Raw genomic sequence first — 72,089 nt, forward strand, 5'->3', positions numbered from 1 at the left:
CTGCAAACTAACAGGATATAAGCCAGACGAAGGCTGCAAGGCCGAAAGCTTGCTTATTTTTATTCATTTTTAGTTAGCCAATAAATGGTATCATCCTGATTTAAAACTTCTTGCTTCAACACAATAGCACACTAGCTGGCTGTGGTTCTGTGACGAACAAACTACTTACCCTCAGCCACTCTATTCCTCCCCAGTCAACACATCCTCCTCTTCCCTTGTGCTGTGCAAGTCAAATGAAGCACTGCAGCTCTCCTGCCTCCCCCTCCTCACTCACTGTCAGACTCCTCACACAGCACAATAAGATGCTTTTCTCCAATGATGACTTCTTCACCTCACTCTCCTCTTGCTTCTCCTCCTACTCTGACTGCGCCTGATACAAATGTTTCACCTTGCTTCATGAGAAAGCCGTCCCTGGTTGTTCTGGAATAAAGGAGGTGCAGATACAGTCATGTGCAGGTGAAGCAGGCTGGGCAGCCTATAGAAAATGGCATCAGGGCAGTAAGACAAGCAGGGCAGTGTTGAGACAGTCAGCTCTAGCTCTTAAGGGCTGGTTCACACGGGCGTCTGCCCGGCTTTCTGTGGTGTCACGTTTGGTGGCGTTATGGCGGCGACACGTTCGGGCTTTCAGCAGCCTTCACGTAGCTTTTGGATGTGGTCGGCGTTTTTCTTCCCCTAGGGGAACATTACCCATGGCGGTTAACTGCCCCAAGACGCTACATGTAGCATCCAGGGTCGCCTTGAACGCCAGGGAAAATCAAGACCCGAACGCCGCGTTCGTGTAAACACCGGTAAAAGCCTGGTACGAAAGCTCCCATTCACTTGAATGGGAGTGTTTAACGCCAACTCCCAAACGCTGGCAGTAAACGCTCCGCAGACACCCGTCTGATAAGACAAAACAAACATCAAAATCCAAAATGCTTCAGTCACATGACTGCTAGGAAATCCCATACCCTGGCAGTTTTGGGCAAGCCCTCTCCCAATCACCACTGTAAGAAAAATAATCAAGCAGGGATGCTGTACTTTTTCTGCAGTGCAAGGTGGCCAACCATAATAGCTATGGTCTTGTAGTTAGGCCATTTACTTCACAGATAAGGTATTTCCAGAAAATTAGGCTCTCATGGGCAGCCACTGGGTTGTTGTTTCATTACTGGTGCCTGCACTGACATTTCCCTGCTGGCCCAGTGCACACCGTTTCCAGTTAAACATCCAAGCTATACACAGGCAGAAGTAAGAATTACAGGCACTGCATTCACTGAAGTTACAAGACAGTCAGTAGACGTTTAGTTCAGAGCACTAATCCAGTGCCTGAGCAAAAGTTGCCTGCAGCACATTGTGAATATTTCATAGGACTCTTCTTTGATTATTCTGTCCTACAGCTACAGCTTAGTTTGTTGTGCTCTTTCAGTCATCAGTCCTGTTTGTTGCCTGCCATGATCTTGTTTTGTTTATGCATGTCTCTGCCTGCCTCAACACTTGTCCAAAATGTGCTACACCTCTGACTAATTACTTTGTTTAGCTTTATTTTGGTTTTTCAGTTGTCATTTATAAAGCAGCATACCTGGTTTGTCAGCTGTCATTTATAAAGCAGAAGCCATGCAGTCAGTCAGTCCCAACCACACTATCAAGGGGCCATGTTGAATACAGGCATGTACTTAGATTCTGCACTTTAGTAGCAGCACATTTTTATGACTGGTTCACGTTACAAAGGTTGAGATGAATCTGTCTGAATACTGCAGGATTAAGAATCAAAATCTTTGACCTTCACTGCTGACAGCCATACTAGATCATGTAGTGGTTTAGAAAAATAAGTGTGAGGTCATAGCAAGGACATAGCTATTTGCATATGTTGTCCTATTCAAATTTCTGTTTACTGGCAAAGAGAAAACTGTATTGAATACAAATGTTGATTAGCCAAACAATAAGAAGCAAAGATGTAGATAAATAAGATAAGTTAGTCTGTTAGCTCTTATTCCCACTAGAATATGCACTTGGGAGTTAAAAGAAAAAAAAAAATACAGTGTGTGCATCCACTTTCTTATTTGGGTTGGCATGTGAGTTTTTGTGCACAGGTGTTTAAATAGTATATCAATGGCATTGAACGCACATGTTTAGCTTACATAAATGCATGCAACAGCGCATTTATAAAATGCCTACCCGCTACACACTAGATTACAACACATAAATATGGAGTACAGTACTTGGTTTCAGGATGTTTTAAAATACGATGTTGCTAAGAAATTCACTGTGTGTGTGTTTAGGGAGGTCAGACGGGGAAGCGGCATTCACAAAGGAGTTGGCAGTTGCTTGGCCAAGTTGATCCGCCAGACAGATCACTTGCGGAGCGGGGGTCAGGGGCTACTGTACGATTGAAACAGCTGATGTGGTTGTTATTGACCACCTCAGCCAACTTTAGTGAAGCGTGTGTGCGGGCCTTAGCTGTTATCAGCAAGTATGAATGAGGGCTGTGAGCTGTGCCTCTGTTCTGTGATAATATGTGAAAACTGATGGGTAACCCTTTCTGTGCTCCTAGGAATGTCTAGGAAGTTAACACTTCAGTTTTTGATTTCTATAAGTTGTAACAAATCAATTCTTTTTTTTTAAATGTTATTATGTTGTGGCTTATCTTTTAGAGCAGAGAGGAAGTTTTGAGTTTAGGTCTACTTTAACGTACAAAACAAGTGCTGCTGATGAATGCTAAACTTAGTACCTGCTTTGCCCAGGAGATAAGACATTTCAATCGCCTCAGATTGGTGTGGGAAGTTTAACTATTTTACGTCTAGACTTTGTTTCCCCTTATGGACCAGAGCAGTTTTCATGTTTTAGCTATGTCCCTATTTAATCAGCAATAACTTAATTATGACATCTAAATTATATATATTTTTAAGAAAAACTAGACTTTCACTGGGCAGTATTTATTCCCAAAAATATTTTTTTTCTATGCATTGCAATGAGAAATAGAAAAACATACATTATTTCTTGCTTTTCACACAATATAGTTTTAAAGGACGCCTCTGTAACATTGAAATCCAATATAAATAAACACATGGACCAAATCAAGATTTCTCCCTGACCTAATTTTTGTGAATTTCACCACACACTGCCACTGTTTTCTTATTTTTATTCCCATTAGGAATGCTGCCCCCTCATCCATGATGGCTGCAACCCCGAAACTATCCGAGGCATTGCAACATTGCCCCTTTAATGCTCACTGACTCCTAGCGCTCTCTGTTCCCGCACGTCCCAGCTTGTTCTCTGCACTCTGAGCCAGGACTAGCCAGCCACATACAGGAGTGTGCACGGCGGGGCCAAAGTTCTGAAGAGAGAGGGTAGAGATGGGCAGCAACAGTAAAGGACAAAGTAAGGAGCTCAGCCTCTTCCTGTTTTTCTGTCTTCAACATAATAGTGGAAGACTTTACTGGAAGTATACGGGAACCAGCAATGGCTGTAGAAGGAAATTGACACGGCAGACTGATATGTCAGCCTTTAAGGTGTGAGGGATTTGCCATTCGCATGAAAGTAAGCTCCCTAAGACTGGCTCAAGAGTTTCCCTTAAGTTTGAGCTCTGCTTAAAAAGAAAGTGTTTCTGTCAGAAATGACATTTCAGAGCTTTCTACTGAAAGTGTCTTGTTTATCAGAAAGGAGACAATCAAGCCATGAAAACCCTCTCCACCAGGGCAGGTGCATTCCAAGATCCCTTCTTTAGAGAATAGAACTGAGATAAAGTCAGAAACAGATGGGGTCAGAAACAACTTCCAAAAACAACATCCCCCATGTACTGTCAACAGGAAGGTCAGCCTTAAATGTCACCCTTAATTCATCTAGTAATAAATAATATACATTTGCCACCAGTATTGTATATTTTCCTTTATGCTATTCTTACAAAAGTGAACACAACATAAATGTGTCAATACAGCATTCTTCATGGTAGCGCCTTGTGCCACTGAGATGTGGATATCTCTGAAATACAACATTCTGAGATGTGGATATCTCTGAAATACAACATAACAACTACTCAGTGTTTGATATGTATACATTTGAGAGATCATGATAAGTCAGAATTTGTTGTCATGTTCACTGGAAGATGTACCGTCAAGGAATTATAATAGGTCTTCATATTGCAAACTGATTTCAACCTCTGAGAGGGGCGGAACTGTATCAGGCGGCAGAGTCTGCCCATCTCTCATTACAATCCCCACCCCAGGAGAGAGGGGGTTAAGTCTGAACACACACTGTCAGTGGTCCTTTCCATGCTGATCCATCCGTTCTGGATCCATCTACTGGCCAGTTGGTCCCAGTCCAACTTCCTTTTATCTTTGGCCTAATTACAAATAGCTTTCTAGCATGTTCTTAGACTTCCAACTTACAAAAGGACACAGTACTTCCATAGACTGCTCAGATTTTATCTAATTTTGTTTCTATACTAATTCTCAATATTTTACTATATCAAATCTCATTCTATTGTTAGGTAATTAATTTGGCCATTTTTCTGTACTCATTTGTATGCACTATTTTGTAGAATATAAACAATTAAAAATTGTTTGTCTAAGCACTTTTTCTGAATATCCTCTGCAAATAATCCCACCTTTTGGAGAGAACGTTACCATAACTGGTTTTTTAAATATATATTGTTATATCCTGGGAGGTTGTTGAAATAACCCTTTTTCCTACAAGACTAGCTAGAAAGTTAGCATAGCATCTTCTTACGCTCAAATGAGAAGTAGTGGCAGCTTACTCGATCTATAAATGAGATGGTAGATTGTATCAATTGTACATACAACATACGATCAAAATTGTATTGTGTGTGGACTCACCAAACAATCCAAAAGGTTACTTTGTCTACACAGGGTTGAATCCCTTCAGAATTCCCTCAGTGTCTAAGGGCTGAATGGTAACCTGTGACAAAGGGAACAGGAATTGGAGGGTGATACAGTAGAATCTCGTTATAGTAAACTCTGATATAGTAAACCTCTGGATATAGTAAACTCAGTCCTCAGCTCCTGGCAAATGCGGCTGTATAAATACAGTATACAATGGCTTCAATTCTGGTAGGGTCCAAATCTTCCAAAGACTATCCTAACTTATGGAAGACAGTTAAAGAATGCCATTATTTCTTTACCGCTGAATTACTGCAAGATTTACCGCATGTTCGGAAATGCGTAAAAATCTTTCAGAATTGCTAAAAAAAAAAAAAAAAGAGGAAAATACCACATGAGGTATTTTACCAACTAAACAATATTTACAGCACATAGGCAGGGCCGGGCCGAGGCATAGGCTGGAGAGGCTCCAGCCTCAGGGCGCAGTGTAGGAGGGGGGCGCACAATTCATTCAGCTGTCATTCCTAATTGTGTTTGAAGCAGAAAGAAATAAGAAAAGGGGATACATGGCAGTGACTGCAAGCCATATAACTAGATATTAAGGTGTTGGGGAGGTTGTGGACCCTGTGGCGCCTTAGTCTAGTAGCCATCAGTGTGTGACGGCTGGGGTGGCAGGGATGGAGGGGCGCACTTTGGTGTCTCAGCCTTGGGTGCTGGAGGATCTTGTCCCGCCTCTGCACATAGGTACCAGAACTGAGGCCATTGTATGACCAATTCTGATATAGTAATCTTCTGAAATAGTAAACTACATTTTCTGGATCCTTGGGATTCTACTGCATCACACAAAGCACATACCAATGTGGGCAACGTATGAACTTAAAAGTGGTTACACCTGCCCTTTAAAATAAAAAGTGCAATTGTAGATGTCATACCACAGATTTTATTAGCCCGTTTACCATAAAACTTGAATTATGCTACTAGTACAATCTATGGTTAGGATATTTGATTTTGAAATAAAAGTATATTTTTTGCTACAGTGCACCCTTTTTTAGATTGAATTGTAATGGTAAAAGTGGAGAAGAGGCGTTTAATAGCGGAGATAACTGATCATTTTATTATACTGGCAGTCTCCTAGTTACAAACAGTTCCTGTTACGGGAGATTGATTAATCTCAGACAACTCTGGTTTGGGACCTATAGTATAAGCTTGTTTTCAATGTACTTTTAAAGTGTTTTACAACAGTTTATACAATACTGTAACATTTACAAATAAAAATGTCTACTAAAAAAGCAGTATTGTATATTTTGTACATGAAGACAACTTTGTTTGCATCTCTGAAACATTGGCCTCGATTCATAAAACTGCCTGCGAGCGGGGAAAGTCGAGCGGGGAAACACCGCTGTCGGTATTTCCGCCTTCAGGGTGGTAATTCATAAAAATTTAGCTACTTGTGATATACGTGCGGAGATACTCCGCTGTAGGCAGGCGTTAGGCTGTCGGGAGACGTGCGGAAACAGGGGAAGCAGGCGGAATCCCTCCGTGCGGTGTTCTCTCTGCAGCTGCTTGGGAGGTCTGTCCCATTCACTGCAACGGATTCCGCACGCTTCTCGCCACATCAGAGGTAGCGGTAATACCCGTCCGCATACCGCTACCTCTAATCTTTATGAATTGACATTTGTTACTGTTGCTGTGATAATCACCGCGCAAGGCGGTGATTGATCACTCTGCTCGCAAATGTCGGCTTTTCATGCGGAAAAAGCCTTTATGAATGCATATTTTGGTGTGTGGTCGGTAAAGTGAGCGTTTTTTTGCATTTCCGAATGCGGGAATGCTTTATGAATCGAGGCCATTGTTACTCTTTTATAAGTAGGGGACTGTGTGTATAGGAAACGTAGTCTGAAAAGTGGGCTTGGCTAAACAATATTTTAATTCCCATTTCATCCCCACTAAAATGGTGTACCTAACCTACAGTATGTCTCCATTACAAACCACCTGATTTCGGCACACAGGACGGCGTGTCTGATTTGGGAGCACGGAGATTTAGCGAGGCGCTGCACAAATTGGTGGAAAAAAGTAATTTGGCCGAATACCCCCAAGTTGCAGGGACTAGTCATCTGCGCCGGATCGTGAATTTTTACAGGGGCAGGGGGAGACGCTGCGCCGAGATGGCCTGTGCTGAAAATAAAAAGACCGTGCTATTACACACGACTCCCTTTTAACCTCCATGGCGGTAAGCCCGTGCTGAGCACGGGCTATGCCGCCGGGAGGCACCGCTCAGGCCCCGCTGGGCCGATTTGCATAATTTTTTTTTTGCTGCACGCAGCTAGCACTTTGCAAGCTGCGTGCAGTGCCCGATCGCCGTCGCCACCCGCCGATCCTCCGCTATACGCGTCGCCGCAGCCGCCCCCCCCCCAGACCCCGTGCGCTGCTTGGCCAATCAGTGCCAGGCAGCGCTGTGGGGTGGATCGGAGTCCCCTTTGACGTCACGACGTCGATGACGCCATCCCGCCCCGTCGCCATATATCCCGCGGCTGAACGGGGGTCCCTTACCCCCCAAATCTCCCCTTGCAAAATCTACGACCAACTTGGTCGTAGATTTTGCTGCTGCTGGAGGCAGGGCTAACAGCTGCAGCCCTGCCTCACAGCGCTGTCTATCAGCGGCGCATCGCCGCCTCTCCCCCGCCCCTCTCAGTGAAGGAAGACTGAGAGGGGCGGGGGAGAGGCGGAGATACGCGCTGACAAACGCGTGTGAGGGCAGGGCTGCGGCCATTAGCCCTGCCTTACCAGGAAGAGATCCCTGGGAACCACGGAGGGAATTTGGGAGGTAAGGGACCCCAGTTCAGCCGCAGGATAGCGGCGTTTTAGCAGGGGCACACATGTCCCTGCTGAATATAAGAGCTGAAGCGAGTTTTATTCTCGCTTCAGACTCTCTTTAAATACATTTCCGTGGTCGTCTAGAGGTAGTTAATATAAGGGACAGAGACCACTAGACTACTAAATCTATTTAAGGGAGGGAGACCATTAGACTACCAGGGAAGTCTATAAGAAAAAGGGGAGCCTTTGTAGTCTGGTAGTCTAGCGGTCACCCTGCCTTATACAGATCCCCCTGGTGGTCTAGTGGTCTCCCCTCCCCCCACTTGCAGGGATCAGCAACATGAAGCATGATGGTAAGTATTCTCTCACCACTATCTGTTCCAGTGACAAGCAGCACTCCTGTGCCAGCACTCCAGACAGTCTTGCACATTCGCATCTGTACAGTATCATGCTCTCAACAATCAACCAAGGAATCTATACCAATCCCTGTCAGATGACAGACTGTGCAAATGATGACAATTCTAAAGTCTCATACGCAGGGGCGTAGCAATAGGGGGTGCAGAGGTAGCGACCGCATCGGGGCCCTTGGGCCAGTGGGGCCCCAAAGGGCTCTCTCTCATCTACATTATTACCTCTCTATTGGTCCTGTGCTCATAATAATCATTTATATAGATGCTGTGAATAGTAGTAATCACTAACAAACTGTTTCCCAGCCTCTTCTTGCACCTCTGACACTGTAGTTGCCATTGGCAGGTTTTGGCATGCCGTATCAATTGTTATGTATAGAGTGCTTGGGGGGCCCCATGTAAAACTTGCATCGGGGCCCACAGCTCCTTAGCTACGCCACTGCTCATACGTACGTATGTACAAATGGCCCATATGCAATTCACTTTTTCTCTTTTGTTTTCTCCTAGTTGTTCACACCTTGTCAATACAATGCCATTTAAATCACCTGCAAACTAGAAAATACTCAAAATAATTTTGATAGCACTTTTTCAATTGCAAAAGGAGGAAAAATATCTCCTAGGTGAGAACATAGGAGAAAAAGTTAATTGCATATGGCCCATGAGGCTTTAGAGCTGTCATCATTTGCACAGTACTGTGCTAAGATCTGTTCAACAGCTCTGAACTTCTCCATATAAACTTTGATTGCGGCATCCCCTTGTTTGCTTTATTTTTTGTTCACAGATTAGACAGGACAAGTCACAGTGGTGCAATAACTCCTAATTTCCAAGCCTGGACTTTCTGTGTTCTTCCTGCAACAGTATTTGCAATTGCATGCAGAAATTCACGATTGCGCGCAAAAACTCTGGCGCGGTCGTGCTATGAGTTATCACGGTTTAGTGAATCAAGCCCTATATGCTTGATTGGCAAACTCGTATGGTGTGCAATAAGCAACGCCAGAAGTGCATATACTACACTGTCTGACATTCACACTTCAGGCGCTGCACAGCAGTGCATTGCGATATCTCACTGCTGCATGCATTTTCGGCAACACGCAGCACTGACCCATTCACTGTAGTGATTTAGATCAGCCGCACAATGCATGGCAACACAGATTGCCTGCAACTGTGTGCTTTACGTTGCCGAACGCATGACCAATGTACGTTTGCTAGTGTAAACAAGGCCTTAGGTGTCATGATAATAGGCTAATTTACTTATTGCTATGACATCCATTTTAATGCATATTATAGAATCAGTGCCGTGTGCTGCTGCTTGTATTGCTTTTTTTGTTTTTTCCCCTGGTCTGTTTTTTGTACAATTGTTTGCCATAAAGATTTATATTACGGACTTCATTTATCCCCATATGTGCTCTCTTTATTGTTACTATATCATTTTGGTGGCGTTATCCTGCACTGCCTATATTGATTGATAGTGCATTCCATATTTGCTGCTTATGTGCTGAGACATTCTTGAGAAAACAGCTGACAACCTCTGATTAAAGGCCAATGATAAAATTAGGTACATTATTAAAAAAAAAAAAACTTAGTGAAAGGAAAACAATTTCTTTAAAGCAAATATAATAAAGGCCTTTTTTTTTTCCTGCCTGTTTTGTTCAAACCATTCCTTCATCATCAGATGTTTTCAAGCAGCTTGCATAGGTAAATACTGTATATTACACATTACACAACTGTGGAAGCAAAATCATAAATAGTGACCTCTAGTGTCATTTGTATGAACTTCACAGTGAAATGTGCACTGCGTTTACTGTAGATAAAACATTTCTTTAAGAAGGTAATTTAAATAATAATGATTATTAAATCAAATTTTTTTACTATATATTTAATTCTAAATGTGTGAGTGCTAATATATTTTTAGTCCTATATGATTAAGAAAAGGAACAGGCTGTTTGCCACTTTAATAATTTGTCAGATATTTGCTACTTTGAAGAACATTATAGCCCACAATGGAGATAAATGCAATAAAAAAATGTCATTTCCAAAAAGTAATAAAAAAGAAATTCCTGCCATTGATACATATACCTATAGTGTCACAACAAGCAGGATAATGCTTTATGGAGCCACAGTAGTTCAAGCATTTGGAAAAGACTTCACTGATCTTTGTGGACTAAAATATCAGTTACAGTCACATGAAATGTATACATATAAGCAGTGGGGTAGCAATAGGGGGTGCAGAGGTTGCGACCGCATCGGGCCCTTGGGCCAGAGGGGCCCCGAGAGCTCCACCCTCAACCACAGTATTAGCTCTTTATTGGTCCTGTGCTGATGATATTCACTTCTATAGATGCTTTGAAGTGTTGTAGTCATTAACAAACTCTTCCCCATCCCCTTCTTGCTCCTCTGTCACTGTGGTTGCCCTTGATTGATTTTGGTGGGCCATATGAATTGTTATGTATAGAGTGCTTGGGGGGGCCACAATGTAAAACTTGCACTGGGGCCCACAGCTTCTTAGCTACGCCACTGCATATAAGTTAGTAATTGTGGTGATGCCATGTTGGCGCTTTATAAATCAATAATAATAATAATAATGAAAGACTACGGTGAAGAACAGTGTTATATTTCTTTAAGTCAGCCCCATTTCTAGGGGCGGGCAAGGGTGCCCACCCAGGGTGCTGTGAGGGAGGAGGGCGCAGTAATGGAGGGGGGAGCCGCGGCACACTGGGACTCGGCCATTGGGAGGGGATGCCCGACTCTTCTCTCCCTCACTGATTAGCAGGAAGTAGTAAGAGTAAGCAGCTGCAGACAGAACATCCCGGCGGAAGTAAATGTCCCATGGAGCCTGAAGGTGAGTCTTCGCTACAACGCTCCCACTGCCATACATTGCTGCAATGGAGGGGGAGCATGGGGGGGGCAAGGTGAGGGAGGGAGGAGTCGGGCCCCCCTCCTGGCAGCCGAGTCCCAGTGTGCCATGGTTCCCCCCTCCCTCACAGCACCCTGGGTGGGCACCCACCTTGCCTGCCCCTAGAAACGGGATGACTAGGGGCACCTATTCCTGGCTAACTTATACTGGAAGAACCTATATCTGGCTAACCTATACAGGGGGCACCTACAACAACAACAAATAACATTTGTAAAGAGCTTTTCTTCAGAAGGACTCAAAGCACATAAGCATGGCTCAGATCAATAATTGGTTGATTGGTAAATTGTTGTACAGAGGAAGAACTCTATAAGTCCGGAAATGCCAGGCTAAACGTGTGGCTTTTCAGTCTTGATTTGAATAACTCCAGGAAAGGGGCTGTCTTTACTGGGTGTGGTAGGGAGTTCCAAAGGGTAGGGGCAGCATGACATAAAGCTCTGGCTCCATAGGATTTGAGGTGCATTATGGGAGTGACCAGTTTTATGGAACCTGCTGATCTTAGGGTATAGAGGGGTGTGGTGCAGCTTCAGCAAGTCTTTCATGCATCCAGGGCCCAAGTTGTGCAGGGATTTGAATGTCAACAGTCCAATCTTAAAGAGTAATATCCATTTTACTGGTAGCCAGTGCAGTAAACAAATGATCAGTGTAATGTGACAGTGGCGAGGCTGGTTTGTTAGCAATCTGGCAGCAGCATTCTGCACTAATTGCAGGCGGTACAGGTCCTTTTTTGGGAGGCCTGCATAAAGGACATTGCAGTAGTCCAGCCGTGATGTGCTCAAGGCCTGGACTAGAGTTGGAAGATCCTCTGGGGGAATTAGATGTTTCATTTTTGCAATGTTCTTCAGATGGAAGTAGGAAGATTTATCTACCGCCGAAATTTGGTTTCTGAAGCTCAATTCCCCATCGATTAGCACACCAAGGCTGCGCCCAAGGTCAGAGCTGTTTATGTCTGAATTCCCAATCCTGATTGGTGTTGATTTAGGATAGAGCTTTTTTGATGTCAAGCGCTGGCTTTGGGAAACATGGACCTCAGTTTTGTCAACATTCAGTTTCAACCAGTTGTCATTCATCCACACCTGTAGCTCAGCTAACAAGAATTTATTTTTGGAGTAGGGTCTGTTCCACCAGGTCTGAAGGACATGTATAGCTGCGTGTCATCAGCATAGCAGTGGTACGACAGGCCATGTTGTTGGATAATTGTACCAAGTGGTAACATGTAGATTGCAAACAGCAGAGGCGATAGGATTGATCCTTGTGGCACTCCAAATTTTAGAGGTGCAGGGTTGGACATGACAGGTCCTAGATATACGCTCTGTGTTCTGTCAGTCAAGAACGATCTGAACCACTGGAGGACAGAGCCATTGATGCCACAGTACTCCTGCAGTCTGTTGAGCAAGATTTCATAGTCAACTGTATCAAAAGCTGCTGAGAGATCCAAATGGATTAGGATTGAGGATTCCCCTCTGTCCCTTGCTATGAGCAGACTGTTGCAGACTTGGATGAGGGCTGTTTCACAGCTGTTATGTTTCTTAAAGCCAGATTGTAGATGGTCCAGGATGTTGTTTGCTGAGAGCTTGGCTTCCAAGTTGCAGATAGACAGCTTTTTCAATAACTTTACCTAAGAAGGGGAGGTTGGAAACAGGTATGTAGCTTCTCAATGCATCTGGATCCATGGAAGGTTTTTTAAGATGGGCTTGATGATTCCTTCTTTTAGAGAGGTAGGAAACCTCCCTGCTTGCAGAGAGCCATTTACTATTTTGTGAAATGCTGGTACAAACAGTTCAGGGCATTACAGCATGTGCTTAGTTATACCTGGCTAACCTATACTGGGGGAACCTATATCTGGCTAACCTATACTTGGGGCAACGATACCTGACTAAGCTATACTGGGGGCTCTTATACCTGGCAACATATACTGGGAACACCTGTTCCTGGCTACCTATACTGGGGGGGGCAAATACCACATCACAAATCACGTTCTTAAGTCCACGGGGGGACTTGATTTGCAGAGAGTCTCCCTTTAAGGCGCATTTCTAGAACTAAAGGTCCCTGGAGCACTGGAGAACATTGTGCTTCTGACACAAGGCCAGAGTGCTTATCTGTCTAAAATGTGCAGACATTTAGGCAGTCTTTACTGTAAACATCGAGTGTTTTCATATTTCCTAAAGGTAAATGACAGCCAGGTAACACTTTACTTAATTTCTGGGTACAAGTAGAGGAAACGCCATATTTGGCTTGTTCCATCGGAGCAGGCGCGGATAGGGTCATCCATCACATGCTATTATCAGCCAATTGCATGCCTAAGTGCAACTAGCATAGATGTAACAAAGAGAAAGCCTGATCTAGTGACTAGGGATAGATCAAGTCTGCATGGAACGCATAAGATTCTACAGACCGTTTGCTTTGCCAAGGGAGGTAACATGTAACAAAGATATAAGATTGCTCCTGAACACATCTGTATATTCGTTTTACAAATAAACTCTTGAACTTTGACGACGTCTAAGAAGTTCTATCTCCTATGCTGTTTGCTGTGATGAGTGTCGAGTTATCACACTTCCTGTGATATGGTGCCGAACGAAGGTGTAGTGTTGTTGCCAATAGCAACCAACAAATATTTATTACACTGCTAATTGCCATCGTGATAAATCTGATCACCCCTTTTTTAACCCTTTCCAAGCCTTTTTCACGATCACCCACGTCCCTGCAGGTCTTCATTTGTTCCAGTGTGCTGGGGTGTAGTGAGTGATTAGGGAAAGGACCGGCGGCAGCTGGGGGGGGGGGGGGGGTAGTGAATGATTGGGGAAAGGACCGGCAGCAGCTAGGGGGGTAGTGAATGATTGGGGAAAGGACCGGCAGCAGCTAGGGGGGTAGTGAATGATTGGGGAAAGGACCGGCAGCAGCTAGGGGGGTAGTGAATGATTGGGGAAAGGACCGGTGGCAGCTGAGGGTAGTGAGTGATTGGGGAAAGAAGCGGGGCAGCTGGGGGGAGGGGGTAGTGAGTTATTGGGAAAGGATCGGTGGCAGGGATCCAGAGTCTAGAGCAAAGAGGTGACCAAGCTTCAGTGGTGGGGTCAGCGCCAGCCTTTGCGTAATTTCATTATTACTCGGTGCTGCTGGAGGGGACCAAAGTCCAACACCTTGATCCACGTAGGAAGACAGCATGTCGGACCAGATCTGGTACCCCTTCAATCGGCCCAAATGCCCCGCGTAATTTTTTTATTACATATTGGTTGGATGGGGCTGGCAGGGATCAGAGTGTTGAACATAGTCTGACACTTAGATCGGAATAGGATGATGCTGTGCCAGATTGTTATCGGCAACAGCGCCATCTAGTGGCAGACACTTTTGCCTCTGTCAGACTATGGCCTCAATTCACTAAGCTTAACTCCTGTCTTTAATAACCATGGTGATAACTGTAAAACAGCTCAGAAGAGTTATTAAAGACAGGAGTTAAGCTTAGTGAATTGAGGCCTATGTCTGGCATTGGGCCTATAGAGGAAAAGGCCAGAGGATTTCAAACTGTTAAAGTAAATGGGAACCACCAGATACTTACCTAAGGACAGGGAAGGCTCTGGGTCCTAATGATCCTTCCCTCTCCTCTCCCGGTGCCCTTGGTGCAGGGCTGTAATTTGGTCAAATACTGCTCGCTCTGCTGGCGAAGGTGATTTTAGAAAGTCTTCGGGAGCCTAAGTGCTTCCGAAGACAGGTGGCTCTATACCGCGCGCACGTGTGAGCGCCCTCTCTCGCGCACTCATGCGTGCGCAGTACGGAGCCGCCTATCTTCGGGAGGACTCGGCCCGTCTGAAGTCCCCGCGGCGGGGAATTTAAACGGGTCAGCTACCACTGCACCGAGGGCATCGGGAGAGGAGACGGAAGGCTCATTAGGACCCAGAGCCTCCCCTCTCAAGTATCTGGTTTCTTTTTTTTAAAGAAGAAATGCTTTAAACGCGTAATTATAAACGGATGATCAGATTTTAAGCAATTGCAAAGAAATAAAGGTGATATAAATAGCTCCCTCAATATATGAACTTTACACTATATAGACAAACAGTGTTAAAGTGATACTGAGCTGCTTTTAAAAACAAAATTTGCACTTACCTAGGGCTTCCTCCAGGCCACTGTAGGCCGCAAGGTCCCCGGCTCCTTTTTCGGTCCCGGAGGCGGCTCCGTTATTGGTGACTTTGGCCTGAAGTGTAATATGAAGTGAAATATGAGTCCCTGCCGTGCATGTTACGCATCAACATGCCCGCCACTACGCGTCATCACGCTGGCCGGCGTGAGAATCCTGTGCATGCGTGGTTTTCTAACTGTACCACGCATGCACAGGACTCTTGTCGGCCAGCGCGATGACGCAAAACACGCATGGCAGGGACTCGTACTGGTAACTTTAGGCTGAAGTTGCCCTCTAAGACCTTCAAGGCCTTCTCCAATAACAAGCCTTGGTTCAATGATAAGCTGCGCCAGCTTCGTAAGTGTAAGGAACAAGCGCACAAGTCTGGCACCACAGAAGAGTTCAGGGAGGCCAGGTACGCCCTGAAACGGGAACTGCGAGCTGCAAAGAGAGCCTACTCTGATAAGCTGGGACTCCGACTCCAGTCCAACAACTCGAGGGAGGTATGGCAAGGCCTCAGAGCGGTCACTAACTTCAAACCCCCTCCTCAACAGGTGACCCTGAGCACCCAACTGGCTGAGGAACTCAACGAGTTCTACTGCAGGTTCGAGCAACAGCCCCAGCAGCTCGGGTCCCTGGGGACGATGATGAGACCAGCAGCTGCCTCCGCACCGAGAGACCAAGACATCGCTGCACCGGTTGCAGTCCAGGAAGTGGAAGTTCTCAAGCTGCTTCGCAAGCTCAACCCCAGGAAATCCTCAGGCCCGGATGGTGTTTCAACAAACTGCCTAAGGACCTGTGCAGACCAGCTGGCCCCGGTGCTCACCTCTCTGTTCAGGAAGTCGCTAGCAGAAGGCACAGTCCCCTCCTGTCTCAAGAGGTCTACAATCATACCAGTCCCCAAAAAGCAAGGCAGCAGAGAACTCAACAACTTCAGACCCATGGCCCTAACACCTACCATCATGAAGGTCTTGGAACGGCTAGTTCTTGCTCACCTCAAAGGCACCACTGATGCACTGCTAGACCCACTCCAATTCGCATACAGGGCCAACAGGTCCATAGAGGATGCAATAAATGTTGGCCTGGCATACATCATGGAGCATCTCGACAAGCCTGACTCCTATGTCAGAGTCCTGTTCCTGGACTTTAGCTCGGCCTTCAACACGATCTGCCCAGACACCCTGGTCGACAATCTGGCGCAACTCGGCGGAGTCGATCCCATGCTTCGTGCATGGATCAAGAGTTTCCTCTCAGACAGGACACAACAGGTCAAGCTCGGAAACTGCTCCTCTAGCGTGAGAACCACCAACACGGGGGCACCTCAAGGGTGTATACTTTCCCCGCTTCTGTTCTCCTTGTACACAAATAACTGCACTTCCTCCTCGGACTCTGTCAAGGTCATTAAATTTGCTGATGACACTACAATCATTGGCCTTATCGGCAGCAACGGAGAACAAGACTACCGCAGCGAGATAGAGAGAATCTGCAATTGGTGCAGGAACAACAACCTTGTCCTAAATGCAACAAAGATGGTCGAGCTGTTCGCTGACTTCAGGAAAAACCCTCCCACTCGCCCACCAGTCCACATAGGTGAGACCAAAGTCTCCAGAGTTTCATCGGTCCGGTTCCTTGGCACAACCTTGTCGTCTGACCTAAAATGGAAGCTGAACACCATCAAAATTCAGAAGGCGGCACAGCAGAGGCTATTTTTCCTGCGCCAACTCAAAAAATTTGGCATGCCTCGGGAGCTGCTCACCAGCTTCTACACCGCCACCACTGAATCCATACTTTGCTCCTCAGTCATCGTCTGGTATGCCAGTGCATCAGCTAGTGACAGACATAAACTGCAAAGAGTCATTGGTGAGGCAGAAAGGACCATTGGTTCGCCCCTGCCACCGCTTGAACTCCTTCACAAGGCAAGGATGAAGACGAGGGCCACCTGGATCTCCCGCGACTCCTCCCACCCTGGCAGCCGCTTCTTTGAGTCCCTCACATCTGGCCGGCGCTTCCGCACCATCCCATCCAAGACCACCAGGCGCAGGAACTCCTTCTTCCCACAGGCTGTTCTGTTGCTGAACAACACAGACCCCTGACTTTCCACCTCCTAGTCTGCAACCAGCATGACTGCCTCTGGTGCGGCTATTTCACTTCTCCTCTGCATCCCTACTCACACTGCCTTTCCTCAGCAGTACTCTCCGCCTTCTCTTCTGCACTTCTCGCCTCTCTTTGCAACTCTGACACTAACACCACTCCGAGTGTTATCGTACTGTTTATGCTGCTAGCCTGTTTAACCGTAGTTGTAAATGTACTGTATTGTTAAGTGCTGTCAGTATATGTAAATGTAGCCGTGTGTGTAACATGTACAACTGTTGTTGTTGTACTTTGCCTAAGCCATGTGTACCACAAGCAATTCCGAGTACGGCTCCACCGTACTTGGCGAATAAATCCTTCTTGTATCTTGTGACAGAATAAAAAGCAAATTAACAGAGCCGCCAGCGGGACTGGGAGAAGAGCCAGGAGGACCCTTGGGGGACCCTGCGGTCTATGGTGGGCTGGAGGAAGCCCCAGGTAAGTGCAAATTTTGTTTTTATAAGCAGCTCAGTATCACTTTAACTGACCAAACTGATGCCTTGATCTATGTATGTCCTCCAGAACATTCTGTTATCAGAACTCTGCATCAATGTTGTCAGAGGGCCTGGAGAAAAAACAGATTGGCATGCTTGATTTGAAATCTGGATGTAGCAGTGGTAGCTCTTCATGAGTACAACAAAAAATCATGCAGTCCACCAGCAAAACTTTGATTTGACCCGTCAGCAAAACTTTGATTGGGCCCTCCAATGTTCACACCCTTTTCCTTGCCTATCCTTGGTGGCCCTCATAGCCTGGAGGCCCATTTTGCAACAGTCATAAAACAAGTGTGGCTTTGATAATCTTCACATCCATAACAAGTACAGCCACAAAAACACCTTATCTGAAGGATGGATCCCTTTTTATTGGAGGATGGGAAGATGAGAACTTGGGCCCCCCTCTCAGCTCTGGGACCCCGCTGCAACTGCAGGAGCTGCTTCCCTGTACTTACACAACCGGAGTGGAGGTATCCAGCTATCTCCCTGATTCTAGACAAAGCCTATCTGAGTGAGAAAACAACAAGATGTACATAAGATAAAAAGCATAAACAACTATGAAGCCTAGTCTACATAAGCAGTTAGCAGTCATGGCTCACTATGTGTACATATATCATTACAGATATAATAAATTACATTTGCAAATAAAATAAATGGCACATAACTGGGACCATCTGACTTGGAGAAGGACTTGGGAATACTAGATGAGAACAAGTTAAGCAACCATATTCAATACAATACAAAGCAGCAGCAGCTAAAGCAAATAAAATTGGAAATTGGAAATGATGGTCACACGTGATGTATTTAGCCTGGAAAAGAGATGGCTGACAGGTGACCTGATTAACATGTAAAGGTAGTCCCTGGTTAACAAACAAGATAGGGACTTTAGGTTCATTGTTAAACCGAATTTGGAACACTGTGCTACCTATGTTCCTGGTTTATCCTATATGCTCCCCTCTGCCTCCAGTGTCCCTTCTGTACTACCAGGGGCGTAGCAATAGGGGGTGCAGAGGTAGCGACCGCATCGGGGCCCTTCCTCAACTACAGTATTAGCTCTCTATTGGTCCTGTGCTCATAATAATCACTTCTATAGATACTTTAAATAGTAGTAATCATTAACAAGCTGTTCTCCATCCCCTTCTTGCACTTCTGACACTGTAGTTGCCATTGGCAGATTTTGGTGCGACGCATCAATTGTTATGTATAGTGTGCTTGGGGGGCCCCATGTAAAACTTGCATCGGGGCCCACAGCTCCTTAGCTACGCCACTGTGTACTACTACCCCCCCCATGACTTCAGTGCCCCCTCTGTACCATCTCTGCCCCCTGTGCTTCTACTGTGTCCCTCTGTGTCCTCTCCAGTGTCCCCCTGTGCCTCGGGTTTCTCTCTGTAATATCCTAACACAAGAAGTAGTTATGCCAAATTCTATGTATGCATTTAAAGAGGGCTTGGATGCTTTTGTTACATTAAAGGATATCCACTGCTATAACGGTTTTGCTTTATTTGATTTATATGGCTGCCATCTGGAGTCAGGAAGGTATTTATACCCTTTTAAAGCTAAATGGCCCAAGTCTTGTAAGGATTTTTTGCCTTCCTCTGAACCTACTAGGATATGTGAGCATCCAGGACAGTATATTTTATTATTTATTGCTTTTCTGGTTGAGATTGATGGGCGGGTGTCCTTTTTTTTCTAACTTACATTTTTATTAGTATTTAGGACAGATAAAACAACCATGTTCAAAACAAAACACTCAAATTTGTCAGAAAACAGAAATAACTTCAAAAAAAGGAAAGCAAATTGCTCATTGGACGGTATGCCTTTTTTTTAACCACTTCAGGTTTCAGGGATTTTACCCCTTGAGATTCCTGTCAATTTTGGTGTTTCACGTGTGTTGCTATTCATAGAGCAATAACATTTTATTACTTATGTCATCAAAGTGATGCATTTTTTTTTCAGGACAATCTAGGTTTTTGTTTGGTCATATTTTTTTCAAGTTTTCAAGTAATTTTCACATAACAAGTGCCATAGTTTTAAAACACCTAAAAATACATTATTTGGCTTGTACTGGTAAAAATACACCATATACGCCATATTTCATCACTAGTTGATGCCATCTGTAGCAATTGCATGTGATCGATAGGGTGCACAGCTTGGGAACCACAGTGCTTTACAGATGCATTGCTAGGCAACAACATACTGTAGCTATGCGATGCTACAGTGTTGGGTCCCCTAGCTGTTGCCCTAGCTTAGTGTCAGATCACATGCAATTGCAGTGGGCGACAGCCATTACAGGTGTCTATGAATCTTAAGGCCAAAGATGACACAAGGGATTAACAATTAACTTTATGGAAAAAAGCACTTTATTTTTAATGTAACATTATCACTTTAACTTTTTCAAACTTTATGACAGATTGCTGCTATGGCTCACTCTTATTGGGTTAATGCACGCATCTGCACAGGTGGCGGGGACATGCGTGATTGCAGCGGTAGCAGCAGCTTATAGTGCTGGACCCGATGCAATTTATAAAAAAAAAAGTAAATATTTTGCTGTGAAATACATGTGAATATGCTAATGTTAAAGAAATGTGCACTGCAATGCAGACATGGGCCTTGATTTACAAAGCCGTGCTCATGCATAGCACGGCCGTGCTATGGGTGTAGCACACACCGTTACTTGTACAACGTTTTAAGCGCGCACAGGTTTACACGTGCGTGCTAACAAAGCTCTTCACGTGTTAACGTGGCACAATGCACGCATTGTGACGCGTTAACATGCGAAGAGCTCTGTTAGCGGGCGCGTGTAAAACTTTGCGCACATAAAACTTTGCGTGAGTAACATTGCACGCTACACGCTTAGCACGGCCGTGCTATGCAATAGCACGGCTTTGTGAATCAAGGCCCTGATGAGATGAAAGCTGCAAAGGAACTAGTACACTGTATTCAATGTACCTATGCATTACATTGTTATAAGCTATTAGATTTTTTTTAAGCTAAAAAAATGCTTTCTAGGTTATAGTTTACTCTGACAAGGATTGTTTCACTTTAGGTAATTGCAAAGCGTTTGTGAAAGCAGCAAATGTTGATATGCTTGTGTCACACTGAGGCTATCAATTGTCTGATCTGTGCAGGTCCAGGTATACACTGGTCTGATCTGTTTTCGTAAGCTCCTAAAATAGAGAAAAAAAATAAAGTTATACATAAGAAATGAGCTCATAGCCATGCCTTAGACTCTGTCTGTGTGTTATGGAAGTATGGACGTAAGTATGGCAAACACTTTCATTTGGCTGAGGAAACAAAGCTGATAAGGTTTTAGAGCGAAAAGTTCAAACAGTCATTACTTCTGTTTTGGTTTTTTTGCAACTGAATGAAGCAGATTTTACTGTCATGGCTGCTGTTTAGAATGCAGCTTTAAAAATTCAGATCTTAAATTAAATAAATATATGAGACCCTGTTTTATGTTACTATTGCTCTATTTTCCATTAGTACTACACATAGAATTAATTATCCCAAGAATTAATTTTCAGTTCGGTAGACAAAGTAGAGGGTGAACAGTCAAATTGGAACGAAAAAACACAGAGACACCGGGAGCCCAAATGGTGCAGTATGTCACAAATGATAGAAGAAACAAAAAAATATGAACAGAGGGTACTCACAGAGGGAGGTTGCAAAGGGGCAACCAACCACTGCAAGCAGGTGGAGTTTAACAAAACTGACTTCACTTGGGGGTCCAAGCTAGCCGGAGATGGTCGCACTTTTTGAGAAAAAGGCTCTAGGGGCCCTTAAAGTGAACCAGAGACGAAGCACCCTTGTGTATTTTACCATATATATCAGTAAGAACATTAGAGAAAACACTTACCATGCTCTCTGTTTCATCCTCACTGCTAAAAGTGTCTGTTATCAGCTGTGATAAGATTCCCAGACTGAGCATTCAGTCTGGTTTTGTAGGGAATAATTATAGCTGAGTCATTATAGCAGAGCCACAAGGGGGCAGGCTTGGGCTTGAAAAGACACCAGAGAAGACAGACTCAGCTATAATCTTTCCGTACCAAAGCTAGACTGAGTGCTCAGTCGGGGATTCTTTTCAGAGGTGATAACAGTCAGATTAAACAGAGAACAATGAAACAAAGAGCAGATTTGGTGTTTACTGTCATGTTCCCACTGATTTATAAGGTAAAATACAAGAGGGTGCTTCATCTCTGGTTCTCTTTAAATGGGATCCAAGGGTATCCCCTACCCTAAACCGGAGGGGGGGGGGGGGTATACAATGCACAACAGGATAAAAAGGTGTCCAGAGAATGATTAAATTAATTAAAAACAATAAAATAAATACAGTTTGAAGTGGCGTATCTCGATGGAGACAAATTCATATAAAATGAACTTTAATAGCACTGGCAACACGTTTCATGGGTCCCTGCGAACTTCCTCAGGCCAAATCAAACGCCTCACTGTGTTACGAGCCAAAGTTTCTGCGCCTTTTGACGCTCAAACTTTGGCTCGTAACACAGTGAGGCACTGGATTTGGCCTGAGGAAGTTGGCAGGGATCCACGAAACGCGTTGCCAGTGCTATTAAAGTTCATTTTATATGAATTTGTCTCCATTGAGATAAGCCACCTCAAACTTTATTTATTTTATTGTTTGTAATTAATTTTATCATTCTCTGGGTTCCTTTTTATCCTGTTGTGCATTTTCAGTTCAGGTTTGCTTTAATTAATGAATCTCAGAAATACAATAACAATTGGTCAAGAGCACATCAGACTGCTCCAGCAAGAGCTGTTTTCAGCTGGCATGTAGCAATCAGATTCCTGTTCGCTAAAAATAGGAGGCACGGAGGTTTTTTTTTTTTTTATCAAACTATATTTGAAGAAGGTTGATATAATTTAAAAGGTTTGGCAAGTGTCTTTATTGACAAATACAGACATAATATACATGATAAAACAGAATGAAACAGTACACTATTTACAGTAATGACAGATCTTTATCAGAAATTCATTTTGACTCAATTACTTTCCTATGGCCATTGTGATTTTGTTGCTTTCACAACTAGGTAACAATGGACAGAATCAGTTTGTTGCTATTTCTGTGTCTCACATTACATTTAATATCACTTTCCTGTACCAGCGAACATGGGCGTCCGCACATACGGCAAAACCGGGCATCTGCCCGAGCCTGGCCGCCCGCTGCCCCCCCCTGGCCGCATGCCCGTGCAGCCAGCAGGAGGGGTCCAGCGCAGAGAAGAGAGAGAGCTATGGGCACAGTGGGGAAGGGCGGACGTCTCCCCCCCCCCCTTCCCTCACCTTAGGGGGCTCTCTCTCCCTCGCTGTCCCCTCCGGAATGAAGTGTGCAGCGGCTGGGCAGCGGGCGGAACTTACCTCGTCTCGCTCCTGCGCCGGAAGTTCTGGTGCCGCACTCTAGTCTGGATCAGACCAGAGTAGCGGCTAATCCATCCGGCGCGTGCGACGAGAGGAGGTAAGTTCCGCCCGCTGCCCAGCCGCTGCACACTTCATTCCGGACTCCGGAGGGGAGAGCGAGAGAGGGAGGTAGAGCCCCCTAAGGTGAGTGCCCATAGCTCTCCCTCTTCTCTGCGCTGCTCCCCTCCTGCTGGGGCACACATGGCAACTTTTTCTGGGTACATATACCCCTGGCTACATATACTGGGACATATCCCCCTGGCTACATATACTGGGACATATACCCCCTGCCTACATATACTGGGCACATATACCCCCTGCCTACATATACTGGGACATATACCCCTGGCTACATATACTGGGACATATACCCCTGGCTACATATACTGGGACATATACCCCCTGCCTACATATACTGGGCACATATACCCCCTGCCTACATATACTGGGACATATACCCCTGCCTACATATACTGGGACATATCCCCCTGGCTACATATACTGGGACATATACCCCCTGCCTACATATACTGGGACATATACCCCCTGCCTACATATACTGGGACATATACCCCCTGCCTACATATACTGGGACATATCCCCCTGGCTACATACACTGGGACATATCCCCCTGGCTACATACACTGGGACATATCCCCCTGGCTACATATACTGGGACATATACCCCCTGCCTACATATACTGGGACATATACCCCCTGCCTACATATACTGGGCACATATACCCCCTGCCTACATATACTGGGACATATACCCCTGCCTACATATACTGGGACATATCCCCCTGGCTACATATACTGGGACATATCCCCCTGGCTACATATACTGGGACATATAACCCCTGCCTACATATACTGGGACATATCCCCCTGGCTACATATACTGGGACATATCCCCCTGGCTACATATACTGGGACATATACCCCCTGCCTACATATACTGGGCACATATACCCCCTGCCTACATATACTGGGACATCTACCCCTGCCTACATATACTGGGACATATCCCCCTGGCTACATATACTGGGACATATCCCCCTGGCTACATATACTGGGACATATACCCCCTGCCTACATATACTGGGACATATACCCCTGCCTACATATACTGGGACATATACCCCTGCCTACATATACTGGGGACATATACCCCTGCCTACATATACTGGGCACATATACCCCTGCCTACATATACTGGGCACATATACCACCGACTACATATACTGGGCACATATACCCCTGGCTACCTGTTCTGGGGACATCTCTACCCCTGGCTACCAGTTCTGGGGACATCTATACCGCTGGCCACCTATTCTGGGTACACCTATAGACCTGGGGCTACCTATTTTTGGGGAACCACTGCTGTCAGATTGAGTGTATTTTGGGGAACTGCTGCCAGGTGTGAGGTGTCTACATATGAAGGGGGCATTCTGCCTATTTATGTGAAAAGCTGTCTATTTATGTGCCTCATGACTGCTGAATTTGTCTTGTTGCGGGCCTCATGGTTACTGACTTTGTCTTGTTGGGGGCCTCATGATTTGTTGGGGGCCTCAAGATTGCTGAATTTGTCTTGTTGGGGGCCTCATGATTGCTGAATTTGTCTTGTTGGGGGCCTCATGATTGCTGAATTTGTCTTGTTGGGGGCCTCATGATTGCTGAGCTGGTCATGTTGGGGGCCTCATGATTGCTGAATTTGTCTTCATGGGGGAGGGGGCCTCATGATTGCTGAATTTGTCTTTTTGGGGGTCACATGATTGCTAACTGCGAGACTATGGAAAAAGCTGAATCATCATCATATGAGACAATAGCATTAAACCTACTTTTTCCGCTTTTTAAAACAGAAAATGAAACTGGGAGGTTCTAAAAAAAAAAGAATAATTTTTTCAAGAGTACGATGGATGAAATTGTTTATCTTCACAGTTTATTTTCAACTTAATTTTCCATAATGTTCATGTATGAGTTAAAACGTTTGTATTTAGTTTAAATTGCTGTTGGCACTTTGTGATAGTAAAGTGACTTTGCAGTTTGGACACTCGACCTCCAAAAGGTTCGCCACCACTGTCCTAATCTAATGTCCCACCATTGCTTAGTTCATGTAAACTTGTCTCCACCCATGACCACACCCACATTCTGGTTCATGACCACACCCATTTTTCGGCGTAGCTCTATTTTTTGGTGCCACACAACACCGACCCAGATTTGCGGCGCGGATCCCCACTTTTTGCCCCCCCCTGGAAAATTTTCTGCGGACGCCCATGCCAGCGAAGCCTCTAAATATCCGCACATTAGCAACATACCAGATGTACTGTATATGGCCTTACCAAATGGGATAAAGACTAAAACTATTAAGGCCTTCCAATCATATATGACTACCCGGGGTGATATGTGACATTATGAGATAAACGTGTGTATGTACAGCGCAAAACATATTAACCTCCTGGCGTTGTGATTGTTTTGGCAATTAGGGTCTAAAAGCAATATTTTCACAAGCTTTTAGACCCTAAAAACAAGAGAAAAAAAAACATACCACAGAGAGATCTGCAGCTGCTCCTGCATATAACTCACTCAGGCACGGGATTACCACTCTGTGCTGCAGATTTCCGTACTGAGCCTGACTCGGGATTACCGCCAAGGAGATTAATAGCCAGGCTGTTTTACTTGTTTTATTTTGCTGCCTGAAAAAGTTAATTTCTAGGCATGGAAGTGACAGCTTCTGTCTTGTCGGTACCTTGTCAGGAACATAGTATACATCACTGATAAGCAAATTACAGCCATAAAAGTTTTCTTGGCAGAATACAACTTTTGAGGGCAGAGAGAGATAAAATACATTGATTTTTTTTATTTTGTTAACTCTGGGACACTTAGTAGGCTGCCAATGATTAGAGACAGTAAAACATTCAACCTACTATGTACATGTTTAATATATAAAAAAAAACAAAAAACCTGGGATACTTAAAAAGTATTTTTTAGGCAGAGGAGGATAAATATAATTGTTTATCTCATTCGTTTATTTTCGATTGGACAGGAAATTGCATTACAGACGGAGGGTAGAGGAGTTGCTGTCAAAAAGGATTTGCAGGAAAGAGGGTGAGTGATTACCCCACAACTAGAGATGGCCCAGCCTTGGAGAACTCATGGAGAAGCACATGATCAGTTTGATCAGCTGATAGATTTGCAAGCCTCTGGTTTGCTGTGATGACTTCCTGGTTTAACACATGATCATGACCAGCAAATCAGAGCCTTGAAAATCTATCGGCTGATCAAACTGATCATGTGTTTCTCCATGAGTTCTCCAAGGCTGGGCCATCCCTACCCACCACCTGCTGATCCTTGCAGCAATAATAGATAGCCTTACTTTGCAGGCTCTCTATTCTACACTGGAAATAGTTTTTCGTAATGATAATTCTAACATCTGTATAATGCTTTTCTCCTGTCAGACTCAAAGCACTTGAGAGCTGCAACTACTAAAGGCACGCTCAATAGGCAACCCAGCACTGTTAGGGAGTTTTGCCCAAGGACCCCTTACTTAATACGTACTGTCCCCAAGCAGGGCAGGTTCACGTCACGCTATATACTGTACTTCGGTGTCCATGCCTTATTGTGCTAATGTCATTTCCACACTTATTTTGATCAGAATTCATCTTAGATATGGTGAGTTATGCATTGTTTTGTAGTTGTCTGTTTGGCTCACCAAAATATGCCTTAAAGTGGGATTATACTCCCAAAATTAAAATTTCAGTAACTATCTTAGCTGCATAAATATTTAAAATCATTTCATGTGTGTTGAAACATTTATTTTCACAGCAAAGAGCAGTGCAGGCTTGCTTATCTCTGGCTAATCGGCTAATTTAATCATTGCTGGCAAGAATTTTTCAGATCGCCCTGGTAGCCTAGTGTCTGTGTGATAAGTACACGCACGTGTTAGCATAGGAGCTGTGCTTATCGACACTACAGACTAACAATAATTCTGTTAAAACTGGTGGCAGAGAGGTTGTGAATAAACTGTAGTGCCAGCAACAAGTGGTTAAGGAGACACCAGATCACTTTAAACCATTATTACCCATACCTTTCCTTAGGCTCCATTTCCACTTGTGCTGATGCAAGTACACATCCGAATCCGGCTATGGAGATTCAGGCGCGTCTTGCGAAAAAAGACTACCTGCATGATTTCTTTCCCCCACACATGAATTCAGAAGCAGCATATTGATTTCAATAGGCTGTAATTCTGCTTCCAAATTTGTATGCAAGGAAAAGCTGCAAATCAGCTACAGAGGAACCATAACCTTATACTGATATTTTGCTGTTGACTTTCTAATAAACATACTGTGTATTGTCTTTCAGGATATCTGCGTCATTTTGTGAAGTGAAAAGACTCCCAAGAAACTCTTTCAGATGGGTTTTAGGACTGGCCCTTCTTATCAATGGTGTGACTCTCAAACTGGAGATTTAGTGCACATGCTGTGGAGACGTCTTTTCCGGAGCTGATCTGATGTTCTAGATTTAGTAGATAATAGTCTTTATGGTTAAATTCCCGAGGCATTAACTCTCATGTGTTTTAGGCCTGATTGAGGCTGTAGCTGCAGATGGGTTTATTGCATTAGCCATGACCAGAACCCTGTTCCAGACTAGGAATCTTTTATTGAGGCATTGCAAAGATGAGTAGTCTAGTGGTGCCCCCCCCCCCCCCCACACACACACAGCTTTCCTTTGTAGTCTAGTGGTCCCTCCCACCCTCCTATAGCTTTGATTGCTGGGACCCGATGCATACAAATGCAGGAGGCCAGCATCAGATCAAACAAGGAGGCAGAGCCGATCGCCACGGGAACCAGGAGAAGTAAGACCAGCATCGCTTCTTGCTGGCGCCAATATCTGATACAGTGGAGGAAGATCAGAGACACACTGAAACACCCTGGTTAAGGTTAGCGGCCTTATCGTTGCCTGGGGTGATGAGCAGAGACACGTGCTAGCATGTGCACCATGCTTATCAGCACTACAGACTAACAATTAAGTTCTTCTGTCAAAACTGGTGGCAGAGAGGTTGTGAATATACTGTAGCACCAGCAACAAGTAGTTAAGGAGACACCTAGTTACTTTAAACCACTATAACCCATACCCATACCTCTCTTTAGGCCCCATTTCCACTTGTGCCAGCATTTGTCTCCGTACCAGACATCGGAGATTGGACGAGTAGTCGAAAAAAGTGCTACCGACACTTATTTTTTCCCAAGCCTATGATTTTGAAAGCGGTCACTGCTTTCAGCACTGATTTCAATAGGCTGTAATTCCGCTTCTGATTTCGCATGAGGGGAAAATCTGCAAATTAGCTACCGAGGCAGGGGCGTTTTTAAGCAAAGGCATTCCTGTGGCAGCATGCCCCTGATTAAGCCACATCCCTTGAACTAAGCCACACGCCCATGGGTGTTTGTACTTCCTTCTGTCCCCTTGTGCCTCCTTCTGTCTGCTTGTGCCACCTTCAGCCCCCGTGCCACCTCTGCCCCTTGTGTGTCCCTCTGTCCCCCTGTGCCTCCATCTGTCTCTCTTTGTGCCTCCTTCTATCCTATTGTGCCACCTTCAGTCCTCTGTGCCACCTCTGCCCCCATGCATCCAGAGATGGATTAAGGTGAAATGGTGCCCTAGGCAAGAAATAACTTTGGGCCAACCCTTGATGGTCAACTAGCTTTTTTGGCAAGATTTGTTGGAGTTTAGCATAAACTGGGCCCCTAGACTCTCTCCAGACCCTAGGTACCTGCCTAGGTTGTCTTGTGGATGATCTAGCTCTGTGTGCATCCCTATGCGCCTCCCTATGCCCCACTGTGCCTCCTTCTGTCCCCCTTTGTGCCTTTCTCTGTCCCATTGACCCACTATCTGTTCCCATCCCCCTCCTGCACTCCCCCAGTCCAGTGTGTAAAGGCAGAGTATAGCACAGAAGAAGCTGTGCCCTAACCTCCCCTCTGGAGTCCAGTGCTGTGCCTGTGTGACCATCCTGTTTGTTTTTCTGCTCCCTCTAGTGCTGGTTATCCTCATGTAGCTGGGCACTAGGGTGAGTAGTGAGCGGACAGGTGGAAGCACAGCACCGGACTCCAGCGGAGAGGTGAGGGCACAGCTTCTGCTGCACTATACTCTGCATTTACACACTAAGCTGAGGGAATACAGGAAGGGAGTGTGGAATGAAATGTGACAGGATTAGTGGGCTGTTTGTATCTCAGGGACTCCCTGTATTATGCATCCACCCTATACGGCACATGGTTTATATTCTCCAGAGTGTGTAGGCTCTGTGTTTTTTTTTGGGGGGGGGAGGGGGGTGGATGGTGACACAGAACTTCTTGCCTGGAGTGACAAAAAATGCCTGTGTACATTAGAACCATAATAATGATAATTAATAATAATAATTGCAGTATTTGTTTAGCGCCTTTCTCCTGTCAGACTCAAAGCGCTTGCGAGGCAGCCACTAGAGTGCACTCAGGAGGCAGTAGCAGTGTTAAGGAGACTTGCCCCAGAAACTCCTTACTGAAATAGGTGCTGGCTTACTGAACAGGCAGAGCTGAGATTTGAACCCAGGTCTCCTGTGTCAGAGGCAGAGCACTTAACCATTACACTATCCAGCCACTGCTATAATAGATACACTCCTGTACAGTGGAACCATAACCTTTATAGTGTTCATTTTGCTGTTGACTTTGTATTAAACTTACTGTGTATTGGCTTTCAGGACTTCTTTCAGCTTCATTCTGTGAAGTGAAAAGACATCTGTATTAAGTGACTTGTGTAGAATGTTTTGCCTCTTTACACCTGTCCCTGGTAGTCTAATTGTTTTTCCAACCCTTCTTTGTAGCTTTCCCCAGGAATCTAGTCATTCCCCATCCCCCTTATCGCTGTCTCTGCTAGTGTAGTGTTCTCCCTCCTTCCGTACAGTGGTCCATGATAGTCTAGTAGACCATCCACCCACCCTAACTTTCCCTGGTAGCCTAGCTAATCCCCCTCCTTGCCCCTTAAAGCATTCCCTGGTATTCAAGTGTCCTCCCTCGTTCCCACAACTCACCCCTGGTAATCTAGTGCCCCCCCCCCCTCCTTTGCAGAGATTGGCAGCATGAAGTGTTGCTGGGTAAGTATCTCTCTCCTCTCCCAGTTCCTGAGCAGTCACAGGTCTTTCCTCACTTGACCTCATGCCGGCCTCTTGTATCTCATGTACTGGATCCCGTCTTGGTGTCATCAAGCCAGGACCCAGTACATACAAATAAAGTAGGCCACCATCAGATCAAGCAAGGTGAGAGAGACTATTACCACAGAAACTGGGAGAGGGGAAACCTACTTACCAGCATTGCTACTTGCTGGGGTCAATATCTGGGGTTTGGGGTCAGACACCCCGGTCAGTGACCTTACCTTTGTCTGGGGTGATGAGCACAGGCACTACAGATTAACAATCATATACTTCTGTCAAAAGTGGTGGAAGAAAGGTGAATATAATATATTATATAATTATTACTATTATATTTTATAATATATTAATATATTGCAGGCAAAAAGAGGTTAAGGAGACACCAGGGTACTCTAAACAAGTGTAACACATACCTACTCTTTTAGCGTTCATTTTGCTGTTGACTCTCTGTGAAACTTACCGCGTATTGGTGTTTATGATTTCCATCAGTGTCATTCTATGAAGTGAAAAGAAGTGTAGTGAGTGACTTATGTAGAGAGCATTGTCAGATCATTATAAATGGTTGTTAAGTTACCTGATAAACAGAAGAATTGTAGTAAATTGGAACAGTGGGATGTGGCAGTCCACCCCTTTGTTGTCTTTCATATGGGTTCACTATGTCTGTGATAACAAAGAAGATGTGAGTTGGTACATTTTCGATCTGTATAATAATTAGTCGGTATATCAATGATTTCAAATACAACAGCGCTAAATTCTCGGGATAGATTTACGTTTCCCTTGTATTAACAAATGCTAGGAGTCTTAAGGCCCATACACACGTCGGATTTTAGCGAACGACCCGTCGTTTGAACGTTCCGTCGTTCGGACGTTTTCGCGTCAAATCCGACGTGTGTACAGACTATCGTTCGGGTGATAAGACTGGTTACCAGCGATCCGCCCGGCGGATCGTTGGTAACCAGTCTTATCACCTGAACGATAGTCTGTACACACGTCGGATTTGACGCGAAAAGTCCGAACGACGGAACGTTCAAACGACGGGTCGTTCGCTAAAATCCGACGTGTGTATGGGCCTTTACTCTTTCTAACATGCTAACTGTTGTAGCTCACATGATACAGTGACTGCAGAGCAGAGCAAATTTATAATTCTGTGAGTTATCCCTCTTCTGTTCGCACTGCTAACATCACCAGCAAAATGGCAGCACCCATGTGGAAAAAAAAATAGACATGAAAACAGACAGGCACTAAAAAGTCTGCTACTGCAAGATGTGGATTGTTAGCCTGCATTTAAGTATAATTGCACACACATGAGTTAAGGTAGCCATACATCTAGCTATTCTGATTCAATCGACAAAGTGATCGACTTTATTAAGTGATCGACTTCAGTATGGTTGATCGAAAGTCGATCAACTTGTGGCCCATACATTAAAAGTGATATCCTATACAATTCACCTTCACAAATTGATCTGACAGATGTTGTGTCTTCATGCTCTGAATGCAAAAATTGAGTTGATCAAATGACACGTGAACAGTAGCTAATTCCTGTGCGATTGACCAATATCTTGCATCCTGATTGATCGACTAAGCTTGTCGATTCAACATGATATTAGCCACTTTTCATCACACTCCATTCGATAAAATGATTGTTGCATCAAACAGTCAAATCATTAGATGTATGGCCACCTTTAAAGTGCATGTTCAGCTTTGGTACTAAGAGACGGAGTGGTGGTCATTGTTCAGAAAAGGGCTTGACAACCCTGTCCAGTACCACCAACAGTGCATGTTTTGTGGAAATCCACAGAGGTAGTTAATCAGCTCTGCTGAGGCACTGATTGCCTCACCTGCGAATGTTTGTGGTTTACTGTAAAACATACACTATTCATGGTACTTGAGGACCAGCTTGGGAAGCCCTGGTTTAGACTAAGATGTCCATAGTTACCTGCCAAAATCGACTTTTCTTCTAACCACCTCCATGACCTCATCTTCACAATGCTGTTGAGGTACCTGGCCCTTTCTCACAGTTCTATCCTCCATCAGTATGCCCTCTACCCACCCCATAAGTGTCCTACCTGCTTGACAGATCTGGTCATTCCCTAGTATAATGTGGGCAATTGTATTTTAATGTGCATGCTTGTGTGCAAAGAGGAGAGTCACATGTGGGATAAACCAGTGACAATTCTTTGTATTTTAAGAAATTCTCATAAGCATTTTTTTTCATGCACGAGTGTAAGGCAGAGGGGGGTTCTTAATGGGATACTGGTACAGGGAGGTGAGGTTCTACTGTTTTTTTTTCACTATATTTAATTTATCTTCACAAAGAGCTTCACATGGTCTAAAAACGTTGAAATCTTAATCTTCATTACATAAAAACATGAACAACCACGTTAAACATTAAAAAATCATGTGGCGGGTCTCTACGATGCACAGCGTTTCTAACCTGAGGAAGAATCTGTTTATTCTGACCACTGTGTGTCTTACAGACCAGGCACATGATTTTTTTAATGTTTTCCTGTGATTTTTTTAAAGATACAAATAAAGATTTGGATGTTTTAGATGTTGTGGAGCCCTTTGTGAAGATTTCCCTTCAGCTTCAAGGGATGGTTCCAGCACGTCATTGTGAGTCCCATTGGTGCTTAACCTTTTGTTGAGTTCAGATGACTAAGTTGAATTGAATATGTCGCTCGGCTGTTTCACAATGACACATCTGTACCGCAACCCCTCAATGTTACATTTTATGTGGCAGTAGACACAAGTTGCATCCAGATTGTGCATTTATTTGCAGCTTTAGTTTCACCTACTAATCATGGCTTGTAGGATACTAAACAGTTGCTACCAATATTATTCCATAAAGTTGCTATAAACTGTATAGTGTATGTCACACTAGAGCAGAAGCCACTAGATAATGCCATATGACATAGTTGTTACCAACTGCACTGGATAACTGGGATAGCAGCTGCTTAGCATCTTAGAATCTAGATTATCTTACAGTGTTGTTTTTACACATTTAGCATACAGTTTTGTTTTTACACATTTAGCTACATTTGGTGCAATTTGGTACATTGGCTTCTGCACTTTATAAAATATATAAAAGAAATTACATAATTCATTGTTACTCTAAGATGGTCACAATCTGATGCCATATCTCATGTTGGAGGCAAACTGGTGGAAAGCCAAGTATCAGTATTTTGGGGGCTTTGGGGGAATCACAAACCAACCTGTTAGTATACCGCTCAGAAAATAAGGGCTGCAAGGCAAGAATAAAACCTAGTAAGACTAGTAAGTACAGCTCTTCCAGTACACTTCTCCAAATCAAGACACTGGAACTCTGCCTTGACCTTTTATACCAAGGAAATGTCTTTGCAAGGGCATAGACGGCTCCCTTGACGAAGCATAGTGTACTTCTTCCTGTCATAGGGAAACTTAAGCACACATCACACTGATTATAAAAATACATTTTCACAACATTTCTGCAAAGGCCACTTTTCCCTGCAAGAACTCATATATTTTAATTCCATTTAATAGCCTATCTTGTCTGCTTTATTCAAATTTTAGCAGTACACTTGACAAATACAATACACAATTACAGTTTTTATACACATCCCAACTTCAGAAAGTATCAGTCAGTTCAGTGAATGCAGTGGAGTCGAAAATGTAATTTTTTTACCCTCATAGACTGGCTCCTGGAAATGCTTCCTTCCTCTTCTTCTTATTCCCATAAAAAGTAGCACACCTGCTAGAATACATCCAGTTATTATTCCAACCACAAGTCCAATCACAACACCAACTCGTAAGGTGGCTCGGGATTCTGAAAGATACAGAAGAGTGGAATAGTTTAATTACCCCACAGAAGTAAGGTAGAGTAGAAATGCTCATCCTGCTGGGACTTAATTAAGGGAAAACAGGACACGAGGGGCGTGGTTTATTTTTCAGCACCTTTTTTCCCTTATTAAGTGAACATTCTAAGGAGGGAGTACTTTATAATATTAGTTAGTGTTTGCCCATTCTAAAATCTTTCCTCACCCTGATTTACATTCTGAAATTTATCACAGGTGGCAACTTCACTGCTGACAGTTGCATCACTGTGGAATGCTTGTTTGTTCCGAGTTGATTATAAATAACACCTGGTCTCCCAAGATGCACTGGGTGAAGAAGGCTGCATAATAAACAGCCTAGGCTAAACGTCAATGGGAGGGTGGGGTTACATACCAATATACAGCAAAATATAGATATAGGACATGTTGCAGATGTTGAAACCAGGACAAGTATCATAAAAGATCCTGATTAATTTTCTACATTCTACTGTGTCAATGATGTTCCTCTTTAACTCCTAGGAGACCGCTCCACGCCAATTGGCGTGAACACGGCAGCATCCCCAGGACCGCTCAATTGGCGTGAGGGAGGGGTTTTGCAGGAGATCACGTGCACCAATGCATGCGCATCTCCGCTTGAATGACTGAGCTCAGCTCTGTCATCAGTCTCCCAGGGAAACTGCTGTCGATTTACATTGTACAGCGCTGCAATCTACTGCAGTGCTTTACTGGGGACAGCCATGACACTTCAGCCCCTGCCAGCCCTCCTGTGCCCTCACTACAGCTCCGCTCCCCGCTGGTGGCCCGGGGGCCCCTCCGGCGCAAGATGTGTCCACTGCGCCTGCGCAAGCGGCTCTCAGAGTTGCGCTGATGTCATCCGGACTGTACTGCTTGGATTACGTCAGTGAGTCGCACACTGGAGCGCAGGAAGATGCCAACCTGCATCTGCACCGGAGGGGACCAGGAGAAAATGGAGCTGCGGTGAGGGCACAGGTCGGCTGCCAGGGGCTAAGGGAAGCCCGAGGTAAGTCAGTGGATTTTTTTTTTCATCGGACCTTCCCTTTAAAGCAAAGATAAAAAGTTATCTCCTAAGAGAAAGCTCAGGAGAAAAAGTGAAATGAAAGGGCAACAAAAACTAGTGGGTAGGGATGATCAATGAGATGCAAATCATGCTCAGCTGATGCAAATTTTTACTTGCATCAGGGGGCCACCTTGTTAAAGGGGACCTCCAGATGCCACCATGAATACCCCCAGAGCCCACACACACAGGCATCAGGCTTGTTACCTCCACCCTCCTCCTGGACACCAGAGGTGGGGTTGAGGACATGGTCGATGGTATGGACAAGGGTTCTTGGGAAAAGGGGGGGCTTTGCGGCTGTTTTCTCCCAGAGCACCCCGCCCCCCCCTCATACCATGGACAAGGTGGGCTGGTATAGCTCAGGCTCTGGAACCACATGCAATCCGGGCTCCGCATTCTGGCTATACCAGCCTGCATGGCTTGGGAGGGGAGAACCCATGCAGTCCATTTTCTTAAAATGCATACTGTGTGTACAGAGCTCAGAACTAGTATACATTAAAGTGTACCACAGCAAAATATAATTTTACAGAGTTTAAAACAGTTTTTCTTTTGAATTATAAAAATTGTTTTTCTCAAAAACTACAAGGCTTTTTGAATAATTTTCTTTTACTTGTTCCCACTATTTCCCTTAAAGTTAGAGATGAGGTGTAGTACACTGAGAAGGAAAAAACACAGAGACAACGGGAGTGTAATATTATGTGATATTATAAATGAGGAATACTCACAAAGGTGGGTTGCAAAAAGGGCAACCGACCAATTAAGACAGGTGGAAATGCACAACCCCAACTCCACTCAGGTTACCAGGGAACCTGGATATGGTCGCTCTCTTGTAAAAAACACATACACTCTGTTAGCCTTTTTACTGGTAGAACCAATAGGAATCCGGTATAAGGGACTCCCCTTACTAAGGGGGGAGTGGGACACAGAAAAGAGGCGCCCAGGCAGGGGCGTAACAATAGACCCTGCAATGAATGCAGCCGCAGGGGGCCCAGAAGCCACAAGGTGCCCCATTGGGGGGAAAAATATTTTCCTTGTCCTGAGAGACTGACAACTAAGGGCAAGGAGAAAAAAAAAACTTTCTGCTCTCAGCACAATTGTTCTAATGACTGCATCTGCTCAGCCACTGATAATGAATCATACAAAGTTTTGTAGAAAAAGATTTATAGACAGTCCCTACTCAGTGTGCAGCAGGCTCTTGTGTACAGCGTCCAGCCCCAATCTCTCTACCCCTCCTCAAGTGCTGTGTACAGTGATGCTGGAGAAGTCTGCAGAGCCAGTTCTGCTCCATCAGAGATGGACAGAGTGAGTGTAATAAGATGAGGCTGGGAGCACAGGGATAACCACCGTTGAAATAGAACTTTATTTAATTAGGACGCTGACGGTGTAATGTCAAGAGACGCCCCGAATGCAACTACCGGCTTTTATTGGTAAGTGACATACAGTACTTGTCGCCCTATTTATACAGTGCTTCATAGCGCAAATAGGAGGGGATGATTCTATTTCTTTGTTGCCATATGCATGTGCTGAATCCTGCAGGTGTTATACAACACCCTCAGGTTCCTTATATATACAGTATGTGCTTATGTACATACATATGTGTATAGACCATATAGTGCTCACACTTCCCATACACTCCATAGTAAGCATTTAAAGGCACAGTATTATCAGTGTTTTATTGTTCTTAATCTTTTTGTGACATGCTGATTTTAATAGCAGGTTATGACTGTCGAGTATGTCGTGTGTGTGTGTGTGTGTGTGTGTGTGTGTGTGTGTGTGTGTGTGTGTGTGTGTGTGTGTGTGTGTGTGTGTGTGTGTGTGTTTTATTTTTATACATATAGTTTTTAGATTCTTGCTTTCTGATATGACTACCTACTTGGATGGTGTCTATCTAGTACGCATGTCCTAAGCCAAAGTGGCTCTATCCCTATGCATACACACAAAGGTGTATGTGTCTTTATGATCTATTCTTATATTGATGTACGCACCTATGAACATGCATATATTTGTGCGCGCTTATATTCTGTTATTATATTTTATATTGGAACAAATGTACCTACTCTGGACATGCCTACTACTGTGATGGGTCTCTTTTTCTTCATTGTGAGAATACAAACAAGCATATTTGTGTAGTAATATTATGGCTGCTAGTAATGATGTTAAATATTTGTCAGCAGGATAAATTTATATACATTTATACTACATCATATGTGTTCTCATATAGAGTTCTGTGTGTGTTGTTTATAATGCTATTACTATAGCACTAAGCGCCTCTTTTGATACTTGTAGGCATTTTATTGGCCTGAGGAAGTGGGCGAGTTCCCACGAAACACGTTGCCTGTGCTTTCTAATAATTTATTGATATGAATTTGTCGTCATTGAGGTAAGCCACCTAATTTTCTTCCTTTAAATTTGTTTTTAAAGCATTTTATTTCTCCTGGGTGCCTATTTTCCCCTTTTCTATTTCCCTTAAAGGATACTAGATGTATCCTTTAAGCCAGCATACTTGCGGCGTGGTTCGGTGGGGGTTTGTAGGTTCATGAAGGGTGAATTCTAAGGTGCCAGGACATCTGGTGCCTATAGGCTCCTGTGAGGTAAATGCGGGCCTGGTGTTAGCCATCTGTAAAAGCAAAAAGTTTTGAATAAGGATGATACCATTTATTTGCTAACTTAGAAGAAAAGCAGTAAGCTTTCAGTTATGAAGCCTTCGTCAAACTGATTACTGTATACTGACAAAATGTACAACACTGCTTATATACACTGGACATTGACAAGGACAGTAATCAGCCTGACGAAAGCTACATAGCCGAAAGCTTACTGCTTTTCTTCTAAGTTAGGCAATAATAATTAGTGGCGGCGCTACACTGGGGCTTGCCGTGGCTCAAGCCCCAGCTGACATCCTTCGAGCCCCTCTAAAAGCCCCCCCCGGGTCTCTGACTATTGATTTGTGGCTCAGCGCGGCCACCATTTGCTAGACATGGCGGCCGCCATGTTGTGGGTGGCACTTGCATTTATTAGAGGCAGGCCAGGACTGCAAACAGGCTTAGGCTCCATGTTTGACGCGTCCATCCGCCCCTCTGCCCAATCAGGAGCACCTAGCAGAGGGTGTGGGATTGAATTGAATAGGCAGGGGGCTGGAGAGAGTGCGACTAGCTCCGCCCCCTGCACTTGTAGAGCAGTGCAGATCGATGTCATTTGCCCACCCGGCACCCGCTGACCCCCGCATGGCGCCAAATTTCAATTCAGCATGCACTGCAGGGCTCGTCTCGACTCACACAGCCACAGACGGGCCACAGCCTCACACCTCAGGTACGAGGACAGTGCTGACTCCTCCACCTCAACCCGGCATCCTCCTCCCTCACCCTCAGCTTGGCTCCCTGCTGCCCGCCAGAATGGTCCCAGACTGTACCCACTCACAGCTCCAGACAGACTGTCTGCCACACCACCTGAGGTGCCAGCCTGGCCAGTGCCTTGCCAGAACTAGCCAGCAGCAGCAATAGTGAGTAACTGCGAGGCTTGAGGGGTTGGGGGAAGACCGACCGGGAGAGACACAAACAGGGGAGCTGCAGGCCAGGGAGAGGAGTGCAGTGACAGACAGCCTTGTAGTGCTAGCTAGCTAAACAGCATTAAAGGCATGAGGAGCGATGGAGCAAGCCTCTGCGTCAGAGCTGCAAACAGTTTTTTGCCTGGCTTGTTCTGTGTGTGTGTGTCTGTCTGCCCCATCCTCTATGCCCCAATGTGTGTCTGTCTTGTCTGCCCCATCCTCTATGCCCCAACGTGTGTCTATCTGTCTGCCCCATCATCTATGCCCCAATGTCTGTCTGTCTGCCCTATCCTTTATGCCCCAATGTGTGTCTGTCTGCCCCATCATCTATGCCCCAATGTGTGTCTGTCTGCCCTATCCTTTATGCCCCAATGTGTGTCTGTCTGCCCTATCCTTTATGCCCCAATGTGTGTCTGTTTGCCCCATCCTCTATGCCCTAATGTGTGTCTGTCTGTCTGCCTCATCCTCTATGCCCCAATGTGTGTCTGTCTGCCTCATCCTATATGCCCCAATGTGTGTCTGTCTGCCTCATCCTCTATGCCCCAACGTGTGTCTGTGTGTATACCCCATCCTCTATGCCCCATTGTGTGTCTGTCTGTGCCCCATCCTCTATGCCCCATTGTGTGTCTTTGTGTCTGCTCCATCCTCTATGCCCAAATGTGTGTCTTTCTGTGCCCCATCCTCTGTGCCCCATTGTGTGTCTGTCTGTGCCTCATCCTCTGTCATTACATGCATTTACTGGGGAAACGCTGTCTGTCATTACGTGCATTTACTGGGGAAACGCTGTCTGTCATTACGTGCATTTACTGGAGAAACGCTGTCTGTCATTACGTGCATTTACTGGAGAACTGGTTTCTGTCATTACGTGCATTTACTGGAGAAACGCTGTCTGTCATTACATGCATTTACTGGAGAAATGCTGTCTGTCATTACATGCATTTACTGGAGAAACGCTGTCTGTCATTACATGCATTTACTGGAGAAACGCTGTCTGTCATTACGTGCATTTACTGGAGAAATGTTATCTGTCATTACGTGCATTTACTGGGGAAACGCTATCTGTCATTATGTGCATTTACTGGGGAAACGCTGTCTGTCATTACGTGCATTTACTGGGGAAACGCTGTCTGTCATTACGTGCATTTACTGGAGAAATGCTGTCTGTCATTACATGCATTTACTGGAGAAACGCTGTCTGTCATTACGTGCATTTACTGGAGAAATGGTTTCTGTCATTACGTGCATTTACTGGAGAAACGCTGTCTGTCATTACATGCATTTACTGGGGAAATGCTGTCTGTCATTATGTGCATTTACTGGGGAAACACTGTCTCTTATGTGCATTTACTGGTGAAAGGCTGTCTCTCATTATATGCATTTACTGGTGAAAGACTGTCTGTCATTACATGCATTTACTGGGGAAATGCTGTCTGTCATTATGTGCATTTACTGGTGAAAAGCTGTCTCTTATGTGCATTTACAAGTGAAATGCTGTCTCTCATTACATGCATTTACTGGGGAAACGTTGTCTGTCATTATGTGCATTTACTGGTGAAAGGCTGTCTATGATTATGTGCATTTACTGGTAAAAGGCTGTCTATCATTATTGTCTGTCATTATGTGCATTTACTGGTGAAAGGCTGTCTGTCATTATGTGCATCTACTTACTATTTTTTTTATGTAACTACATTAGCTGGTACAATACAGTTAGCCCCGCCCACATTATGTTATGACCACGCCCATTGTTGCGCGCGCAGCAAATACACCCCCCCCCCCCGTGAGCCCCACCTGCCAGCCCTTGTGCCCCCTTTGAGCCCCCCCAAAAATCTGAAGCTGGAGCCGCCACATAGAATCATCCTGATTCAAAACTTCTTGTTGTCAGTAGAATAAATTACTATGCAGGCTGAGAGGGGTTCCCAAACTTTTTCATGACTTGTAGGTGATGCTGATTGATCAGACCATGGATGTTACTGATGTGTGTGTGTGTGTGACTATTGAGCAGTCAGGCTGTGTTGCATGAACAAGGACAGAAGCTCTTAAAGCTGGGCCATAGTCACCTTACAGCTTTATTAACATTCCATTTATATGTAACTGTCTTCAATAAAGTGGATTCTATTACATTTGTTCCAGATCCTCTCTAGTGAAGTGCTTGCTAAGTCCTGTTGGTACACAGGGCAATTCCTGTGCACACTCCTAATATCCATGTTATTTGTTTGCCATTGACTGTTCTTTTTATCAAAATACATTTTTTTAGACTCCTGTTACTTTCCATACTTCATTGTCATGTTTGACAATGGAGGTAAGAACAATGGTTGCTGCAATTTCAGAAAGTGGTGATGTTTGGCTGTCTAGACCTTTTCTAATACCAAATATGTAGAAAACCACACAAGAACCAGTGTATGCTGCTTAACTGCGTATTTTAATTAGCATATATTACAATACACATATCAATATTTATAAATGCTTGACAATGCAGGCATATACAAAGACCCTAATATAGTACATTACACTGCTGTGTATGAGTCCAACCATCACTTATATAAAACTTTAATATCACTTTAGGTCAGATCAGCAAAAATACATTATCTCAAAGGAGTCATCCAGCAATGAATAGATGAGATAGGCTTAAAGAGAGTCTGAAGCCGATTTAAATACTTGTTTTTACCTGTTATTTATGGTAAGGAGTGCAGTGGGATGCAAAAGTTTGGGCAACCTTGTTAATCGTCATGATTTTCCTGTATACATCTTTGGTTGTTACAACAAAAAAAGGCAGTTAAATATATCATATAGGAGACACACACAGTGATATTTGAGAAGTAAAATGAAGATTATTGGATTTACAGAAAGTGTGCATTCATTGTTTAAAAATTAGGCAGGTGCATAAATGTGGGCACTGCTGTCATTGTATTGATTCCAAAACCTTTAGAACTAATTATTGGAACTCAAGCTTGGTAAGCTCAGTGACCCCTGACCTACATACGCAAGTGAATCCAATTATGAGAAAGAGTATTTAAAACCAATAGGCCAATAGGCGTTGGCGGGTCGTTAGTGGTATAGCATGGAAACGGCTGCTCGAACGAGCGGCTTTTCCATGCCAGTTCACGGAGGGTGTCTCCGTGAACAGTGTGCGAGCCGCCGATCGCGGCTCGCACACATAATGTAAACACGCGGGAAAGAAATCCCTGCTGTTTACGTCATATGGCGCTGCTGCGCAGCAGCACCGTAAGGCAGATCAGTGATCCCCGGCCTCTGATTGGCCGGGGATCACCTGCATATGATAAGCTGAAGCCTATCCTACAATGCGCAGGACGGATATCTGTCCTGCGCAGCCCATGATGGGAGAGGGAGGTAAGGAGAGGGAGGGAGCACAGAAAAATCTGCGGAGGGGGGCTTTGAAGAGCCCCCCTGCAAAGCGCAGCAAGCCGGCGGCGATCAGACCCCCCCAGCAGGACATCCCCCTAGTGGGGAAAAAAGGGGGGGGAAGTCTGATCGCCCTGGCTAAATCCTGATCGGTGCTGTGGGCTGGAGAGCCCACGCAGCACCGATCTTAGGAAAAACCCCTGGTCCTTAAGTGGGGGATCAATTGTAAGTTTCCCTCCTCTTTCATTTTCTCTGAAGAGTAGCAACATGGGATCTCAAAACAACTCTCAAATGACCTGAAGACAATGATTGTTCACCATCATGGTTTAGGGGAAGTATACAGAAAGCTGCCTCAGAGATTTTAGCTGTCTGTTTCCACAGTTAGGAACATATTGAGGAAATGGAAGACCACAGGCTCAGCTCAAGTTAAGGTTTGAAGTGGCAGACCAAGAAAAATCTCGGAATAGACAGAAGCAACGAATGGTGAGAACAGTCAGAGTCAATCCACAGACCAGCACCAAAGTCCTACAACCATGGGCGTCCGCACATATGGCAAAAACGGGTGCCTGCCTCCCCCGCTTCCCCCCCCTGGCTGCCGCTCCCCCCCTCTTGCCGCCGCCCCCCTCCTCCTCTACCCGCGTCAGACCTCGATCAGGCGGCGACCAATAGTGCGGGCGCTAGGACCTAGCACACCGCACTGATATGCAGAAGTGACATCACTTCCGCATATAGAGCGTGGTGTGTCCGTGCACCAGCTCTTATTGGTTGGGTCGCCCGCTGATCAAGGTCTGACACGCTGCTGGCTGCAAGGTGGGTGCGGCGGCGGCTAGAGGGGGGCTCCTGTTACTCACTACCATTGGGGGTCCCTGTCACTCACTATCTAAATGGGAGTCCATGTCACTCACTACCATTGGGGGTCCCTGTCACTATCTAAATGGGGGTCCCTGTCACTCACTACCATTGGGGGTCCCTGTCACTCACTACCATTGGGGTTCCCTGTCACTCACTATCTAAATGGGGATCCCTGTCACTACCATTGGGGGTCCCTGTCACTCACTATCTAAATGGAGGTCCCTGTCACTCACTACCATTGGGGGTCCCTGTCACTATCTAAATGGGGGTACCTGTCACTCACTACCATTGGGGGTCCCTGTCACTCACTACCATTGGGGGTCCCTGTCACTCACTACAATTGGGGGTCCCTGTCACTCACTACCATTATGGGTCCCTGTCACTCACTATCTAAATGGGGGTCCCTGTCACTCACTACCATTGGGGGTCCCTGTCACTATCCAAATGGGGGTCCCTGTCACTCACTACCATTGGGGGTCCCTGTCACTCACTACCATTGGGGGTCCCTGTCACTATCTAAATGGGGCTCCCTGTCACTCACTACCGTTGGGGGTCCCTGTCACTACCTAAACGTGGGTCCCTGTCACTCACTATCATTGGGGGTCCCTGTCACTCACTATCTAAATGGGGGGTCCCTGTCACTCACTACCATTGGGGGTCCCTGTCACTCACTACCTAAATGTGGGTCCCTGTCACTCACTACCATTGGGGGTCCCTGTCACTCACTACCATTGGGGGTCCCTGTCACTCACAACCTAAATGGGGGTCCCTGTCACTCACAACCTAAACAGGGGTCCCTGTCACTCACAACCTAAACGGGGGTCCCTGTCACTCACAACCTAAACGGGGGTCCCTGTCACTCAATACTTAAATGGGGGGCCCTGTCACTACCTAACTTGGGGTCCCTGTCACTCACTACCTAAATGGGGGTCCCTGTCACTCACTACCTAAATGGGGGTCCCTGACACTCACTACCTAAATGGGGTCCCTTTCACTCACTACTTAAATGGGGGTCCCTGTCACTTCCTAACCTGGGGGATTCCTGTCACTTCCGAACCTGGGGGGCTCCTGGCGCTACCTAAACTGGGGGGCTCCTGGTGCTACCTAAACTGGGGGACACCTGTCACTACCTAAACTATCCAGGCCAGCCAGCCCAGCATCACCACCAGCCAACCAGCCCAGAATCACTGTCAAAAAGGCCACAGCATCACCACCAGTCAGGCCAGCATTTACTTCAACTAGCCAAGCACAGCATCACCGCCAGCCAACCCAGCCAAAGCATCACTGCCAGACAGCCCAGCCACAGCATCACCGCAAGGCCTTTCAGCCCACACATCATACTTAATCCAGCCAAAAACAGTATTGCCAGGCACAGCAGCCAGTAGAGGAGAATTTAGAAGCCAGGTGAGAGGTATCTACCATATTAAGGGGGCATTCTGCCTATTTATGTGAAATGCTGCCTATTTATGTGCCTCATGACTGCTAAATTTGTGTTGTGGGGGCCTCCTGATTTGTTGGGGGCCTCATGATTGCTGAATTTGTCTAGTTGGGGGCATCATGATTGCTGAATTTGTCTTGTTGGGGGCCTCAAGATTGCTGAATTTGTCTTGTTGGGGGCCTCATGTTTGCTAAATTTGTCTTGTTGGGGGTCACATGATTGCTAACTGTGAGACTATGGGAAAAGCTGAATCATCATCATGAGACAATAGCATTAAACCTACCTTTTTAGCTTTTTAAAACCGAAATTAAAACTGGGAGGTACTAAAAACAAAATACATTTTTCAGGAGTAGGATGGATGAAATTATTGTTTATCTTCACAGTTTATTTTCAACTTGGATTTTCCATAATGTTCATGTATGAGTTAAAACATTTCTATTTAGTTTAAATTGCTGTTGCCACTTTGCGATAGATAAGTGACTTTTGGGTTGCAGTTTGGGCACTCGGCCTCCAAAAGGTTCGCCACCACTGTCCTAATCTAATGTCCCACATTGCTAAATTCATGTAAATTTGTCTTCACCCGTGGCCACACCCATTTTGTCCATGGCCACACCCATTTTCCGGCGCGGCACCGCACTGCCTCCCCGATACCTTTGGCGCACCTTTTTGCCCCCCCCTCCCTGGAAAATTTTTCTGCGGACGCCCTTGCCTACAACATCATCTTGCTGCACATGGAGTCACTGTGCATCGTTCAACCATTCGGCGCACTTTACACAAGGAGATGCTGCATGAGAAAGAGATGCTGTATGCGAAGCGTTTAGAGGCTTTAATTTCTGCAAAAGGAGGGTCTACTAAATATTGATTTAATTTATTTTTCATTTATTTATGCACCTGTCTAATTATGTTTAAACAATTATTGCACACTTTCTGGAAATCCAATAAACTTCATTTCACTTCTCAAATATCACTGTGTGTCTCCTATATGATATATTTAACTGACATTTTTTTATCGTAACAACCAACGATTTATACAGGAAAATCATGACGATTAACAAGGTTGCCCAAACTTTCGCATCCCACTGTATGTGCAGAGCTAAAACGCTGCATCGCCGTGGCAGAACGAGGGCTTTATACCCCCTAAATCCCGGGGCAAAATTCCACAACTTGCCAGGTCATGAATTTTGCTGCCCGGGGAGACAGAGCTTTGCGCTGTAGCTCTGCCTCTACTAGAGTCAATCTCCGCACGGATCTCCGCCTCTCCCCGCCCCTCTCAGTGAAAGATTGAGAGGGGCGGGGAGAGACAGCGATCGGTGGAGATTGACTCCAGTAGAGGCAGAGCTACAGTACAAAGCTCTGCACTCCACGATTTTTGCCCCAGGGATTTGGGGGGGGGGGGGGGTATAAAGCCCTTGTTCTGCCACAGGAATTCAGCGTTTTAGCACTGCTCATATTCCTTAACATAAATAACAGGTAAAACACGTATTTAAATTGGCTTGAGACTCTCTTTAAATTGCCCTTAATACAATGCTAGAGTACTCAATACGCAGACATTTCTAGACCAATGTGATTATTAATAATAATAATAATAATATTAATAACAACAATAAAGTGCTAGATAGTGTTCTAAAATCGTCACACACACTTAATATAGGTCTGGCGCTAGCAATGCAAACAAGGATTGAACATATCCATCATTTTGACTCCTACAATTAGGCATTCTTGCTTGCAATATTGGCTGAACTTGTAGCTAGCGAATTAGTCCAGATAGTGGATCTCACTTTAAATTATAAACCTCAATGGCACAAACAGGCAGGTTAGGCCTTAGTAAAATTCCATTTGGACAAAGGGTGCTCCACAAATAAGACAAGCACAGCATCCAGTGCTATCTTCAAGTTTTCCTCCTCCAATACCAGTTCCCCACAGAAAAATTATTTGCTTAGAAACACATGAACTGTTGGAAAAAAATTCCGAGATGTCAATGTAAATCAGTATTCTGAGATTAAGTTAAGGTGTCTCCACTAGAAAAGGAAGGAAGTAAAATTATACATATTAGCTGTACCTTTATTTACTTCATTGTCTGCTGTTGTTGAATAAACTTCTCCATCTGTTGCATCTACGCTGGTAGAGGTTGCAGCCTTAGAGGGAGTAGGAGTAGCCTCAGCTTCTTTAAAAAAAACAACACCAAAACAAACAAATATATGTAATCAGTAGAAAATCAAGATTGTTAGCAGGTTGAATAGGGCAATAATACAGTAGAGAACAGATTATCAGGAACTCCGCTAACCAGCACAAATTGCTGGAAATTCTCACAGTGATGAAGGACAACTTATTTGGTTGTTTGTGGGCTCTGCTGTGCTTAAAGAAAACCTGTACTGAAAATAAAAGTCAAAATAAGCATACACAAGTCATACTTACCTTCCATGTAGTCTACTCCTCAGTGTCTTTCTCCTGTCCCGCGTCCTATTTGTTCACTATGATCAAGGGAATTTTCCGTCCTCCATTTTGAAAATAGCCATTACCCCATAACAGCTTTCTGGTCAGCACACAGTTAAACTGTAACATCGCCCACTTGAGCCATAGGGAAACATGGACATTACCTGGTACATCCGTTTTCCTCTCAGCTATAACTGACAGCAACTGATATTTTACTGACAGCAACTGATATATTTCAGATCTGACAAAATATTGTCAGAACTGGATGGGATTATTGTCAGAAGAAAATGGTGAGCTTCTGAGAGGAACTGATGGCAAGGTAACTATGCAGTGTTCATTTGAAGTTACCTCATGTGTTTATTTTAAATATTTTTACTCAGTACAGGTTCTCTTTAAAGACTGGATTCCCCAGCACCACTAAGGTTAATATTAGAGTGTAAGCTCGCCATAAGAGTGTAAGTTCGCAAGGGCAGGGTCATCCTAATGTTTACTGCTTTGTAACAATATTTGCGCTGCTTGGAATTCTGCTGTACATTTGTTAGTTGTATCTCTGTTCCCCTTTTCGTCTTATTATGCTTTGTAAAGCGCTGCGGAATATGTTGGTGCTATATAAATAAAAAATAATAATAATATACTTTCAATCACCGTATTTTACCATTGAATACAGAGTTCATGGTAGGTATATAGAGTGGGGCATATTTCGTGTATTAGCTAGGCCTATTTTTAACATTGATTCTCAATCAACCGGAGAGCACACTTATCTGGCATCAGCCAATCCCAAACGGTGCCAGATAACCAAGACTCTACTGTATTTCTGATGGCTGGAACTCACACACAGTAGTAAATCCAATGAAAGGGATGCTTCTGTTGTTAAATGCTGCACTTTAAAGTGCTGTCTGTGAAGGGATGTTCATATCTGGTTGGTCCACCACACACAATTCTATTGTTTCCCCATATAAATGGGTACCCATCATGCTTTAGCTTTAAAGAGTCACAAGGGCTAGTGGTAAAGTAATATAAACATACATATATACTGCTAAAAAAAAAAAGGGAACACTTTGACTTACATTGTGTTCCCTTTATTTTTTTTTTGAGCAGTATATTTTGAATTTCCATGGTTTATCAATAAATTGTAGTGTCAAAATTGACATTTCCACAAAAGAATACATGTTTGACCATGAATGAGTGTATGAATGTGAGGTGATGCATACTTACGATAGACAGTAAGGGTAATAGTGTCATGGACTAATGACTCTGGATAAGTTAGCTGCAAAGTGTATTTTCCACTGTAATTCATCAGGAGGTTGGTGATAACCAATGACCCATCGTCTTTTACGGTTTCTCGCCCGGTGTATTCATCATATGTTTCAGGCTTGGATTTTGGTTTAAGATCATATGTAACAATATTATTCTCATAAAATGTATTGTCTCCTCTGTACCAGTTAATTGCATAGATGTCTTGACTTGCTTTCACAACAAATGTGACGTTTCCTCCTACAGTGGGCCTCTTTGGTTGTACACTGATTTGTATTTGGCACATGCCGAACCTCATCTGGATAACCATGAGCACTAAGAATGGAGAAAACAGAATTTTATTTAAATAATAATGGTCATTTTTGGTTGGTTAATATGGTTGACATGCTCTGTATATTTCTTTCTGTGTATATATTTTTACTTCACATGAAGCAAGAGAAGTCCCTAATTAAAACAAGAAACAAAACAAATCTGGAAGACTTTTTTTAGTGTTGAATCAATTGAAAAAGGTTTAGAATTTATTTCAGGTTATTATTAATGCCACGTGCTACAGAGGTTTACGCTCACTTTCTTATCCAAAGACACAACACAACGAAAGAGTGGAAAAATGCCACCCTGCACAGTCATAGCTGAAACAGGTACAAGAGGTAACTAACTAATCCAGACCCCAGAGACAATACACAGGGCAGAAAATGTCTGCAACAGGGATATACTGTAGAGCAAAGTACCAACCTGACAGAAGTTCTATACTTTCCCTGTGCTATTTTTAGCAAAAAGAACAAAAATGTTTTAACTTGACTTCTACTTTAAATAAACAAAGAAACATGCACTTCCATTCCTGGTCTTGGTGTCAGAATCATCTCTTCATTCACTTCTTAGTAAGTCACTGATCCAGAATAAATAAGTAGGTTAGGAGTGCTGACCTCGCTAACTGTAAACCTGTTTCACTCAGTGACTCAGACATCTTCATAATGGATCCACCTTTCCATCTCAGTCCTTCTTGGTATTTCTAAAAGGTAGCAGTGAGTATTTCCAAATAATATGTTTGAAAATTACTGTAACCAAACATTAATATAGGTCTCACATCATCTGCAGTACTTTATACAGTATATTGAAGCCAATAGCTGTCCCTTTAAAGATGCAGGGTCAGCCATACTATGCCAGGAAAAAAAAACATATATAAGTAGATAAATACTTGATCTACTTACATAACAGATGTATTGTACTGTCCACATTTTGATTTCAGTGAATTTTATATAGTAAATAAAGAGAATTCTGTTCCTGGCAATTTCCATTATTTATTCCCTCTGACTGATGCCAAATCCTGATGTAATTTCCTCCCTTACTTTTTTTTCCTCCTACAATCTGCAGTGTCATCTCTTGCTTGCTTTCTAAACACACGTGCGCACAGTATCAGGTTTCAGCCTCAGCCTGTCACACTGAACTGCTCTCAGCCAATCAGTGAGGAGTAGGAATGTGGGAGAGGAGATGACAAGTTTTCTCCTCGGCAATGGTGATAGAATAGAGCCTGGCTGACTAAGATCAGATGTATTACTACACAAACATTTCTGAATAGATTGGAGTGCTTGCAATGCAGGGTGAGGTATCAGGCTGCACAATGAACACAGAGCACAGGTTAAGTGGAATTTGATTTTATGGCTGACAATCCATCTTTAGAGGAGCTCACAATCTAATCCCTAATCATAGTCATATATCCGTGACGTAGCCTAAGGCCAGTTTTGGGAAGGAGCTATCTGGGCCCAATACTGTAAAGCATTATCGCTAGCGGCGAGGCTATGGAAGAGAGAGGAGGGCCAATGGTGTTGTACACAATGGAGCAGCACAAGGTAGGTCAGAAAAAAAAGTAGGTAAAAAAGTGCTGTCAGCATTTTCTTGCTTGCTGGTGGTTTAAAAGGCATTTTATTGAGGGTCCTTATTAAATACACTTTCTTTCCTAAGTTTTCTCCTGGAAGAAAAGGTTTCATCTTCTCTTTAAAATAACTTGTCAGCCATTTGCAATTAAAAAAGTATCAAGAAGTAAATGAAATAGAATGACTATTAAAATTATTTTGACTATTTTCTTGCTTGCCGATAGTTTAAAGGGCATTTTATAGACAAGGGCAGGGGCCTACAAATCATGGGGGCCCCCTGCAAAACTATGATGGGGCCCCTCTTTCCCTTGCCTACCCTTGGTGACCCACACAGCCTGGGGGCCCATCTTGCAAAGGTCATAATAAAACAATTGTGACCATCATAATTTTCACACCCATAACAAGTGTATCCACAAAAACACCTGATATTGAAGGAAAGAAAGGTTAGTAGTTGAGGTCCCCTCACAGCTCTGGGCCCCCCATCGGTCGCAGGGGCTGCTCCCGTTATTACACCCCTGGACAAGGTTCCTTATTCAATTCACTTTTTCCCATAACTTTTCTCCTAGGAGATGATTTTTCATCTTTGGTTTATAATAACTTTTCAGCACTCAGTAACTGAAAAAGTACCAAAAGTAGGTGATAAAGTATCGTCAAAATGATTGAGTATTTTCTTGATTTGTGGTGGCTTAAGAGGCATTTTATTGACAAGGTGTGAAAGTATCGCCTAGGAGCCAACTTAGGAGAAATGGTGAATTGAATAAGGACCCTTCTGTTTTATGAGGGCATTTCTGTATTTTATAGTGCATTCAATGAAGGCTTTTAGTCATTTGATCCACCACAAACATATATTTCCTCAAACTACACAACACAAAGCTATGAACTTCCATTCTTTGCACTTTTGATGGCTAGATACCCTGAAATAACTATTTTTCAGCTGTTTTATTGTTAAATTAGTCTCTACACAAATATGTTACATAGTTAATTTGGTTGAAAAAAGTGTGTGTGCGTGCGTGCGTGTTATTCAGTATCAAGTGACATAATTAAAAGATTACTGTGTCTCTTACCTAAGATAAGGATGAGCCATTTCTTTTCTGTAAGCCAGCATGCTTTGTACAACATCACAGAGGTCCAGGAATAGGAATATTGAATGCAGACAAAAATATTTTAGAACCAGAGGAAGGTTTGGAAAATGAATTCTATCAGAAAGAGGAAGGAGTTTGCGGTGTACCCAGAATGTACTCAAATGTCAGTTCCTCTCATTTTTTTTTTTTAATGCCATCAACAAATTGCAATAGTTGTTATGGAAAAGGAAATGCACACATCACCTACTGAACACAGCACTCATTTCTTGAAATAAGTGTAAGATGAAGCAATAACAGACAACAATGAATCAACATAATAAAAGTGACCACACTTTGTAAAAGACAATTGCAGATCTGTACTATAGCAATGTGGAAAGCCCCACTTCAGGGCATGTGTTCAAGTTTTGTAAATCAAAGTTTATATATACTGAGCTTAAAGGGGATGAAACTCAGCATTTTCTCTTTGCTCAAAAAGATTAATTTACAGCATAAAATCTATTACCACAAAAAAATTGTAGCAGAACAGCACACAGTTAAACACAGCACTTTATTCCTCAGTGGAAATCTCCTTTTGGCATTCGAAGAGGTGATAACATTATCTTATGTTTACATTCCTTTGTCAGATACATTTAGTAAACACTTTGCTGGGTACACACGTTACGATTTTCCGTACGATAGACGCATAGGATTGATAAATTCCCTCATGTCCGATATTACTCCCGATCGACTCTGCGCTCGATTTCTCATACAAGTGAATGGAAATAGATAAGAAAAAGGAGCGAAGAGAATAGAGCGCAGAATCTAGTGCAGAATCGAGTGGCAAAAATGATCAGGTGGGAAAATTGAGCGGAAAAACGTAACATGTGTACCCAGCATAAGCAAACTGCCGAAACTGAGCTATACTCATCAGAGAAGCAAAAAGAGCTGAGAAGTGGTCACTAGACAGATTTTAAAGGACCACTATCGTGAAAAAAGTAGGCAGTTAAACTCTGACAGAACCGACAGGTTTTGGACCTGTCCATCTCCTCATGGGGGATTCTCAGGGTTTTCTTTGTTTTCAACAGGATTTCCTGATCAGCAGTTGAAAAGTCTAACTGACAAAATAGTGTGCTAGTGAGTAGGGAGGCTGGCTGGTATCTTACTATTTTGGCAGTTAAACTGCAGTTTAGGAAATGCTGCTGAAAACAAAGAAAACCCTGGGGTTACATTCACAGTGGGATGTTGCGGAGCTGCATTATAAAGTCTTATAATGCAGCTTACAGCACTGTACTGCTAATCCTATGGTGCATTCACAGTGCAACTTTAGCGTCACATTGTAACATGTAGCATTATGGTAACGTACTGCTGCAGTGTGTTACCTCTAAACGCACACGTTACCAGGTACAGGAAAGCATAATTTTCATTGCCTGTTTGCTTTACTGTACCTACTGTATGCAACGGCAACGCACCGTTAATGTGCGTTATCACCTTTTTTTGCATGGCGTTGTAATGCTGCGTTGTGACTTTAACGTCACATTACAACGCAACGTTCCACTGTGAATACAGCCTAAGAATCCCCCATGAGGTGATAGACTGACACACAGATTTTAACTGCCTACTTTTTTCACGATAGTGGTCCTATAATATATAAATACAGCAGCTGTGCAATAAAACGCAATGGCAACTTTTAGAGCAGCTAAACTAGACTTTGGGAACTTGTAATTTTGACAATATTACTTGTGCACAAAAGCAAATATGACAACTGTATGGGTAATAAAAAGTAGGAAAACCACAGTTTTATTGAATGTTATGTCAAAGTTTTATCCCACTTTAAGCAATCAATGCATAATACAGAGACCCAGTGCAACACAGTTTTTCACTTTAAAATCACAATCATGGTAAAATCGTGCGATTTTACCATGATCACGATTTTACTGTGATTTTAATATAAGTGAATAGGAGCGTTTTTTAAAAAAGCTTGCAGAAAGCGCTGATGGCTAAAAGGCGCTCAGAATCAAGTACACCACGTAAGTGGAATAACATGTAAATCTCCCCCGATTATGGAAGGTGGCACCTGAGGTGGGGTGATGGAAAGTGTCTCCACGCATGACGTTACAACACGTGTCACGCCATGCAAGGAAACATGCCATTTTCACCCATAGGGGCCTGTGGTTTGTAAGTTGTATGAACACGTAATTTATCCCTAACAGTTGGAGCCCGACGGAAGGACATCAGAGGTGGGTATCCAAACTCAGGTACTCTAGGTAAACCATCGTGCAGAATGTACCAATGGCGGCGCAAAGTTCTCGCTATCAAATCGCTACAGGTATTGTATGTAGATACAAATGGTATACGATTAGTATGTCTGGGTCTGGACCGTCGAGATGAAACTATCTCCTTGATCCTTACTATCAAGGAGATAGTTTCTGCACTGCCCAGGGCCACCTGCCCCTCAGGTGGTTCTTGGCCGAGCTGCTTATATCTCCCGCTTCTCGGGAGATAGCCTACAGTTCTTCTATCACTTTTACTTATTAGGTGTCCAGAGGTTAGTCATACTTGTATTATTGGTGATTCTGCAGATCATCCATAATCAAGTATACATCTGTATTATTGATGATTCTGCAGATCATCAATAATCAGATTCTCTCTGTGTGCTGACACCAATCGTTACACAGGACAGGCAGTTTTGGATCATTTTACTATGTGCCACCATAGTGTGGCTCAACTTAAAGTTATGGCGATTGATGGGGTACCTAGAGATTGGAGGGGGGGGGGGTGTGATCGGGTGAAGGAACTATTGCGCAGGGAGGCAGGGTGGAACAAAAGATTAGGGGCCATGGATAGGGCAGGCTTAAACAGGGAAATAGATTTCTCATTTTGTATTGATCATTTTATATTTGGCTACTTGTTCCTTTGACGTTACATTTATTCTATGTGTGTTATAGATCTAATGCTTAATGTTGTTTTTATTTTCACAGATCCTCCTGGTCGGGTGACTGATGTGGCAGCGGTTTACCTTTATCTGCAGACAGTGTGGCGTAAGTATTATGCGGCATTGCGTTCTAATGTTTATTTACACGCGTAGCTATGGCTACGCGGCTTGGCCGCTCCACCCACTGTCATTACGTTGGAGCCGCTCTATGTTCCCATTGGACGGCAGCCGGATGCAATGATTTGGCGATAGCATGTCATGTGACGATGACGTCACTTCCGCCTTTGCCGTGTAGTACACCGACGTAATTGAGCTTCTTGGCGGTGCGTCTGGGGCCATTAGAGCGGCGGTTTTCCGCTATTATGCCACAGGTGAGTTCCTGTTTGAATCTTGTCCTCCTGATTGGTGGATTTTGTGTTGTTCTTGTTTCCTATCATTTTCACCCATAGGGGCCTGTGGTTTGTAAGTTGTATGAACACGTAATTTATCCCTAACAGTTGGAGCCCGACGGAAGGACATCAGAGGTGGGTATCCAAACTCAGGTACTCTAGGTAAACCATCGTGCAGAATGTACCAATGGCGGCGCAAAGTTCTCGCTATCAAATCGCTACAGGTATTGTATGTAGATACAAATGGTATACGATTAGTATGTCTGGGTCTGGACCGTCGAGATGAGGCATCCAGCTCCAGACTACCAGCCGGATATCCCCTTAATGTAACGTAGAATTCCTGTCAGTTGGTTAAGAAACAAATCAGTGGAAATACCTCCTCCATTACGAAACACTCTAACATCAAGAAATGAAACAGAATCCCTATCACAACCAACTGATGGGCGGACACTGACCATGGACTTGGTGGATGAACTCATCCAAAGTCGAACACTGTTTGCTGGTGGAGATATATTGACGACATATTTTGCATATGGAGGGGGCCACGTTCGACTTTGGATGAGTTCATCCACCAAGTCCATGGTCAGTGTCCGCCCATCAGACTCACAGTTGGTTGTGATAGGGATTCTGTTTCGTTTCTTGATGTTAGTGTTTCGTAATGGAGGAGGTATTTCCACTGATTTGTTTACTAAGACAACTGACAGGAATTCTATGTTACATTATCGCAGTTTCCACCCTGACCGCATTAAAAACAGCATCCCCCGTCGCCAGTTTGTAAGAGTTGACAGAATTGTCAGTGAGCCTGGGGTTTGTGAGATACGTAAGGCAGAGTTAGCTCATAAATTTCGTTCAAGGGGATTTCCGGCTGGTAGTCTGGAGCTGGATGCCTCATCTCGATGGTCCAGACCCAGACATACTAATCGTATACCATTTGTATCTACATACAATACCTGTAGCGATTTGATAGCGAGAACTTTGCGCCGCCATTGGTACATTCTGCACGATGGTTTACCTAGAGTACCTGAGTTTCGATACCCGCCTCTGATGTCCTTCCGTCGGGCTCCAACTGTTAGGGATAAATTACGTGTTCGGATAACTCACAAACCACAGGCTCCTATGGGTAAAAATGGCATGTTTCCTTGCATGGCGTGCCACATGTGTGGTAACATCATGCATGGAGACACTTTCCATCACCCCACCTCAGGTGCCACCTTCCATATTCGGGGGAGATTTACATGTGATTCCACTTACGTGGTGTACTTGATTAAATGCCCCTGCAGTTATATCTGCGAAGGGATGACCACACAGAATCTAAAGAGTCGTATCTCGTCACATAAAACTGCCATTAGAAATTACACTGCAGGATGTAATGGATTGCAGAGACACGGCCGCGTGGTCTGGCAGCGGGGCGGCTGTCTCCGCGTTTAGACCGGCTGTTTCCGCACAGCAGCATGCGTCTGGTTTGTCTGAGCCTAGTAGTGCACACAGATGGAGAGCTACGCGCCCCGGCACTAGGAGGCAGGACCTTTATGCCATGAGGAGAGGGATCAACTGATCAGGACGATCAGCTGATCCCAGCGCAGTGGGTGATTGGCTGAGTGCTGCTGGACGGCGCTGAGGAGCGCTGCACTATATACACCTCTTGCCTGTCAGTTGCTGGTTGTCTGCCATTGCGAATACTTATGTGTGAGCACTCAGACCAGTCAGATCCCACAGTGTGTTAGAACCAGGAGGACCTGGGAATTCACACTTAGCCAGATTACGCTTGTGTTATATGTTAGACCAGTTCCAGGGGGTTGTGACTAAGGACCTCACACCCAAGCTTAGGGATACTGTGTCATTGCTGTGTTATACTTTGACCAGTTCCAGGGTGTTGTGACCAAGGACCTCACACCCAAGCTTACAGATACTGTGTCATTGCTGTGTTATACTTTAGAGCAGTTCCAGGATGTTGTGACCAAGGACCTCACACCCAAGCTTAGGGATACTGTGTCATTGCTGTGTTATACTTTAGACCAGTTCCAGGGTGTTGTGACCAAGGACCTCACACCCAAGCTTAGGGATACTGTGTCATTGCTGTGTTATACTCTAGACTAGTTCCCAGGTGCCGAGACCAAGGACCTCACACCCAAGCTTAGGGATACTGTGTCATTGCTGTGTTATACTTTAGACCAGTTCCAGGGTGTTGTGACCAAGGACCTCACACCCAAGCTTAGGGATACTGTGTCATTGCTGTGTTATACTTTAGACCAGTTCCAGGGTGTTGTGACCAAGGACCTCACACCCAAGCTTAGGGATACTGTGTCATTGCTGTGTTATACTTTAGACCAGTTCCAGGGTGTTGTGACCAAGGACCTCACACCCAAGCATAGGGATACTGTGTCATTGCTGTGTTATACTCTAGACTAGTTCCCAGGTGCCGAGACCAAGGACCTCACACCCAAGCTTAGGGATACTGTGTCATTGCTGTGTTATACTTTAGACCAGTTCCAGGGTGTTGTGACCAAGGACCTCACACCCAAGCTTAGGGATACTGTGTCATTGCTGTGTTATACTCTAGACCAGTTCCAGGGTGTCGAGACCAAGGACCTCACGCCCCAGGCTAGGACTTTGTTATATTTATATGTTATGACTATTTGCTCTGTCGACATTTCTCTTGCTTTCTGATTCAGTACCTCTGCATATCTGCCTACCTGTTGCCAGACCCTGCCTGTATCCGGTTACCGAATCAGTCTTCTGTCTCTGTACCTCATCTGCTCGTGTGTTGCCGACCTGGCCTGCCCGACCTCCCAGGCTGTCACTCTCCCTGAGTGCTCAGTCTATCTGTACTAGCAGTGACACCATTCCACCAGGTGTCAGCTGCAACCAGGACTCCCGCTCCTCAGAGAGTCCGGCCTGTTAGCAGCCAGTGGCCTCTTCCTCTGGAGTCCCCTGGCTGCAGTACAGTCTACCATCTGATTATTATTATCCCTGGTTGCCAGGTCCTTACTATCAAGGAGATAGTTTCTGCACTGCCCAGGGCCACCTGCCCCTCAGGTGGTTCTTGGCCGAGCTGCTTATATCTCCCGCTTCTCGGGAGATAGCCTACAGTTCTTCTATCACTTTTACTTATTAGGTGTCCAGAGGTTAGTCATACTTGTATTATTGGTGATTCTGCAAATCATCCATAATCAAGTATACATCTGTATTATTGATGATTCTGCAGATCATCAATAATCAGATTCTCTCTGTGTGCTGACACCAATCGTTACACAGGACAGGCAGTTTTGGATCATTTTACTATGTGCCACCATAGTGTGGCTCAACTTAAAGTTATGGCGATTGATGGGGTACCTAGAGATTGGAGGGGGGGGGGGGGGGGGTGTGATCGGGTGAAGGAACTATTGCGCAGGGAGGCAGGGTGGAACAAAAGATTAGGGGCCATGGATAGGGCAGGCTTAAACAGGGAAATAGATTTCTCATTTTGTATTGATCATTTTATATTTGGCTACTTGTTCCTTTAACGTTACATTTATTCTATGTGTGTTATAGATCTAATGCTTAATGTTGTTTTTATTTTCACAGATCCTCCTGGTCGGGTGACTGATGTGGCAGCGGTTTACCTTTATCTGCAGACAGTGTGGCGTAAGTATTATGCGGCATTGCGTTCTAATGTTTATTTACACGCGTAGCTATGGCTACGCGGCTTGGCCGCTCCACCCACTGTCATTACGTTGGAGCTGCTCTATGTTCCCATTGGACGGCAGCCGGATGCAATGATTTGGCGATAGCATGTCATGTGACGATGACGTCACTTCCGCCTTTGCCGTGTAGTACACCGGCGTAATTGAGCTTCTTGGCGGTGCGTCTGGGGCCATTAGAGCGGCGGTTTTCCGCTATTATGCCACAGGTGAGTTCCTGTTTGAATCTTGTCCTCCTGATTGGTGGATTTTGTGTTGTTCTTGTTTCCTATCAGGTCCGCCTATGTCACCCTTCAGGATTGGTCAATGGGCGGTGCTTATATATATATATATATATATATATATATAAGTCTAGTTTTGTACATTGCACGTTTGTATCACTTTGTGCAACTTGACAAAGGCCTGTGATAGGCCGAAACAGCAGTCTGTCGTTTCTTCTTTTGATGTCTCATTAAAGTATTTGAGCTTTAATACACTGCTGTGGTGCCGGTCCTTTGTTGGATTTCTACTGTTACGACCCCTTTGGTACTGAGGTGGGACCCTGGCACACACTTATTTCTGATTTTGCATTGGTGCTCCTGGATCTATTTTTGTATACATTCATTCACCAATAAAACATGTGCAAGTCTCGGTGGGTGTGCACGGCGGTGAGTGACATATTAAAATGTTCGTTTGCCGTTAACAAGGGCAAACAGGACGTTTAAATACCAACAGCAGATCTGTAGTGGTTAAAGGATAGATGTGTGGTAAAAAAAACAACAACAACAAAAAAACGACAGAAGTGGAGGAGCACCCATGCAAAAGGATATAGGGTGTGCCGTAGCTTTAAGACCACTGTACCAATGATCCAAAGATGCAGATCCAGACGAAGCAGGCACCACCTTCAGTAAATAATTAGCTCTTTATTGAAAAAGTCATAAAAAATGACAAGTCATCGATAAAAAATGGCTTTAGCGGCTGACAGCCCGCTGTTTCAAGCTCAGTAGCTCTTTTTCAAAGCCAGAAGCCATACAAACAAGTAGAGGAACAACTCCTCCTTAAATAGGAACTATACAAGTAATTAGCCAATCAATTTAAAATCTGGCTGGCCAATGAGAGCACTCAGGAGGGCTGTGGACCTGATGGGGAACTGAAAAGAATGACATCACCAAAAACACACCTCCCAGACTTGCCAACGCCTAGCGCATGCGTATACAACCGTCCGCATGCGGAAAAACGTACGCATTATACGCGGAAAATCATCCAGACGACAAAAAAACGTACGTACGTTTAAGAAGGTCCGCATGCGTAAAATTGTACGCGTCTGACGCGTAAAAACCATATGCGTTTAACGCTGAAAATTTCACTACCATGCGTCAATATAGCCGCAAAGAAGATAGTAAGTGAAATTTAAAGATATAGCAGCGGTATACAAAAGTGCCTGGGGACCACCAAAAACGTCATCACAAACATGAAACAGTCACCACAACCAAGTGTGACAATATGCAATGACGACAACAGGGTGTCCCCAGAGCAAATAACAACCGCCTATACTTACAAAAAGGCAAGATACCACACATCGCTATGCGTTCAGCAAGACACATGGGAGTTTTCCTAAAAAAGAAAAAAGAAAAAATTAGAAACAACACTAGAAAAAATGAGAGGAACACAGCCGTCCCAAGATTATCACACAGGCCAACCAGAAGGAGAAACAGTAAGCAGAGAAAGACAATCACAAAGGACAACTCATATACAGAAACTGAGATCATATTCCCGATTTAGCCCACCCAACCCCATAACATTAAGTTTTCGAATCCACCATGCTTCCCTACGTGCCAATTCAGCCTTTCTATTCAATCTACCCCGCCAATCATAAGGTACACTATCTATAACCTGCACCTTCATCTGTGCCACACCATGTCGAGCTGTTGAAAAATGAGACGACACTGCCTGTGTCGTATCATGATTCCGAATTGCTGATTTATGCGATGCCATTCTGTCTCGTAAGGGTTGTGTGGTCATTCCGACATATCCAAGGCCGCACGGACATTTAATTAGATAAACTACATAAGTGGAGTCGCAAGAATAGCGACCTCTAACAGTATATTGTGTGCCCTTGCATGGATGAGTGAATGTACCACCTTTTGCTATGTGGCTGCACAAATGGCAGCTCAAACAGGGAAAAGTACCAATTCTTGAACCAGTGGATAATGAATTAACAATCATGGAAGAACTCAATGAATTACAGCTACGTTGTCTAAATACTTTATCACGAATGGTGGGGGCCTTTTTGAACGAAAGCAAAGGAGGATAGCGGAACTCCGGTATCCGGGGGAAGGCCCCTTGCAAAAGGTGCCAATGTTTTCTAACAATACTGCCCATTTGTTGACTACAGGCTGAATAAGTGGACACAAAGGGCATACGAAATTGTTTCTGAGTTTTTTTAGAACGACATGAGTTAGGGGACAGAGTATGTTCTGGGTAACCTCTTGCTCTAAATTTGGTTTTAATTAGCTCTTTATGGGTTTCCAAAGAATCTTGATCAGATACTATTCTCTCTACTCGTGTAATTTGTCCCTGAGGGATAGCATTCTTTACCGAGGGTGGGTGGAAACTTTAAGAAGGGAATTTCTATCAGTGGGTTTAGTATAAAGGGTGGTAGTCAGTCTACCCGACTGCATAATCACCCTTGTGTCCAGAAATATTGCCTCATCTAAACTGCCATTTACAGTCAATCTAATTGCCGGACAACTAGCAGCCAAAGAGGATACAAATTCTGTCAGGGTCGAATGTGGCCCCGCCCACAAACAAAAAATACCGTCAATATAACGGAACCAACATTTGGCATGTTGATGAAAAAGGGGGTGGGTGTAAACAAAACTTTCTTCGTACTGCCCCATAAAAAGTCCAGCATAGGACGGGGCCACATTCGACCCCATTGCTGTACCTCTCAATTGCATATAGTAGGAACCCTGAAAAGAAAAATAATTACATCGCAAGATGATATTCAATAAATCAATAACAAATTTCCTCTGTGTACAGGACATGTCGGAATACTGCATGAGGTACCATTCGATCGCCTCCACACCCCCATCATGTGGGATGGAGGTGTAGAGGCTCTCGACGTCCAAGGTTACTTTTTTTTGTCGTCTGGATGATTTTCCGCGTATAATGCGTACGTTTTTCCGCATGCGGACGGTTGTATACGCATGCGCTAGGCGTTGGCAAGTCTGGGAGGTGTGTTTTTGGTGATGTCATTCTTTTCAGTTCCCCATCAGGTCCACAGCCCTCCTGAGTGCTCTCATTGGCCAGCCAGATTTTAAATTGATTGGCTAATTACTTGTATAGTTCCTATTTAAGGAGGAGTTGTTCCTCTACTTGTTTGTATGGCTTCTGGCTTTGAAAAAGAGCTACTGAGCTTGAAACAGCGGGCTGTCAGCCGCTAAAGCCATTTTTTATCGATGACTTGTCATTTTTTATGACTTTTTCAATAAAGAGCTAATTATTTACTGAAGGTGGTGCCTGCTTCGTCTGGATCTGGTAAAGAAACAAAACAGGATCTGCTTACCTGGGGCTTCCTTCAGCGCCTTGCAGCCTATCTGTTCCTCGTCGCAGCTCCAGTGGTCCAGGATCTCCTCCGTTGCAGATGCCGACCTCACCAGGTTGGCATCTTCTGCACCTGCGCGAGTGCGCAGCCACGCAGCTCACATGGCCTTAAGCGTTCTGCACAGAAGTACTGCGCCTGCGCAGAATGCTCAGGCCATGTGAGCACGAGTGGCGCCTCCGCGCGCTTGGCCAGGCAGAAGATGCCAATACCTGGCCAGGTCGGCATTTGCAATGGAGGGGATCCCGGGACAACGGAGCTGTGACGAGGGACAGCTGGTGGAAGCCCCAGGTAAGCAGATCCTGCTTTTTTTTTTTACCTCACATCTGTCCTGTGATTAGAGACAGATAGGCTGCCAGACGCTGGAGGAAGCCCCAGATAAGTAGATCCTGTTTTTTTTTACTTCGCACCTGTTCTTTAAGCAAGTCAATAAAGATTTTGCAATATACAATTTGTATTTGATTCTCTTTATTTAGAATAGTGACAGATCAGACATGTTGGAAATAATAGATCTGACAGTAAAACAAGAACCAGTCGCGCTGGGTACAGTTTGTAATGTATATCGATTCACCTCTAATAAATAATCAAGGTCATCCAATCTGGTAAAATATATATATCACAATTTATTCAAAATACATATAGCATATAATGTCCACTGTGGGGTTGAATAGCTGATTATCACATAAATTACATTGAAACAATTTAACTGAAGCAATGCACACAGTTCAATCGCTCTGATACTTATATATATTTTCCCTAAAACCTCTATATGTCACATTCATATCCACACAGTCATACAGACCTTCCAATGTGCAATACTAAAAAATTGAAAAAAATGAGTAAAAAATGTAAAAATATGTAGGAGGTAAAAATAGAGGATATGAAGTCTCTATAGTATATCCTCCTTTATTATGGAGGGTAAAAAATGAAAAAATAATAAATGAATGAAAAAATTATATATATTTTCTGTAAGAGAGTGTGATCACTCTAGATATGATGTAGCAGAAAAAGTTTCCTGTTGGTATTAGGATATATTGCAGCCCGTGGTTCCCACAGATTCCTTAGGGAGATATGATGGAGGTGTAGTAATATATATGTGCACACTCTCATCCAACATGGATCTGCAACTATCAAGTTTCAGGTTAGTGTGCCAGATGTACTCACGCCCCTAAACACTGATAGATCGGGTCAGAGCTCCGGCCGGCAGTTCGCCCGCTTGGATCCGCTGTATCTTCGGTCCGTCCGCTGTTAGGACACAGTGCTTCCGGGTCGCGGCTCGTTCTCTTCCGGTGACGTCACCAACTCTTCACGTCCTCTATTGCGTCCTCTGTTGCTAGGTTGCGCTAAAGACTTATGGACTCCTGTGATGTCTCCCAGCGGAATGGTTACAACGTCCCAGCTCCAAACGGAACAACTCCCAAGCCGGCCACTTCAGAAGGTAGGTCCCGGTGAGCGTGCAATAGGGTCAGCAGCGGCAAACCGTCTCTCGCCACCAGCTCTCACTCCGGCATCCGGCTGGGAGACATCACAGGAGTCCATAAGTCTTTAGCGCAACCTAGCAACAGAGGACGCAATAGAGGACGTGAAGAGTTGGTGACGTCACCGGAAGAGAACGAGCCGCGACCCGGAAGCACTGTGTCCTAACAGCGGACGGACCGAAGATACAGCGGATCCAAGCGGGCGAACTGCCGGCTGGAGCTCTGACCCGATCTATCAGTGTTTAGGGGCGTGAGTACATCTGGCACACTAACCTGAAACTTGATAGTTGCAGATCCATGTTGGATGAGAGTGTGCACATATATATTACTACACCTCCATCATATCTCCCTAAGGAATCTGTGGGAACCACGGGCTGCAATATATCCTAATACCAACAGGAAACTTTTTCTGCTACATCATATCTAGAGTGATCACACTCTCTTACAGAAAATATATATAATTTTTTCATTCATTTATTATTTTTTCATTTTTTACCCTCCATAATAAAGGAGGATATACTATAGAGACTTCATATCCTCTATTTTTACCTCCTACATATTTTTACATTTTTTACTCATTTTTTTCAATTTTTTAGTATTGCACATTGGAAGGTCTGTATGACTGTGTGGATACGAATGTGACATATAGAGGTTTTAGGGAAAATATTTATAAGTATCAGAGCGATTGAACTGTGTGCATTGCTTCAGTTAAATTGTTTCAATGTAATTTATGTGATAATCAGCTATTCAACCCCACAGTGGACATTATATGCTATATGTATTTTGAATAAATTGTGATATATATATTTTACCAGATTTGATGACCTTGATTATTTATTAGAGGTGAATCGATATACATTACAAACTGTACCCAGCGCGACTGGTTCTTGTTTTATTGTGATATATATTTTTTGTATGGGGTGAGTGGGTCCCCCAACTATACCAGGTCTGCTGCAGGGTAAGATTAGAGACTCCCAAAACTACTTACATAAGCGCCCTCCAACCCTAGAGAAAAGATCTGACAGAAAATCTGCCAGAAAATCTCAGTGTGTACCTAGCTTAAGTATGGAGATTTTTGGTAAAGCAGATTATTTGCATAGTATATAACTGTGGTACTGGTGCAACCATAAAACATGTACTTTTTCAAATGTGTGGTCCTAATCTAATTTTTAGGACCTACTTGGTTTGTAGGCTCCCATTAGAATGTGGTATTATAGTCAATGATCGATTGCCCACTCTCAACCCAACTTAATTAGCCTCAGAACATCCTCAGGAGTATTGAGAGCGGGCATGAAAACCTTCTCTAATTAGATCATTAGTTAAAATACAACTTACTACTACCTCGCAGATTATTTGGCAAGGACAACAGTTATCTTAAAGCACAAAAGGATGCTTGAGAGAAACAGCTTATCCATCTAAACTCAACAGAAGGTATGAAAAAAAATCAGTTGATCTTGCACCAGGATTGAAGTTGCAGCAGCAAAAATTCTGTTTACAGCAATCTTGCAAAGTAAAAACTGTTTTCAAACATCAGGCACAGTGACTAAGGGATACCTTTAGTTAACATATCTTGGAGTTCTTCTCCAACCTAACGTGACACCTAACTGAATCCTAATTCCTCTTGCCCCTTGATCCTCAAGGCTCTTTTTTCACTAAAGAATGTGATCCCAATAACAATGCAGTGGCGTTTCTTTCTATTATCCACCACTAATTCTGCTGTGATCCGCGTGAGGTATGCACCGCAATTGCACTTTATTGTGCATTTGCGATTTGCATTAGGAAAAAAAAAAATCGAGCAGGGCATTGTTGAATCACGGAGAAAATCACACAGTGGTGTTATTGCTATCCGATACATACCTGCACTCCTATACAAAGTACACACAATACGCGTCAGGACAATTGCACTCACGAAAAAAATTGCGCTGCAAACGGATCACACTTATGGAAACGGTCACACTGGTTTCTATTGGTTTTTTTGTATCTAGCATTTGCGAACCACTTGCAGGATGAAATCACAAAATGATGGTAGTAGAAAAGGCCCCTTAGTGACGTCTAGAGCAGCATGCAAGCTCCAGAAACCATCTCTAGCTCAGTGCACACCAAAAACCTCTAGCAGATCTGCAAAACTCTAGATGTTTTTAAAGCAGATTTTTAGAGCGATTCTAGGCATGTTAAGGCCCCATTCACACTTGCAAAACGCTAGAGATTTTGCTAGCGTTTTGCTCTGGCGATTCTTGGCGATTAATACCAAAAATCGCCATTCACACTTGGGGCGATTTTCCATGATCGCGATGAGCGTTTCTGTAGCACTAAACGCGATCACCGGAAAATCGCCTGAAAATGGTGCAGGATACACATTTTTTTTGAGCGATTTGCTTTAATCGCAGGCAATTAACGCAAATCGCCCAAGTGAGAATGGGCCCATAGGTTTCTATTGCACTAGCGCTTTCAAAAGCGCTAGCGCATGAGCGTTTTGCCAAAATCGCCGGCAAAACGCTCAGGTGTGAACATGGCATTAGAGATTTTGTAGCATTTTTTGGAGCGTTTTTTGTGTAGCAGATTACAAATATTGTTACTGAACAGCTACTGTAACAAAAACACCTGGAAAACCGCTCTGATCTAGCGTTTTTCAGAGCAGTTTTCCACTTTCCTCTACTTAACATTGAGGCAGAAACGCCTCAGAAATCCGAAAAATGCTGCGGCCCCCGAGTTTGCATTTGTGGAAAAAACTAACAGCTCCGGTGTGCATCAGTCCATTGAAATACATTACCCAATCAGTTTTCAAACCGCTAGCGTTTTCAAAAAATGCTCACAAACCGCTCTGGTGTGCACCAACCCTCTCTCTGAGAACTGCCATTTAGGAATTTACAATGAAAAGCTTGTCGAACCATGCTTGGTTTTATTAGCATCTTCTGCTGCAACACACTGTACTTCACACAGTATATTAACATTTATGTTACACATATGTTGTTGTGGAATCCAAGCCTGGTGAGTCAGCAGCAGCCAGTAATTTGATGGTGAGAAGTACTGCCCTATCTGGATTACATGCAGGATTGGAGGACACCCCTTTTCACTTTATTCAATACCTTATACTGGAAATACACCATGAGGTTGTTTTGGCAGATAGAAGGCTCGATAGATAATTTTTGACAGGTCTAATCTGATTTTGATTGTTTTTCTGATTGATTTCTCATAGAAGTGAATGGAAATCGATCAGAAAACCAGTCGGACAGTAAATCTGCTGAAAAAACTGATTGTGTATTCCCAGCATGAGTACTAGTCCAAGTCCTATTCCACAGAGCCATATCAATCCATGGCCTGCAACGATTAGGACAAGAAAGTCCAAAACAGGCTGTCTGCATGTTGGTTGATGTGGCTCTGTAAAATGTATTAGCTACAGGCTCACTATACACCAGCAGTTCTGGGTGTGCAGCCTGGCTTTCTGCATAAAAAGAGGATTTGCATATTCAGGAGTGGTTCATCATGGGAAACCACAGTTGCTCACTTAGGCTGCTTACACACCAAGACGTTACAGGCGCACGTTAGTGCGCCTGTAACGCTCCCCCAACGCACAGCAATGTAACACAAGTGGGCTGTTCACACAGCCCACGTTGCGTTACATGTAATGCTGCACGTTCGGTGCAAAGTGCAGCATGCTACGGCGTTGGAGCGGCTATAGCCGCGTTAGACTGTTTGCACATGCGCAGTGGGGGGCGGAGAGGAGGCGGGGAGAGCCAGCTACAGTAGCCGCGCACATGGCTACTTAATATTCACTGCACTGGCGGCAGCTGATTGGCCGGTGGGACCACGTGATGCGGAGTGTCTCGCTCCGCATCACGTGGTCCCGCTGGCCAATCAGCGCCACTCTGGGAGACATTATAGGAATCGAGCCGCCTAACGCGGCTCACTCTACCGTCGGCTCTTGCAGCACCATACATTGTGTTAGGTGCAAGTTATGCGACCTTAACATGGCACCTAACACAACGTCTTGGTGTGCAAGAAGCCTTAAAGAGTACCAGAACTGAGAAGGATATGGAGGTTGACATATTCATTTCCTTTTAAACAATGCACATTGTCTATTAGTCCTGCTGATCCTCTGCCTTTAAACTTTTAGCCATAGACCCTGAACAAGTATGCAAATCAGATGTCTCAGACTTAGGTAGCCCCATACATGTTTCAGATGTTTCCAGATACTACTGCAGCCAAAGAGATCACCAAGATGCCAGGCAACTGCTATTGGTTAAACGTAAATAAACATGGCAGTCTCCAAATCCCTCTCAGTTCATGTGTCCTTTAACGGGACTCTGTAACAAAAATGTCATTGTGTTTTCTACCATCCTACAGATTCCTAAACCTATTATAATGTGCTCTGGCTTACTGCAGCACTTTCTACTATCACCATCTCTGTAATAAATCAGCTTATCTTTCCCCTGTCGGACTTGTCGTCCTGTGTCTGGAAGGCTGCCAACTCTTCAGTGTGATCTGCTATGCATGAGCTGCAGGGGGAAAGAAACACACAAATGATCTCTTGAGATTAAAAAGGAAGGCTGTATACAGCCTGATTGTGTATGGATGTATTTTCTATGTGTGGACATACTGTTCATCAACCTACTTCCTGTTTTGGTGGCCATTTTGTTTGTTTACAAACAAAAACTTTTTAAAACTGTTTTTGACTACTTTTAATGCGGCGGGGAGGGGCGAAATTGTGACAGAGGGGAATATGAGATGTCCCCTAATACACTGGTATGTTTACTTTTGTGCGATTTTAACAATACAGATTCTCTTTAAAGCTTTATTATTGCAAATACCTTGTTTTAAGAAGGCAGCATTACATTTAGCATTGCTTTTCAATAGAGGGCTTTTTGGTCTCTTTTAGCCCTCTATACTTTCCTAGGGGTCCTTGGGCAACTTGAGTTTCTGGGTATTCCTCCTTTTACTTTTTTCAAAGCCTTACTATACCCACAAACATTTGTCTGTGTTTGGATAGAGAAAGGGTGGATATGGAACCCTGTTAGGCTTTTATTGCTGTCTGGACTCATTGACGAGAGTGTGACAACCACTAAGACCACGTTCACAGTGGACAATGCATTGCGTTTCCTGTAACAACAGAAGGAAAGCAACGGATCAGAAAAGTGTCACCGCACATTATTCGCACATACAGTGAAGCATACAGTCGATGAAAAGTATGCTTCACTGAACCTGTTAATGCGTGTGTTTTGCAGTACCGGACTCTATGCAGTGCGTTACCATACCGCACACCATTGTATCGCCATGCACCCACCGCACAGTGATCATCACTATAGGGGCAAACCGCATTGCAAAGTGGCCTTTATGCCACACTGCATCACCGTGAACGAGGCCTAAAGCCAAAAATCAGCAAGGCACACAAGAAAATCCTCAGGCATCTTTAGTGGAGAAAGATGTCAGTCTTGATACTGCATCCACTTCATGGTCTCTTTAAAAACGCATTACAATGCATCTGATGACTTTTAAGATGATCCTTTACTTTGATGGCTCTAAATTCCCCAGCAAATGCACTTCCTCGCTGCCAGGATGTAACGTGATAGATCTCTTTAAAAAGCATTAAAACATGTTACACAATGCAATTTGTATCTGAATTCCACTTGCTCATTACAGTGCATAATGGTGAAATGTTCCTTGCTGCTGTTGGCTTGAGAAGCGGATGTGATTAATAATGCACTCTGTTTATATTTTTGTATTGGACAGAACAGTCCTAGAGATAAGATGTTCTTTGCTAAAAGCAAGCTATGAAATTGTCTGAAGACGAGTACATGTCATGCAGCAGTTAGCAATTCTTTGCCTGATTCTACACCTGGAGGCAGTATTCAGCTATGCACAACATTCATTTACTAATAATTAGGGGTCTTGCTAAAATAGCTGGCTTGGTCCATAGCAGCACTCTTGCATTATTCCTTCAATTAAAATGACCGATCTGATGAGACATGTTAAACATGTAATTGTTAGGAATAAAATTCAAAATCAATTCTCTATTTCTGTGGTTTAAATAAGTAAAACTGATGCTAACCAGGCAATCCAAGATTTCATAATCAATCTTACTTTTCTTTTTCAGGAGAATAATCAGTACTCAGCAGTGGCGGCGCTACACTGGGGCTTGCCCAGGCTTCAGCCCCAGCTGGCAACTTGTTAGCCCCTCTTAAAGCCCCCCCGCTGGCCGTGGCCACCGCAAGTCTGTACTTGCGTATTTTCAGAAGAAGAGAAGGAGGATTGGAGGGGGGCTGGCCTGCTGGCTGTCAGATGACAAAAAATGATCGAGGCGCCAGCCGCGCTAATAAGGGATGCGGGAGCCTGCTTTATTCCTCCCTCCCTCCTCCCTTCCTATGAATGTCCCCACCTGCTGTGAATGACTGTCCCCCCCGTAGGCAGTGTGTGCGGAGCAGAGCGGAGTAGCAGGTCCTCTTACCGCAATCCATGCTCACCGGCAACTAGTCTCTTGCTTCCTGTTGTGGGGGGTAAAGGAGATGACCATGACGTCACAGGAAGCAGGAGACTAGTTGCCGGTGAGCATGGATTGCGGTAAGAGGACCTACCGCTCCGCTCTGCTCCGCACCCACTGCCTACGGGGGGGGGGGGGGGGGGGGGACATTCACAGCAGGTGGGGGCATTCAGAGGAAGGGAGGAGGGAGGGAGGAATAAAGCAGGCTCCCGCATCCCTTATTAGCGCGGCTGGCGCCTCGATCATTTTCTTCCTGTCTTCTCTCCCCAGGGCAATCTCCTCACACACAGGGGCACTTTCCTCCCCACCCACGGGCATTCTCCCCCCTCCACTGACGACCCCCCTACCCACTGGCACCCTCTTCCCCACCCACTGGCACCCTCCTCCTACCCACTGAGACTATCCTCCTACCCACTGGCACCTTTCTCCCCCACCCAGTGTCACCCTCCTTTCCACCCACAGGTACCCTCCTCCCCACCCAGTGTCACCCTCCTCCTACCCACTGGCACCTTTCTCCTCCACCTAGTGTCACCCTCCTTTCCACCCACAGGTACCCTCCTCCCCACCCACTGGCACCCTCCTCCTACCCACTGACACCCTCCTCCTACCCACTGGCACCCTCCTCCCCACCCAGTGGCACCCTCCTTTCCACCCACAGGTACCCTCCTCCCCACCCACTGGCACCCTCCTCCTACCCACTGACACCCTCCTCCTACCCACTGGCACCCTCCTCCCCACCCAGTGGCACCCTCCTTTCCACCCACAGGTACGCTCCTCCCCACCCAGTGTCACCCTCCTCCTTCCCACTGACACACTCCTCCTACCCACTGGCACCTTTCTCCTCCACCCAGTGTCACCCTCCTTTCCACCCACAGGTACCCTCCTCCCCACCCACTGGTACCCTCCTCCTACCCACTGACACCCTCCTCCTACCCACTGGCACCCTCCTCCTACCCACTGGCACCCTCCTCCCCACCCAGTGTCACCCCCCTTTCCACCCACAGGTACCCTCCTCCCCACCCAGTGTCACCCTTCTACCCACTAACACCCTCCTCCTACCCACTGTCACCTTCTCCCCCACCCACTGGCACCCACCTTTCCACCCAGTGTCACCCTCTCCAACCCACTGTCACCCTCCTCCGCAAACTCATTCCTCCCATTGTCACCCTCCTGCAAAAGCAGAGGTGTGGCTTAAGGCCGCACAGGAGGCGTGGCTTAAGTGTCCCTCTTTCCCATCTTCAAATGTTGGGAGGTATGGTAGAGCGGCCCGCACAGGAACGTTCCTAGCGGTTACATTTGTTTGTCACGTGACGATGAAGACGTCCATCACGTTACACGCACACAGTGTGCAATGTGCTTGCCTCGCCTCAGTCGCCTGCCTGACCCGCCCGCCCAGCTTTAGAGAGGCTTGCTGCCGCTTTTCGTATGACGGCTAGCAGTTAAACAGCAGCAGGCAGCACCGGGGGACTTTGCAGCCGCCAGCCACACCAGACCAGACTGCGTCACTCACTACTAGTGAGTGACTCACTCACGGACAGCACGCGGCACTCTATGTCCGAGGACGAGGAGGAGGACAGCCAGCCATTGACAGCCGCTCAGCAGCAGCAGGAGGAGGACTCAAGGTGGGTGGGCAGCCAAGCCAGCCAACTTTAATGATGTTTTTTACATGTGATGTTGGCACCAGCCAGGCCTGAGCTGCCATGGGGCCCCCAGCCCAACACCACCAGCCAGGCCTGAGCTGACCTGGGGCCCCCAGCCCACCACCACCAGCCAGGCCTGAGCTGCCCTGGGGGGCCCCCAGCCTACCACCACCAGCCAGGCCTGAGCCCTTCCACCCAGCCCACCACCACTAGCCAGGCCTGAGCTGCCCTGGGGCCCCCAGCCCACCACCACCAGCCAGGCCTGAGCTGCCCTGGGGCCCCCAGCCCACCACCACCAGCCAGGCCTGAGCTGCCCTGGGACCCCCAGCCCACCACTAGCCAGGCCTGAGCTTCCCTGGGACCCCAGCCCACCAGCCACGCAGGCATGAGGCCTCCAGCCCACCACCAGTCAGGCTTGAGGTGCCCTGGGGCCCCCAGCCCACCACCACCAGCCTGACTACATATACTGGGGACAGCTATACGCCTGGCTACATATACTGGGGACCTCTATACACCTAACTACCTATGCTGGGGGCACTGTCTGTCTGTCATTATGTGCATTTACTGGTGAAAAGTTGTCTCTTATGTGCATTTACTGGGGAAATGCTGTCTGTCATTATGTGCATGAACTGGTGAAAAGTTGTCCCTTATGTGCATTTACTGCGGAAACGCAGTCTGTCATTATGTGCATTAACTGGTGAAAAGCTGTCCCTTATGTGCATTTACTGCGGAAACGCAGTTTGTCATTATGTGAATTAACGGGTGAAAAGCTGTCTCTTATGTGCATTTACTGGGGAAATGCTGTCTGTCATTATGTGCATGAACTGGTGAAAAGTTGTCCCTTATGTGCATTTACTGCGGAAACGCAGTCTGTCATTATGTGCATTAACTGGTGAAAAGCTGTCCCTTATGTGCATTTACTGCGGAAACACAGTCTGTCATTATGTGAATTAA

At 44.7% G+C, this 72,089-nt stretch overlaps 1 protein-coding gene across 1 annotated transcript; it reads right to left on the reverse strand.

The window, feature by feature from the left end:
* Positions 1-20,584: 20,584 nt before the first annotated feature.
* On the reverse strand, positions 20,585-51,059 carry LOC137547152 (carcinoembryonic antigen-related cell adhesion molecule 3-like). The gene is made up of 8 exons (XM_068270404.1): positions 50,962-51,059; positions 47,988-48,341; positions 46,399-46,503; positions 33,926-34,066; positions 30,839-30,924; positions 30,725-30,760; positions 29,801-29,836; positions 20,585-20,848 (listed from the first exon to the last, which is right to left on the reverse strand). The coding sequence occupies exons 1-8, from the start codon at positions 51,014-51,016 to the stop codon at positions 20,789-20,791; spliced, it is 873 nt and encodes a 290-aa protein (XP_068126505.1). The 5' UTR covers positions 51,017-51,059; the 3' UTR covers positions 20,585-20,788.
* Between the last annotated feature and the right edge of the window lie 21,030 nt (positions 51,060-72,089).

This window comes from Hyperolius riggenbachi, chromosome 1, assembly GCF_040937935.1.
Source record: "Hyperolius riggenbachi isolate aHypRig1 chromosome 1, aHypRig1.pri, whole genome shotgun sequence".
Taxonomy (NCBI): Eukaryota; Metazoa; Chordata; class Amphibia; order Anura; family Hyperoliidae; genus Hyperolius; species Hyperolius riggenbachi.

Coding starts and splice junctions, on each gene's coding strand:
- LOC137547152 (XM_068270404.1), bottom strand. CDS start 51,016: ATGTTGTACAAAGCATGCTGGCTTACAGAAAAGAAATGGCTCATCCTT. Junction 46,504..47,987: donor TATTACCCTTACTGTCTATC/GTAAGTATGCAT, acceptor TTTTTTTTAAAG/AAGCTGAGGCTACTCCTACT. Junction 30,925..33,925: donor CCAGGAGCCAGTCTATGAGG/GTAAAAAAATTA, acceptor TTGTTATCACAG/ACATAGTGAACCCATATGAA.